The sequence below is a fragment of the Festucalex cinctus genome, chromosome 8 (assembly GCF_051991245.1).
Source record: "Festucalex cinctus isolate MCC-2025b chromosome 8, RoL_Fcin_1.0, whole genome shotgun sequence".
Classification (NCBI taxonomy): domain Eukaryota; kingdom Metazoa; phylum Chordata; class Actinopteri; order Syngnathiformes; family Syngnathidae; genus Festucalex; species Festucalex cinctus.
Genome location: NC_135418.1, coordinates 27924443 through 27996531, shown reverse-complemented (window position 1 = coordinate 27996531; position 72089 = coordinate 27924443). Strand labels below are relative to the sequence as shown.

General features: G+C 39.4%; 3 protein-coding genes across 4 annotated transcripts; 1 reads left to right on the top strand and 2 right to left on the bottom strand.

Annotated features, from left to right (window-relative positions):
* Window positions 1–38030: 38030 nt before the first annotated feature.
* tfap2c (transcription factor AP-2 gamma (activating enhancer binding protein 2 gamma)) lies at window positions 38031–55874 on the bottom strand. 2 transcript variants are annotated; one of them, XM_077530500.1, is made up of 8 exons: window positions 55435–55874; window positions 53633–54136; window positions 52097–52148; window positions 51018–51089; window positions 49389–49611; window positions 46224–46342; window positions 44264–44405; window positions 38031–41197 (listed from the first exon to the last, which is right to left on the bottom strand). In XM_077530500.1, exons 1-8 carry the CDS (start codon window positions 55480–55482, stop codon window positions 40909–40911), a joined length of 1449 nt encoding a protein of 482 aa, XP_077386626.1. In that variant the 5' UTR covers window positions 55483–55874; the 3' UTR covers window positions 38031–40908. The 2 variants fall into 2 exon arrangements, with proteins under 2 accessions (XP_077386626.1, XP_077386627.1); XM_077530501.1 differs by lacking the exon at window positions 51018–51089.
* A 3398-nt stretch (window positions 55875–59272) lies between these two features.
* Window positions 59273–69885, bottom strand: rtf2 (replication termination factor 2). The gene is made up of 9 exons (XM_077529948.1): window positions 69718–69885; window positions 69258–69352; window positions 68866–68959; window positions 68632–68771; window positions 67910–67988; window positions 62640–62753; window positions 62090–62144; window positions 60248–60313; window positions 59273–60136 (listed from the first exon to the last, which is right to left on the bottom strand). The coding sequence occupies exons 1-9, from the start codon at window positions 69784–69786 to the stop codon at window positions 59934–59936; spliced, it is 915 nt and encodes a 304-aa protein (XP_077386074.1). The 5' UTR covers window positions 69787–69885; the 3' UTR covers window positions 59273–59933.
* On the top strand, window positions 63113–68718 carry gcnt7 (glucosaminyl (N-acetyl) transferase family member 7). Its single transcript, XM_077529946.1, has 5 exons — window positions 63113–63642; window positions 64318–64550; window positions 65097–65838; window positions 66210–66305; window positions 66888–68718. Exons 2-5 carry the CDS (start codon window positions 64323–64325, stop codon window positions 67106–67108), a joined length of 1287 nt encoding a protein of 428 aa, XP_077386072.1. The 5' UTR covers window positions 63113–63642; window positions 64318–64322; the 3' UTR covers window positions 67109–68718.
* Window positions 69886–72089: the final 2204 nt, after the last annotated feature.

Below are 72089 nucleotides of genomic sequence, written 5' to 3'. Positions count from 1 at the left end.
AGAACAGCCCAACAAACATAGTCACGACATCATCGTGAAACCTTCTGGATCGCTTCCCAGCGCTCTTCCTGTTTTATCGACGCTTACTAAAGCAGAACGATGAGGGTGGGGGGGGGCGGTACGAACATCGAGGAACACACCTGTGATAAGTCAGTTTGAAGGTCTATGACGGTTAGAAAGGTGAAAATGTGTCAGGAGCTCAGTTGACCTGCTTTCAAATAAAAGCTACGACAGAACACAATCCAACACAGTCGACACATTTTTACTTGCAACATATTACGGACATTTAACTTTGTGATGGATTGTATGGAAATGCAGTCGATTGTTTTACTTAGGCCACAATATATCGTCGTCGTCGTGTCACGATATTAAAAGCAACACATCTGTTAAAAAAAAAAAAAAAGTCAGGCTGATTGCCATTAGTTCCAGCACCCTCTGGTGGCTAGTTTTTTTTTTTTCTTGTTTTTTTTATTTATTTATTTTAGTGCAGTTTAATTTTTACAAGGCATGTTTTGGCCCTTTAATGTTTAAAATCAATGCTAATCGTCACATGAAGTTGGACGCAATGTGCTTGTACAGCATATGTAGACTTAAACTTAGACTTAGACTTGACTTTATTGATCCCTTTGGGATGGCTCCTTCTGAGAAATTTACATTTCCAGCAGCAATAAGCACAGATAATAAAATAACAAATAATTCAATGAATCAATAAATAAGGTTATTACACCAGAGATTGAATTAATAATAATAATAATGCTAATATTAAAAAAATAAAAAATAATACAAATTCAATCAATAAATAAATAAGGTTATTACACCAGAGATTGAATTAATAATAATAAAAATAAAATAAAAAATAAAAATTAAATCAATCAATAAATAAGGTTATTTACACCGGAGATTGAATTAAATAAATTAAAGTACAGTAAAGTGCGTGTATGCGTGCACTGAGTATGTGCCTCAATATTAAGTGATATTATAGATTTTAGGTTGTTTATACAGCACAATATTGTGCTTTTTTAGTATAAACTGTTTTTTTTAAATAATATTGTAACCTCATTTTATATTGCCAACCTCCCCACAATATCGTGATAATTATCGTATCGTGATGTTTGGATATCGTTACATCCCTAAAGGTAAGCAGAGCTGCGCTGATTTTTTGTTGGATAGAAAAAAAAAGTTCACTTCTGATAAACGGCACATAATTGGTTGCTTGTTGGAGTTGTCAGCTTGTGGGGGGGGGGCATGGTGGCGTGTATGAAGTGCTGCCTTAACAAGTGAAAATATTCTTAATTGTCCTGATAAAAGCCTTCAATTGGAATGACTTCACTGTGACACATTCGTAAAACTATAATTGAATTACTCTAAATTGTATATGAAATGTAATTTTATGCAGCACAATAAATGTGTTGTTTCAGTAAATACATTTTTCTGTAGTTAGGGGATTTTCAAAAAATCAACCATTAAAAGTTTTGTGAATTCACTTTTTTAACTGTTTTTTCATCTTAATACATCAACATTGCTTCCTTTGCCCACTATTTGTTTGGCATTAAGCGAAAGTTATATTTCATTATCATTATTCAATAACACAAATTCCTCCCAAATCCCAAATTTCCGACGCCGCTCAACCTCTGCCAAGAAAATTGGTCTTTGTCCCCTTTTGTGAGGGCAGTCGGGCATGTTTTGTTACAGTTACGTACACGCACACAACGATTTAATGAAAACACACGCTGGATGGAAGTCATTAGTGTGGAACAGAGCTGAGAATTAAAGTTGTGGGGGGGGGGGGGGGATGTTGAAAAGTTTGCTAAATGACCTCATAAACACACTCTTGTACACAAATACACAATGATCCCACTTTGCGTTTTCACGTTTTTGTTGTTCTAGACATGTTAAATGACATCAAAGCATGTTTCCCCCCCCCCTCCTCACAAAAAAGGTTCCCCACTCTCTCTCTCCCACCGTCAGCCCCAGCTTTGGCTGCGCTCGCTCTTCATCTGGTCCTCATATGGGCTTCATTCGCCCCCTACTGCAATCCGGCCCAAAACTATTTCCTCTTTCAATTTCCAGGGGAAGTTGTTAAATGCTTTTCTGAAGCAAACAGGCCTCACGTCGCCCTTCCTTCTTTCTGTCTCGGCTACTTTATGCAATGGCTACTCGCCAATAATCAGCTAAGTCTCGTTACAGTCTGCTAAATAGCCTTTGAGTGATAATAAAAGATACATTTATAAGTTACGTATATCAATAAATACAAATACTGTACATAAATTATCCAATAAAACTGAGAATGATGCTTACTTCAATCGAAACTATCAAGGTTGCTATTTGTTAGTCTACCAAGTAGTATGCTAGCAAGTACGCACGTTAAATTTCTTAATTACCTTAACTCATTCGAACCCAAAAACGTGTAAATACGTTTTTTCATTTAATACTTTGTCCTTGCCTACCAAAAACGTATCCAGATGGGGTTTTTTCTTTTTTTTTCTGTAGCGCATCAGGTTTTAGTAATAATAATAATAATAATACATTTAGTCACGTTTGTGAATTAAGATTTTGGCTCAGCAACAAATGGATTTTTTTTTATTTTTTTTTATTTTATTTTTTTTATCTGAAACGTCATAGCTATAAATTCCAACATGTTTTTTTTTTGTTTTTTTTTTCTGTAGCACATCAGGTTTTAGTAATAATAATAATAATAATATATTTAGTCACGTTTGTGAATTAAGAGTTTGGCTCAGCAACAAATGGATTTTTTTTTTCATTTTATTATTTTTTTTATATCTGAAACGTCATAGCTATAAATTCCAACATATGTTGTTTGTTTGTTTGGTTTTTTTCTGTAGCGCATCAGGTTTTAGTAATAATAATAATAATATATTTAGTCACATTTGTGAATTAAGATTTTGGCTCAGCAACAAATTGATTTTTTTTTTCATTTTATTATATCTGAAACGTCATAGCTATAAATTCCAACATATGTTTTTTTTGTTTTTTTTTTCCTGTAGCGCATCAGGTTTTAGTAATAATAATAATAATATATTTAGTCACATTTGTGAATTAAGATTTTGGCTCAGCAACAAATGAATTTTTTTTTCTTTTTTTTTAAAATCTGAAACGTCATAGCTATAAATTCCAACATATGTTGAAATCCGTATTGCGCAAGCTTTTACAGGTCAAACTTAAAATATCACAAAAACATGGGGAAGAAAAAAATTAAGGCATGTTTTATTTTTTATTTTTTTAAATCAGCGTCAAAAACACTATCACTACTCAGGTTGCAATCTTGCCGTACGTTCAAGCATTTTGTTTGAAAATTGAAAATGTTTTTGTTTTTTTTCCCTATGGCAGAATATAATGTCTTTAAACAGAAATGTTTTTTTTTTTTATTTTTAATCTACTATTGATCCACAAAAAGAGAGGAACAAGAAGGGAACAGTGAAGTGGTTGTGGAGGGTCCTAGTGGTGCACGCACGCGCACACACATTCGCCTCTTTGTCCCGAGCGCGCAGTCATGTGGGAAGCCACATGCCGCGGGGGCCTTAAACGCATCATCTGAAGGACAAACTGGGCCGACTTCCCTCATCCCTCCACTCCGCACACGATGTGCCCGCTAACCTTGCTACCGGTAAGGGAAGAGAGAGGAGAGCGGATCTATTAATCCCCCCCCCCCCCCCCCCACACTCTCTCTCTGGTGTGATGGCGGCAGAGGCGAAGCTGGAGGTGGTGCGGAGCAGGTCTTCAATGTAAGCCGTGATGACAGGTGTCACTGGGTCTCACGGGCGGACCTGTGACGGGTGTCCTGCTCACTTACAATCCTCACTCGGGCGCTTTTCACAAGTCACACGCTGATGAGTGCCAAAAAAAAAGAAGAAGAAAACAAACATACATCTTTACAGAAGAAAAGGAGATAAGCTGGATTCATCCAGAGTCCGGGATCCTTGTAAGAAAAAAAGTCTCAAGCGTGCAGAAACAACATTGGCCCTCCAGCCTGGCATTGCACACACGCCGGCTGCCAAGGCCGTTTAGTGGAGTGCGGGAGAGCCGCACTGACTGCGAGCTAAAAGGAGGCTCGTTTGCTCTGAAATGCGGGAGCTCACAATTAGACGAGCTGGAAGAAACTCACAGAAACGTCCGTCTTGGTTAAGGTGATGCAAGGAAAAAGTAAAGAGACTGTGGAAAAAAAGAAAGAAAAAGGAAAAAAAAAAAAGGCCTCTGCCGGGTGCAAATGGCTTGTTCACACCCTTGAAAAGTGTGGAAGAGCCTAAATACAATTTAAGCTTGTGCGGAAAATGGACACAGAGGTGTCAACATATCATCATCTGTGTTTTTTGTGTGCGTTTGTACTCATTAATTCACCCGAAACCTTCGGTCCAAGACCCTTCACCGAATACGTCAAAGTCCCGCCAGAATCAGGGGAACCAGAGGACGGATCAAAGGGAAGAAAAGATGAAGCAAAGTGAGATCCACGGACAGCCTCAAATGTTATTCCTGCAAAGATCTCTCAACCACTGACTTTGCTGCTCTCGATTTACATCTGCTTTACACCGCACGGGTTGCAAAAGTAACAAGCCCATTTTACAAAATGGGGACTAGAAAATGCTGCAGTAAATCTGAAGTAAAAGTGAAGTCGTCATCAAACAAACACGGTGGCTAAATGGGGCATGATAATGACGAATTAATGTATGAAATGTTTATAATGTAAATAAATATATAAATAACTTTCTTTTTTTCCTGATAGGAAAGAATGCTAAGTTTAGCATTTAGCCTACAAGTTCGTTTGAACTATGTAAACATATTTACAAATACATTGACATATTTGCAAGTACGTTCGAACGTATTTGCAAATATGTTTGAACTATGTTTGAACATTTCGAAAAGTTTTTGACGCTCATGCAGTCTGCCAGGTGCTGACTATGACTATGTAGCATTATGAGGAAAGAATGCTAACTTTAGCATTTAGCCTACACGCTCGTTCGAATATGTAAACGTATTTGCAAATTCATTTTCATATTTGTAAGTACGTTAGAACGTATTGACAATAAAAGTATTTGAAGCTCATGCTGTCGGCAAGGTGCTGACTATGACTATGTAGCATTATGAGGAAAGGATGCTAACTTTAGCATTTAGCCTACAAGCTCGTTTGAACTATTGTACACATAATACGTTAAAAATGTATTTTGCCAGTATGTTTGAACAGTTCGAAAAGTTTTTGCCGCTCATGCAGTCTGCCAGGTGCTGACTATGACAATGTAGCATTATGGGAAAGAATGCTAAGTTTAGCATTTAGCCTACAAGTTCCTTTGAACTATGTACACGTATTTGCAAGCACGTTTAAATGTATTTGCCAGTATGTTTGAACGTATTTGCAAATACGTTTGAACAGTTTGAAAAGTTTTTGACGCTCATGCAGTCTGCCAGGTGCTGACTATGACTATGTAGCATTATGAGGAAAGAATGCTAACTTTAGCATTTAGCCTACAAGTTCGTTTGAACTATGTACACGTATTTGCAAGCACGTTTAAATGTATTTGCCTAGCAAATACGTTTGAACAGTTCGAAAAGTTTTTGAAGCTCATGCAGTCTGCCAGGTGCTGACTATGACTAAGTAGCATTATGGGAAAGAATGCTAACTTTAGCATTTAGCCTACAAGTTCGTTTGAACTATGTACACATAGTTGCAAGTACGTTTAAATGTATTTGCAAATATGTTGGAACAGTTCTAAAAGTTTTTGAAGCTCATGCAGTCTGTCAGTGCTGACTATGACTATGTAGCATTATGGGAAAGAATGCTAACTTTAGCATTTAGCCTACAAGTTCGTTTGAACTATGTACACGTATTTGCAAGCACGTTTAAATGTATTTGCCAGTATGTTCGAACGTATTTGCAAATACGTTGGAACAGTTTGAAAAGTTTTTGACGCTCATGCAGTCTGCGAGGTGCCGACTATTCAACGACAGCGTTTCCATTTGACTGGGAGCCCAGCAGGGTTCCACCTACACGCCCACACGTCCACGCCCTCTTTTTGTGGCCCAGCCTCCTTTTATTCTCCCGCCTCGACTCAGGCAGGCTAATGAGCGCAGGGCCGGTGCGTCGACTCTCCAGGGAGGCGTCTCCATTCATCCAGCGGCCCCCTCGTGTGAAATCCCATCTATTTACTAGAGGCCAAGCTTGTAGTGTGTCAACACTCTCACACACCTCACTCCTCCCTGCACTCTAATGTCTTTTTTTTTCTCTCTCTCTCCCTTTCTCCACTGCCAAAGCCCCGGCCCACCTTTTCACACTGTGGCTGGCTCCAAGGGAGGCCGGCGGCGGATACGAAAGTGGCGGCTATAGTAGTGTTTGTTTAAAAAAAAAAAAAAAAAAAAGAAGCGGGAGGGAAGTTGTTAAACGGCCGTCCGTATGGCCCCGCTCAGCACAACAGGACACGGAGCGCAAACTTGTCGTGGGAGCCGCAGCGCCCACTGGTGCGACCGACCCACCGAGGGCCTTTTAGGTATCGCAAGCACACTCGTAAAAAACGTCACAGAAGCCGTTTGACGCCACGTGTGTTTGTTCAGTTGACAGTGAAACTATTCACTTTTGTATTCATTGTTTTTTATAAATAATTCAGAATTTATTTCTACTTTGTTGTCTAAATTGTTGGTTTTAATATACATTTTAGTAAATGTATTGCTTTTGTTATGAAAATGTAAATTTAACTTAATGCTATTTTCGTGAATGTTTTTTTGTTTTTTGTTTTTTTGTTTTTGTTTTTTTTCGAAAAACACTATTGCTATTAAAGGTTATTAACAAAAAAACAAAACAAATTCAAAACAACAATTTCCTTAACGAAATAAAATAAAAACAAAGATGTTTAAAAAAAAAAAAAAAAAAAAGAAAGAAAACTAACTGAAACTACATTTTATGTTTACAAAACTAACTAAAATAAAACTAACTATAATTATAGCAAAAAATGTCCTTTGTTTTAGTCTTTGGTAATTAATTTAATGTATGAGCCTTTGGGGATGATTTTAAATGTGATTTTTAGTAGATTTATTTTGATATCAACCGGAATAATGGTGTTGCACCCATGGTGTTTTTTTTTTTTTAAATATTGCGCACAAGTAATACACATTAAAAAAAAACTAAAACTAATACTGAAACTAACTAAACTAAAACTAAGCATTTATTAAAGAACTAAAACTAATAAAAAACAGAACCACCCTGAAAACTAATTAAAACTGACTAAACTCATAACATTATGTGGCCCATGCGTCCTTCTGATTTTCTGCATGTGGCCCTCGAGTGAAAAAGTTTGGACACCCCTGGTTGAGATCGACTTTCTGCCACAAAACTGGCCCCTCCCCCTCTTTCATTACACCTAATGTTTTGAATTACACGTTAATGAACACATTCGCAGCTAAACGAAAGAGCCCATCCAAAATCACTTTGACAGATTGGATGAAACCCGAGTCGTCATTGCGCGTCTTTTTGAGTTGTTTTGCATGTCTAATAAAAAGCAACGCTCGTTCACGCTTGACTTTGCGCGAGCTCCGCGTCGGGCAGGGAGACGCGCCTTTTTGTCAGCGCCTTCCGCGTTGCGGGGTCCTCAAGAATTGGGTTAATTTGCGCCGGTTAGTAATTTGTTGGGGTCTTAATGAGGTCATCAAGTGGTCATTGTCTCAAACCAATTAGGCGCGAGGATTGCCTGAAACCGAGCATGCTTACGGCTGCGTGGAGACAAAAAAAAAAATAATGTCCTGATGAAGATAAACATTGTATCATGATGTGTTCATGCATGATATTCTGTTATCATATATTAATTTTGTGTTTTAAATTATTTATTATTAATACCCTTTTAGTTAGCTAGCCTCAATGCTAACCAGTGTCACATGTCACATTGCGCCCAAGCAGGGCATTTGCATTTATGCAGATTAAAATTAATCTGTTGATTCCCGAGTCTGTCTAATGAGCAAGGCATCTCATGGTGTGTGTGTGTGCATATGAATTTCCGTATGCATGAAAAAAAGGACGGCTTAATTAGGGGAAAAGTGCACCCGGGCTCCCCCTAAAAAGGTCACACTTGGCCACAGGCTTGAATACATTCTCTGCTGTTTGACGTGCCACAAAAGTGACAAGTGCAATGACAGATTTTTTTTCTTTTTTTTTTTTTAACTTTATCCGGGTAAAATAAATAAAAGACTGGCGTAAGCTGTGGAAAGACATTCAAGGGCATTTATTGGGTTAATTTTCTCCACCATATTTATTGGACAAATTGTTCCTCATTATTTTATAGCCTAAAGAATGCGGGCTTTTGTTAACCCTGTTATCATAATTTCTCAGGATCGGGACATAACGATGTTCCTGGGTCAGTTTGACCCAATTTAATTATCCAAAAGTGCCACAAATTGAAAACTATGACAGTCAAACATCTGGTGTGGCCCTTTTCATGAACAGAAATAATTGTTCTAAGTGTCTGAAATGTAAACATATAAGATATGTTGTTTGTATTTCAATATTAACTCTTTGACTGCCAAAAACGTTTAATGACGTATGCTAAAATCCTAATGAATGGCGCCATAAACGTTAATTGACGTTTACTAAGGTTTTTTTTTTTCCTTCTCTCTCGTCTTGTGCAGCGCCGCCTGCTCAATGGTTTGTGGAATCAAAAACACCCACTAAAGATGCCAGCAGATGGCAGCATTGTATCTTTTTTCAATGGGCTCACGGTATATGAAATTACAATGAAACATGACTGATATGATGAAATTGAACGTTTTCAAGGATGACGTGAATGATCAAAGCCGTTGTCACATTCACGGAGCGTCAATAAACAAAACAAAAAAATAATAATATCTAAGTCACTATTGTGCAAAAAATGTATCTTTTCAAAGTCACTCAAATTACCTATTTTCGAATGGTGATTACTAAAGAACGGAATAAGGTAGAAACATACTTTTTTTAATGTTTATGTAGTCGTAGCACACAATATTTTATTTGTCTTGAAAGATGAGTGAAAATGCTCAAAATCGGCTGGCACTGTTGGGGGTGTTTATAATTCTTCTTTTAGCATTTGAAACAAAACGGCTCCTTGCCTATAAAAAAAAACTAAACCGGGCTGGTTTTGAACCAGTGACTTACTACTTAGAGAGCAAACACACTAACCACTATACTGTTCATTCAGTTTGGCTCAATACTGAAAAAGTTGTACTTGCAGTTTAGACATGTGTCATCCAGAGCCCGCGGGATTTTAAGACGGCCAATTGTCATTGCACTTTGGCATTGCAAATGTGAAGGATAATTGATTGCTTTGAATTAATTTGGACAGAATGTTTACTGATAAAGCGCAGCTTTCCCATGGATGTCTCAGAGAAAGTGGCCGTGTGTTTAGTCCGCAGGAGGGTGTGGGTGGCTCCGCACCTTATGATGTCATAAATTGAGCACTCGCTCGTTTTCTCAGGTTGGGAGGGGCTGGTGCTTGGAAGGGCGAATGCAGGAAAACCCCACTTCCGTCATGTTTTTGGTGAGGAATTAGCATTTTAACCCGGCTAAAAGCTCCAGAAAGTTGATTTGTCATGTTTCTGTCCTTTTAAGACAGCTACGTTTGCGGTCGAGGCGCATTTTTTGAAAAAATGCATAAAGCAAAAGATACGCTTGGTTGTTTAGTTTATAGGAACTCCAGAGACTCAACTATTTGTATAAAAGCAAGTAACCTATAAAGTTAGTTTTACATGTCACGTCCTCTTTAATGTCTCCCTAATCTGAGGCCAACACCCTAAAATGAATCGTCAAGAGTGTCGAGTTTACAATCGGGACAGCAAGGAATGACTGGACTCGAGGTTCGGCTGTTTTTTCAGGACATTCCGATGATGCACAAAAACACTCCTATTTTATTTTATTTTTCCAAGGTTCATGTGCACTTTCAAATGCCCTCATTCTTGATTTGCTGTCAGTCAGCCCGTTTGTGAGTCTAACTCAGGCTGTCTGTACAAATAATAATCATCCTCCGTGAATTGCCTCGCACCTAAAAAAAAAGGCGAGGCGTCGCATAATAGCGAGCGGGCTCGGTATTAACAGATTTCATAGCGGCTATTGTGGTTGAGCGGCCGTGAATCAGGATGAGCCAAATCCCTGCCCGGGCCGACCGAACCAAAACGGCAGCGTCTGGCTTTGTTTGACTCCCATCGACAACGAAGCTTGCGCTGACACCGAAGACGACGGCGAGCAAACAAGCGCAGCGTTAAGTGACACAAAGGATCCAAAAGATAAACACGTAGCATTGAATAAATGGATTACGCGCTCGCCTTCGACAAAGTACCTTTCTGCACCTCGGGGATTTCGCCGTTTGCTAAGTGTTGACTGCCACTCCCGGCCCCGCTGAATAGATTCCGAGGAGACGGGCCGTGCTGAATGACTGCTGTAGTTTCCGTAATGCTCGGCTATTGTCAGCGGTCACTACGTTTGTTTTATCAAGAAGGCACTCTCACACCATGGAGCTGGAACTGCTTGAATAAGTTTTTTTCACCCACTTGATTCCTGCTTTTCAAAGCACCAATGTACTTAATAGTGTACAGTTCACTGTGGTTACCCAGCACAAAGACATCAACGGATACGTTAATGGAATCTCAAACAAACAAAAAAAAGTTGCATTCCGTGCATTTTTCATGCAAGCGAGGTCCTTTGAAAGCTGAAGAAAAAAAAAATGGCAGGAAAAAGGAAGTGCCTGTCTCAAGTCAAAATGAGCATCAGATGCCTGCATCCATGTTGCAGGACCAAAATCTATCAATAACAATCTATCAACATTTTGCCAGAATATTGGACTGGGGAATATCTGCTTGTGTCGTGTGTTTCACAGTAACGCTCAATTCCGTTGCATCCCCAACGCTAACCGTCTCGCTAGCGTCAGACAACTGAAGCGCGGGAAACTGGGTGGCACCTCCGGATTAACTGACAAAAACGGGCATGTGCACGCTGACTCCTTGATTAAAACACAGTTAATAAGGTACAGGTTGTTTGTTGTATGGGAGTGTGTCAGCGCTGGCAGATGATCAGAGCGCAGGCAGGCTGCGGCATGTCCCTGTAAAACATACATTAGCTCCGCTTCTCTGGGAACCTGACAGCCGGTTCACTCCAGTGCAAGTTTCACCTGACAGTTTTTTTTCTTCTTATTTTCCAGCAAGGCGATCTTAACTCATTTACTCCCAATAACGTATAAATACGTGTTTTTTTTGTTTGTTTTTAATGTTCTAAGTGTCACAGAGACGTATTTATACGTTTTTTTGTTTTTTTAATGCTGGAACATACAGAAGGCTTTGATGCAGCCTCTCAACTGCAAAGAACGGTTGCAGAAATGCTAGTTATTACACAAACGGCCAGCAGGTGGCAGCATAGCAAAGGAGATCAAAGCTCAATTACTTACAATTTTAAATAGATTTGTGAAAACTGATGAAACTTAGCTCTCTTCTAATGCTAATTGCTGCAAAACGGAAACAGATAGAAACATACTTTTTTTTTTCCTGATGAATGAAGAGACTTTAATCTTTCTTTTGGTAGGTTCCATGTTTTTATAGCAATTGAACTGCCGGGAGCGAACGGGACTGCTTCTGTGAAAATGGCTGGGAGTGAATGAGTTTTAAGATGGGTACACACGGCCTGATAGGCCAAATTGAAACATTTTCAGTACACTTTGTGATCAAAGTTCTCAAAGGCCCGAGATGTCCGAAGTCTCAAAATTATTGTGGAGGTGTGTTAGGGGTTGATATTTCCTAACTGCTCTGCTCGGAAAACATTCCAAGCTTACAATCGTAGAAGGATACCTTATTCAATATTTACGATCGCAAACCAACAAGAATTTTGCCCATCCAAGGAGTTTGTGACGTAAAACGGAACAATAGTCATTTAGTACCGTATTTTCCGCACTATCAGGCGCACCTCATTTTAAGGTGCACCTTCAATGTATGACATATTTTCAAACTTTTTCCATATATAAGGCGCTACAGTAGAGGTTGGGGTTACGTTATGCATCCATTAGATGGTGCTGCTCTAAAAGGAATGTCAACAAAACAGTCAGATAGGTCAGTCAAACTTTATTAATAGATTACAAAGCAGCTTTCTGACAACTCCATTCACTCCCAAAATGAATAAACAGCTGTTTTATTATCTTCTCTGAGGTAAAGTATTAGCGTTAGCTAGCGATCCAAGATGGCGGGATCTTCTGACGATCGTGCAGGATCACCGATAGTGTCTTGACAGCGAGACCTGTTGCGGCTCAATATTGATCCATATATAAGGCGCACTGGATTATAAGGCGCATGGTCAGCTTTTGAAAAAAATGGAAGGCTTTTAGGTGCGCCTTATAGTGCGGAAAATACGGTTAAGTGTCTTAATTCTTTATCCAGTCGCATGCTAAGGAATTGATACATAATGATGTCCAATGGTGAAGCACCCGACTGAAAACGTCTTGCCTGTGAAAATGAACCAAAACACACCTCTTACCATACAAGCACACACCTCCCCACTGTCCTCTTTGATGTGTGGACCCGGCAATAAATTCTTTGGGCTCTTTTTATGCTCGTTCCAATTTCGATTAGTGGGGTTAACAAGCCACTGCAGCTCGAGCTAATGAGACTATACCCCAGAGAGGGGGGGGGGGGGGTCATCATATGGGGCGGATTGAGGGTTTTAAGGATGGATGTCTTAATCCGGGTCCTCCTGGGGAGCAATCTGCGAGAAATTACATTTCCCGGCGCAAAATCCCAGCAGGGACGCTCGTCTGCCAGCACACACGGCGTCCTTCATGAGGGGATCCGGAACACGGACTCACGCACGTTGTTGCACGTCGTCAACATACCGCTCACTAACACGGGGGCCCTGTGCGACCAATCCCGCTGGGGACAGATGGGCAGACAGAGAGGGGGCCTCATTAAGGCAGGATGTACCAGGATGCAGTAAAAAAAATAAATAAATAAGAAAAACAACTTCCCTTGAATCTCAAGAACCCCCCCTCCCGTTTCAGTTCTTCACAGTGGTTCGGGAGATCACTAAGATGGAAGGTGGCGGGCACTCAGAATTAATTCCCCAATAGAACTGTTTGGTTCAGTTGGGTAGGACAGATTTTTGGCACCTCCATTTGTGCCGAATTGTTGCCTATATGATCGATGGTTGTTCGTCTTTGTGTGCCCTACGATTGGCCGGCAACCAGTCCAGGGTGTACCCCGCCTACTGCCCAGGGCCAGCTGAGATAGGCTCCAGCACCCCCCACCCCACAACGACCCTTGTGAGAAATGAGAGGTCAAGAAAATGGATGGATGGACGGATATTATATGATCAACACCCAATTCTCCACGTTGGTCATCATGTCAGGTAAAATAAGCTGTTCATGAAAGGGAAACTTGAAGATAACCCATAAGTTAAAAAAAAGTTTTTTTGTTCACTTTTATAAGTGACACATATCCATCTTTGATATTGGACATCAGAAACTGAATGCGGGAGAAGGTCTGCACAACTTTTCACAGGCTTGGGTCCGTAGGGTCGCCTGCTGCTCCAGGAGTTGGCAAACGGTCCCAAAGATTCCCAGTCGCAAAGTAATCTGCACAATGCTGTCCGAAATTGTCGCTAAGAGTCACCATCTGTCTTTCGCAAACACTTTCCCAAACATTTGCGTGTTGTTTCCAAGCATCGCTAAAGTTTGTTAAAAGTAGCTTATGACCGAAGCGACACCCTGATTTTTTTTGTCAGCAAAGCCCGTATCCCACTGAGGGGTGAACATTTGCACTGCTTACTTACGATTGTTGATTTACGGTTAGGATTCGTTCAAGGTCGCATCGTTTCCTGAACATTCTCTAAACAGTCTTAATGGTTTTCTAAAGAGTCTTATTTTTTCTTAAACGGTCTTAAGGTTTTCCTAAACTGTATTAATGGTCTTTGATGTTGCAACAATAAAAGACCATTAAGACTGTTTAAAGAACCATTAAGACTCTTGAGAACGTTAAGGAAATGACAAATGCTAATGTGAAATTAACATCCGCTAGCTTCGCAAACGTTCATCCCTCAGTGGGATACGGGCTTCAAGTCGATGATTCCAACAGTATTTGCTGCTTGGCAAGATAGATAATCAACAATAAAGCGCCATCTTTTGGTCGTCATCATTGGAGAATATTCATATCGTGTTACAAATTGAAGCAAGTTCAGTCCGATTGCCTCACTTTGAGTCTGTTGCTAGACTGTATGATCGCTTGGTTGGCATGACAAAATGGATGCCGTTGGACTGTTGTCGACGTTCCATCGTGTGCAGTCCGCACTTTCCCAAGCGAAGCAACAGGCACCGGCTGATTGTCAGCACTGCCCGGGACGATTAGATGCAGTGGGGGGGGGGGGGGTGAGATGTGACAGGATGGGACGCCCCCCCCCCCCCCCCCCCCCCGCTTGTCAAGCTTTTCCTCATTTGTCTGCTTACTTGGAGTCAGTACATGTGACCCGGATTGGACGGCATGCAGACACGCTCGTTAAACGACTCGTTGACCTCTGTCCATTGAGACTTGACCCCCCCCCCCCCCACCACCCTACGTGAAGATCTATTATGACACCGGCAGGCATAATGTCCAGGAATCGTGAACGGAATCCCGCTTGTTTATAACATTTAAGCCACTTAGCAACATGATTGAAGAAAAACAAAAACAGCGCTGCTTGCGTGCTTGTGCGTGTGTGGCAATGTCTGTAAACAAGAAACACAAGCATCTTTAATCTTTAATCCATCACAACCCAAGGGCACTTCTTCAACAAAAGATCCTTTTCCTTCCATTCGGCAAAGTCTCCACTGGCACACAAGCAGGAGGTCTCAATTAAACAACAGGGCTTTATTCTTTCCAGTATCTGCGGCGAAAACGGTTTGGATTTACACTGCAAGTCCAAGTGCCCAATTCTGATCGAATGGCCGAGATCTGATTTTTTTTTTTATGATGATCTACGATAATCCCAAAACTATATTGCGTTTCAGATATTGCCATCCAGCTAATTGTCTGGATTTTTCTTTGGAAGTTGAGAGTTTGAGAGTTCACGAGACCGTACTTTGGATTCTTCATACTGAGACACGGCCTCAGTAACGTTTGAAAAACAAAAACAAAAAAACACACACAATTGAGCTGCGGTCTTGCGAGATGAGTGAGACGTTTCATATAGATTTTAATTCATTACCTGCCAGCCATTTTCACATTTCGCAACCCCCTTCTCTCCCAGATGTTTTACTGGATTTTGACTGATTTTGCAAGGCTCACAAAATATTGTGTTCTATTGCTATAAAAGCACGGAATCTACCAAAAGAAAGATTAGAGTCTCATCTTTCACCAGGAAAAGAAATATATTTCGATCTGTTTCCGTTTTGCAGCAATTAGCGTTAGAAGAGAGCTAAGTTTCATCATTTTTCACAAGTCTGTTTAAAACTGTGGGGAAAACAGCCATGTTGCAACATGGCCACGGTTGATCTTCTGCACTCTGCTGCCACCTGGTGGCCGTTTTTCTAATCACTACCATTGCCATTACCATTCTCTTCAGTTCAGAAGTTGCATCAAAGCCTTCTATATGGTCTAGCATAAAAAAACATAAAAAACGTATAAATATGTCTTTGGGACACTGGCAATATTTAAAACAGAACGTATTTAAACGTTTTTGGGAGCAAATGAGTTAAGGTCTAATTTTCCCTAAAATGTTAGTACAATTCAAACCCCGAATTCCAAAATCAGCTTTGTTACCCCCAAAACAATAAAAGCAAGACAGACTTACTTTCCCTTGAGGTATATTTTCAGACACAAAGCTTTTTTTTTTTTTTTTTATGCTTGTTGCCTGGAGCATACCCCCCCCAAAAAAAGTTATTTGGCTGAACAGTCCGCTTGGTTCATTCGGAATCGCCGCAAAGTGAAAAACGGGAGGCAAGCGAGAACGAGGCGGCTCGCGGCAACTGCGGACGTTGGGATGATAAATCCTAATTGAATTAATATCTTCCTCACCTACTCGGAGGGAAGAGACGAACACCGCTCGCCACTCGGGCTCTCTTCCATCCAGCTAATTGAGGCCCTGCGCCAGCAAATGAGCGAAGGGGGCCTCGAACGCCCTCCCTGGGGCACTCCGCTAATAATTGTTTAATTCACCCCCTCGTCTGAAGTAGGAGGACCCGAGGCGGGAGGGATAACGAGGACTTTGATTATGACCTTGTGGGATCCGAGGGCCACGTGTTGGTATGACGCAATCCAGGACTGCCTCTCGTACGCAGAAATGCTCTCAACTATTAAATCTCTCACATACTCCTGATAATATCCGCACTTGGTCACTGACAGCCCCTCATATGTTGGAATCCGAAAGTAATACTCTCATTCTTATTTCGATTATTTTGGCGCTTTTTTTTTTTTTTTTCCCCCACATGTGATTCTGATCTTCCCGTCCACCCCAAAGAAGCCTCGGCGCGCCGTTTTCGCAGACGAGGGTTAGAGCGGGCCAGAGGGTAGGGCAGCCATGTTTAGCGCTCGTCTCGGTGATACTCACAGAAAGAGACAAGTTTGTAATTTGCCCTCAGATGGCAACACGGCACATAATGGCCGCTTGTGTAATGGACGGAAGCGGGGGTGAAATGAGGATGATCCAGTGCAAGTTACAAGGATCGAACTCAAAGAGCGAGGACCCCAACGCGAGAGTTTTACGTGTAAGAAGAAGAGAATAAAGTTGTTTTCAAAGTTAATCTCCTTCTAAAGAGAAATTGTGGCTTTTTGACTTCATTCATATTTGAGTGGGAATTTGCCTTTTTTTTTTTCTCTCTCTCTGATTACGTTTAAAGCTTTTCCTCAAACAAATGGGACTTTTTCCCTGATATACTGATATTGTTACAAGTTTTCTGCATACTATTAAATCTTTTTCATAAAATCAACTTGTACTAAAAAAAAAAAATTACAGTTGGCTTTTTTTTTTCATCATTGCTTTGTAACAGGTTTGTTCAGAGTATGTAAAAAAAAAAACAAGTCAAATGGAATGAACTCAAAACTAAATGAACAGACTTCACTAAAGACTTATATATATTTAAAAACAAACAAACAAACAAACAAACAAAAAAAAACTCAGAGACCAAACACAAAACAACAGGCAACAATAACACATCAGCAACATCAACAATGAAACAACACAGACTGAATGAAAGCAGGGAACTAAATACTTGCAAAAATGATGAGACAACGAGGCACACCTGGAGTGGCTTGAGCCAGTTGATTGGTTGACGCAAGGAACGGGGCTGACACGAGCAGGTGAGAAAAATTAGTGGACGACATGAAAAAAATGAAACAACTAAATTCTAAACAAAGTTGACAAAAACACAATGATTTTATTTTTAGATTGTAAAGCTTTATTCTCATAACCTTGCAACTTTTTCTAAAAATATTGCAACTTTTTAAACATTATTATTGATGATTCCACTCCCATTGTATTCACGATTTCTCTTTTGTTACAACTTTTTCTATCACGAAACAACTTCATTGTGATAACAATTTATTTTCTCTTATAATTCCGTACAACTATTACCTCCTGTATTCTCCTAAAATTACAATTTGTTGCTTTACAATTTTATTTCCAAAATAATGAGTTTTTTTTGACACTATTAAGTTTTCATTTACTTGACTCATTCAGTGCCATTGACGGCTTTAGACGTCAAAAATGCATTTTAAATGCATTTCTCCTAAAATTACAATTTGTTGATTTACAATTTTATTTCCAAAATAATGAGTTTTTTTTTTTTTTGACACTATTAAGTTTTCATTTACTTGACTCATTCAGTGCCATTGACGGCTTTAGACGTCAAAAATGCATTTTAACTGGGCAGGCAGTGAATGAGTTAATTTTTTAAAATTTAAATAAAACATTTATTGTCATAAATCTTAATTCTCATGACATTCTGACTTTTTCCTGTTAGATATTTGTTTTTAATAATAGAATCATGCTGTCATCAAAAAAATAAATAAAATTCTTTTTGACATTGCAAATTTCATTTTTCCATGCAACAGCAAATACTATTTTTTTGTAAATAATTCCATTCAATACTAGTCAAATTTTCTGATACATTGAATATAGTTCTTCTTTATGATAATTATTGTTTTCATTTTCATTTCAAACTCACACGGTGTAAAATTTCCATCCATATGAAATAAAGCAACTTTGATTTTAAAATCATTTTCAGCCAAATGCCACTTCTTTTCCCTCAATGTTTGTCCTGAGCCGAGACGCAAACACTTGAACGAGCAAGCGTCTCCGAAAGCACGGCCCGAGTCAAATCCAGCGCGCGTCTTGGATGGCCGCTAGCCTGCGGCAAGGACGACGACGACGACGACGGCGACGACATCATGCGACGTGACAGAGTTCTGAAGCCGCCCAAATGGACACACCGACTGTCATCGCAAATAGTCCTGGCGTGCACATATGTTGCACCCCGCGCATGAAAAACGCACAGCGACGGAGCCGTACGCTTCCTTTGTGTGCGCGCGTGCGTGTCTGTGCGCTGCGGCCCCTCATTGCGCCTCGGGCCCTCGCTGGTCAGAGATGTTAAGACAAAACGCGTGTAGTGCAAACAGATACATGGAAAGTATGGCGAGCATTTCAGTCCATATTTTTGATATCAAAGTCATACTTGTATGCTTTGTCCTCACATGCAGGTCAACTGCAGTACACTAGTAAGACTATGTGAACTCATTCAATCCCAAAAACGTGTAAAAACGTTTTTTAATACTTTGTCCTTCTCTCCCAAAAACGTATTTACACGTTTTTATGTTGTTTTTTTGTTTGTTTGTTTTTATGCAAGAGCATACAGAAGGCTTTGATGCAGCTTCTGACATGAAAAGGTGGCTCAAAGCAATGGTAGTTATTACAAAAAATGGCTAGCAGGTGGCAGCAGAGTATAAGAGATCAGCCATGGATGTTGCAACAAGCTCTTTTTGCCAGTCTGACCTGGAATGTGAATATTGTTGAAACTTAGCTATATTATAATGCTAATTGCTACATAACGGAAACAGATCCAAATATATATTTTTTTTCCTGATGAAAGAAGAGACTCTTATATTTCTTCTGATAGGTTCCATATTTTTAGAGCAATGGAACACAATATTCTGTGGGGCTTGCAAAATCAGTCAAAGTTCAGTAAAACAACCACGGGCGAAGGGCGTTGCTTCAGTGAAAATGGCTGGGAGGGAATGAGTTAATTGTGAGGATTTTTTCGTGCTACTAGTAGGGTTCTGGAAGCTACTAGTGCGTGACACGTAATATCCTCCTTGACTACCAGCAATTCAAATTTGTCCTCTGTAGTGGGCCTTTTTAAATCCGATATATCTCCCACCCAGTGCATGCGATTGAATTAACTCCTGTTGTGCTCCATTCAGAGCTTTCTAAATGATGAAGGGATGGGGCTTTGCTACCTTTTATTGCATCATAAAAGAAAATGGCTTCCCTCAGTGCAAGCACTTTTTTTTAGGGAAGAGGAAAAGTAAGTGCATAACACTTTTTATTGAACAAATTTAGGCTTTAAATGTTGTTAGCATGTTTTCTATAAGACTCTTAAGAACACATTAATGTATTGTTTGAATTATTTTAACTGTATTTGAGCCTGGCATTTAAGTTTTGAAAAAATGTCCTCTGTAGTGGACACTTTTTTTTTCCCCCACGAATTTCTTTTGCAGTATTCCAGTTACTTCACAAAGATTGGGGAATATAAAAATAAACATGATTGGACTTTTTTTTTTTTTTTTGTCCTGGTAGTCAGGAGGATATTGGGCCGAGTATGTTACTAGTGCAGCACATCATGGGTTAATTGACTAAAGGTTTATACCTGGCCTTGTTTGCAAGTATCGGTACTTGCACTCTTGTGGTCGTTTTACAGTCAGGACCTAGAAATTAGAATTGCCATTAATTTCATGCAATTTTGGGGGGAAATACGATTTTGTGATATAAAGGTCTTTATTTATTTATTTATTTATTTATTTGTGTTTTTTTGGGGGGGAAATATTGGTATTGGTATTGATATTGGTCTGAAAAAAAGTATCAAACAGGTAAAAAAAAGAAGAAAAAAAAAGCTCAAACTTTATTACTAAGACAAAGACGCTCTACAACAGCATCCCCGTCATGCTACTAGTGCGCCGAATTTTCCTGCTATAAAGAGGACAAAAAAACGTACGAGTACATGGAGCATAATTAAGATGGATATTATTCATGGTTTTCCCGTTTCATCTTTGGGACACTCAATCAACGATCGGAGACCAAAAATGTTAAATATGTCATCGTTCAATTGACTTTACCACGTTTTTTTTTGTTTTTTTTTGCGTGTCGATTTGTGTGTGTGCGTCTCTCCTCAGACATCAGAGGAACAAGGCGAGGGGTGTCACAAGTCATTTGGCCACGATGGAGCCACGCGGCACGCTGCCATTCACTTCGAATCAAGCGCACCCATGAGAGATGCCGCATGGCCCCGGGTGTGTGTGTGTGTTGGGGGGGGCGTAACCGCGCACACACGCACGCACGTGCGCACGCGTCTCGTCACCCCGCCTCACTTTGCCTCGCAGACACACCAAACACAAGGTCCCCAACACGACTCATCACCCCGCCTCGGGTCCGATCCTGACCCGCCTGGACGCACACGCGCACGCATGCAACAGACATCTTCTATAAGTTTCCTATAGAAATACTTGTTGTTCCGATACCGATTCCGATACCCAGCTTTGCAGTATCGGCCGATACCGATATCATACCGATACATAAGGTTTTGGAAAAAGCTGTCCTGCCATTGGTTCAGAGCATTCAAGGGCCAATAAGATCTCTTAGATCGGCATGCAGTGAACATGTCACATATCAGTGAATGTCGTGCACCAGCAAGACACAAGATGCTGCATCCAAAATCCTATACTAGTGTTGGAATTAATGGTATCGGCATGTTACTTGTGGGTACTCACCGATACCACTGTTTTAATACAGTATCGGCACATCTGCCGATACCAGTATCGGTATCGCAACAACACTAATAAATACACACATTAGTAGCCCTGCATCATTTTTTGACTTTGCCACTTCCTTCCTTCCCGCCTTCCTTCCCTCCTCCCATTTAGGAAATTTCAGGGAAAATAGCCGAGGGCCAGATTGGAGGTTGGCTGCCTCTTTGCATTACCAGCAAAGATAAATATTCCCAGGATGACTCCCATTGCCCGGAGGATGTTTATGTGTGTACATGCTAACGTTAAGCCCTCCTCCTCTGCTCTTCCTACAAAAAAAAAGAGAGAGAGAGGGAGCGACTGAGAGATAGACACACATACACACGATGTCTACATGAGAAGTGGATAGAAAAAAAATAATCCACAACGAAGCAGAGCCAACTGATGCTGTGGAAGGTCCGACCGAATCCACATCCTCAGATATAAGGGGTGTGTGCACTTTTGCAACATCGTCTCAGTTCCCTATATTTCATTTTTCTACCCAAGTTGAGTTACACGCCACATGAATGGCGCTAATAGTATTGAAACAATTGATGTTTGGTCCATTGAAGTACGAAGAAAATTATTCTTAACGCACTTGGGACAGTCTGCCCTCTCGCCGTTCACGTTAACTTTTACGGCCTGCCTGCACTTCATAAGCACGCATCACAGCAACAGGACAGTGCAGAAAGTGCATATTGTAGCGCCATTATTCATGAGTACAATTATTTGAAAACGAGTAAACATTGTTTTTACACTGTTAAATCCTGGTGTGGTATACATATTGCAATTGTATTGTTAAATAAATAAATAAATAAATAAATAAATAAATAAATAGTACAACTCTATTACTTGTGATTTTTTTTTATATAAAAAAATAATAATAATAATAATAATAATAAAAAAATACTTATTACCAAAATGCAAGTTGCCCTTTTTTTCCATTTGTTTAAATAATGTTTATGTAAAAAAAAAAAAAAAAAAAAAAAAAAGGCAATTAGACTGCTTCTGACATGGCATGCATCCTCCATTCGAGCAGTATTGTAGCTGCAGCAGCTAAACTTTTCCAACTTTTGTTATGAAATGGTGCCGAGGAGATGTACATCTTGATTATGAGACGAACCCTAAAACGACAGGCTGCTGCCCTGGAGCTCATCCTGAGATTACACCTGATTGTACAAGGCAGCCACACCAATTATTCAAATTCCCTCAAGATTAGTATTGTCACAAGGAAAGACACAACATACACGACTTCCTTCCTTCCTTTCCTTCCCTATGGGATCTTCCGTGACTCTTTCAAGACAACTTCCAAGGGGACACTCAGGAAATGGGAATCAGATGGCGATTAGACCATTGAGACGCCTTCCCCCTCAGAGGCAACAAGCAAAGAAAACGACGGAAACACTGTGGTGTACCTCACAGTGCTGGTGACCTGCAGAGTAGACACGGGAAATGAGTTAATGCTTTGAGATCGGCTTCGACAAGGATCTCGTCTTCACTTCGTCGGGCCTTTGGACATGCACATTTGTTGCAAGTCATTGACGAAGAAGAAGCTCAAAAGACAGACAGCTATAGTGAAACTGTACACTTTTCAGTCCCACTTAAATCTGAGGTTTAATTCAATATGATTATAAAGAAAACAAAAAAATCCTCCCATTAGGTGTCCTAAAAGCATTTTAGGATATGTGTCAACTACCTGCTTCTAATTGCAGCTTATTTGAACTGACTTCCTTGTAGGTATTCTCACCAAAATGGCTGCTCTATCTATCTATCTATCTATCTATCTATCTATCTATCTATCTATCTATCTATCTATCTATCTATCTATCTATCTATCTATCTATCTATCTAACTAGCTAGCTAGCTAGATAGCTGGCTACCTACCTACCTATCTACCTATCTACCTATCTATCTATCTATCTATCTATCTATCTATCTATCTATATCTAGCTTGCTAGCTAGCTAGCAAGCTAGCTATCTGCCGGCTATCTATCTATCTATCTATCTATCTATCTATCTATCTATCTATCTATCTATCTATCTATCTAGCTATCTAGCAAGCTAGCTATCTGCCGGCTATCTATCTAGCTAGCTAGCTACCTGCCGGCTATCTAGCTAGCTAGCTAGCTACCTATCTATCTATCTATCTATCTATCTAGCTTGCTAGCTAGCTAGCAAGCTAGCTATCTGCCGGCTATCTATCTATCTATCTATCTATCTATCTATCTATCTATCTATCTAGCTTGCTAGCTCGCTAGCAAGCTAGCTATCTGCCGGCTATCTATCTAGCTAGCTAGCTAGCTAGCTAGCTGGCTACCTATCTACCTACCTATCTATCTATCTATCTATCTATCTATCTATCTATCTATCTATCTATCTATCTATCTATCTAAAAGATTACTGATATTCACTTAAATAAACCCATGAGTGCAGGTTCTACGGCATATACAGAATGTTTCGCCTTCCATTTCTTATTTTGGAATGCTCTTCAAATGATACTGACAGGAGTAAATAAAGATGAATAGCCCCTAATTCCAAACTCTTTGGGATTCTTCAAGTGTGTGTGTGTGTGTTTTGTTTTGTTTTTTCCAAGTGGCAGTGGCGTGAAAACTTAAGCGAGGCGGTTGGCGAGGAGCGGAAAATGATGAAACGTGTCGGAACAAGACGGATATTTTCGAGCAGACGCATTTTTCTCCCCCTTTGCTGGAGACTTGTGTCTGTCTGTTTGGACAAAGCACTAAACACACACGCATACACGCACACGCAGAGCCGCATGCGAGCATACGCTCAAGCTTTATACAGTACACTTACACACACTTGTGTAATCACACATTCAGGCTCGTATTCACGCTCGCTCACGCATGCAAAAGGGCAAAAACAAACACTCACCACACACACACCCATTCATCTGTACTCACACATATTTTATTTATGAAACCCTTGACAGAAATAAAAAAAGATGTGTATCCTGGTGGCAAGGTGCTTTGACCTGATTAAGACATGCGATACGCAGACATGTTACTTGATATCTGGCGTCTCATACCTCCTACAGTACACAACAGTAACTCCCACGCCCAAAACAGGTGCGCTCATGCCAAGTTTGCATTGTGCGCTACGTACCGCACAGGGGTCAAACTTGAGACAAAGACCTCAACATCATTTTTGTTGTTTTTTTGTTTTTTGCCACCATTTTTACTTAACGTCTGTTGGAAATTGACTTTTCTTTAACTAACTTGTAGTATCCTAACTGGGCCTTTGTCAATTCCACTGGTGCCTTTTGTGGCCAGTTTGATCGAGAAACTCAGAAGGATTTTTTTTTCAAAATATAACATACGGACAAAAGCTGGTTCACCCCAAGACCAGAAACAAACACAGCAACATTGTATTTGCAGTAGTGTTGTTCCGATACCGATACTGCATTAAAACAGTGGTATCGGTATCGGTGAGTACTCACAAGTAACATGCCGATACCATTAATTCCAACGCTAATATAGGATTTTGGATGCAGCATCTTGTGTCTTGCTCGTGCACGACATTCACTGATATGTGACATGTTCACTGCATGCCGATCTAAGATATCCTATTGGCCCTTGAATGCTCTGAACCAATGACAGGGCAGCTTTTTCATGTTGAGGAAAAAAAAAAAAAAAAAACTTAAGTATCGGTATGGTATCGGTATCGGCCGATACTGCAAATCTGGGTATCGGAATCGGTATCGTGGGCCAAAAAACTGTATTGGACCAACACTAATTTGCAGTGACAAGTACAAGAACCTTAACACAGCAGTTTGTTCTCAAAATCAAGGCAACATTCTACAAAGACAACAAAGCCAAAATTCTCGAGGACCGCTGATTTGAAAGAAGATGCAAATGAAGTCATCTATGCCAAACTAGAAACCAAAACAAAACAAAAAAAGAGCTATCTCCAAACAGCTGAGGTGACATCACTCCCCGACGAAGATTGTCTCATTCCATGTGTCCTTGGAATGACACCATCCATGTTTGCTGCGTTCTGTGGAAAGACCAAAAGTGGGTAAATGTGATATCAATGAGACTATAGGCAGACAATAAACCTCTCTCGTAGAGATGAGATTCTAAAAAAACAAAACAAAAGAGATGACAATTCTGAGCCACCATGATCGGGTTAGGGGTGAGAATACTTCGTAACTCTTCCACTCAATAAAAGAAGCTATAACGAACCTGTTGCCGTTTATATGAGAGAATAAAAGTGTTGCTTTCAACTAAACAAGCCCATATTTCACACTGAGTAAAAAAAAAGTAAATTAGTGAGCAAACTGAGATGAGATCACCAGGTTATATAATTTCCCAGAAGTGGGTGTGCCAATGAATTTTGAGCGCCCATTGTTCGTCCGCAGTCGAGACCGCCTTCCGTCATCGTCAATCCGTCAATATTTCAAGCAAAACCGCATTGCAATCGTCAATCCCTCATTTGCCATTCCTCAGTGCAATGGGCGTTCCATCATTCAGGGAATGCCCAGATCCGTTAATACTGATCCAGTTATTAATAATGTCATTGACGAATGAAAACCCACTTCCGGCAACGCTTAGTCCGTCGATTTTCGAACTTTCTCGTCAACCGTTAATTGTCAACAAAATGGGCACTCGTCATTGACTTGAAAATAACTTGGTTTCTAACGATCGGGTTCTTCTGGATTCCGGTAATGTTGAGTTTTTCCCATTTGTTTTGACCTCTCCTGGCTAGCTCAACCTCCTAGCTCAATAACTCATTCACTAACAATGACAACTATAGACGTCAAAATCCAAGCAAACAGCCAGTGTTAATTTTGAAAAAAAAAAGAAAAGAAAATTTAAAATTTTAACAAAAAAATAAATAAATAAATAAAATATTTAGTTTTATAGTCTTCTGACTAAATTTAATTAAAGCCTTAGTCATAACTCAGTCACCTGATTGTATTTTAGTTTTAATCCAATTTTAGTCAAAAATAAAGAGCAATTTTAGTCGACTAAAATTGGCTTTTGGAGGCCGAGACCCAGTATGTGGTCTCAGTAAGACCAAGACCGATCACAAGAACGTCAACGCCCGTATTGTAGGGTAACAGGAATCCGTTCTACGCACGATGGTAGCACTTAGCAATGAAATTGTTGTCATCGTTGTTATTCAGAACAACAATGATTAATTACTATGAATGAAAACAATGAATAACTAAAACTAAATTCAAATTTCTTGTCAAAATTTGCCCTGGCTGTTTGCTTGGATTTTTGACGTCTATAGTCGTCATTGGCAGTGAATGAGTTAAGCATTACACTTTGGTTGAATAAAGACTAGAAACACTGCAGTAAATTAAAAGTGTAAATGACATATAGCTTTTCAATAATATCGTACAAACCCTAACCCAAGAAAATGTGTTGCACAGAATTGGGCAGAGGTCCTAGGAAGAAACAAGTCCTAAGATTTTAGAAAGACACGTCTAGGTCCTGAATCTCAAGACAAACCAGAGCTCCAGAAAGAAACTCAAGACTTGAATCTTAGATTAGTTCCCTTAGCACGGTGCTTCTCAATTATTTTCTGTCATGCTCCCTGCGCAAACTCTGCCAATAAGAGCGCCACTGCCCCCTAATGTAGTGGAGGTGCAATTGCACTTTATTCTAAGACAGTAAAAAAAATAAAATAAAAATAAAAAAGCATGTTCCCCGAGGTCAAACCCTTGACGAAGCCTCACGACCCCCTGCTTCAGCATTTCCACAACTAGACTAAGTGCAATTTCTGGAGAAATTGCGTGGGAATGCTGAATGCTAAAATTTGAATGCATGTGGAATGCTTATGAATTCAATTGAGAGATAAATTATGAAATTATGACCTCCTGGTTACTGGACAATGCACATTACCAACTGTGCCACCGAGCAGTATCAGACACCTGGTAATGATGATAAATGATATGTATGGAAGTGGGCGTGGAAAGTGATACTTCTGAAAAAGTTCAATGTCTGTCCCTTTGAAAATGAATGGGGAGAAGAAATTAAACATTAAATTGTGCAAATATTGTAAGTAATGTGGAATCAGACGATATATACACCCCGGGAGGTGTGAATTTTTTTAAGCTAGTTGAAATTTGAACAGTGTAAATTGGAAGTATTATGTGGGAGTTGTTACACGGCAAAAAAAAAGTGTGGATAATAAAAATCACAATAACATATGTGGGAATGCTTCAGAGGTATTTTCCATACGGTTATATGCATCATTGTAAAACCAAAATAATATTTTGTCCCGATCGTGGGACTGATGTCATTTTTCACGACAGCACGTGGTAACAAACGGCCAATAAAGTGAAGCACCCGTCTTAAAAACGTTACATCTGTTCATTGAGATGAGCGACACGCTGCACGACTATCGCGATTATTCATATAGAGGCCACGCCAAGCGCGGTCGCTCCTTCATCAGATACATTAACAGGACGCGATGTGGAGCAGCGGTTGCCCGGCGTAAACATGCTGAGATAGGAACTTTATCGCCCTCACATCTCCCACATCTGCCATCGCTCACTTCGCCTTTCTCCCTCGTGTGTCTCCTCTTGTGCGTGTGACGCTGTCACTTTCACGTGCCAGTTTGTGCAGCGGTGGTTGCATCAGCAGAACGGTTGCCTGCGTCGTGGAAGTCACGCTCATTTAACTCGCTCAACCTCTTTTTTTTTTTCTCTTTTTTTTTTTTTTAATTCTCTGCCGGAAAGGCAGGTGCGTTTTAGCTGGCACCGTCACAAAAAAAGAAGGCGCTTGTTTTTAGACGTTCATGCTTCATGACTATTCATATTTGCCGTGGTTAGATTTATAATTGCCGTGCCGTATATGCAGCGGGAACATGCGCAGCTAGTTCAAACATTTGAACACTTTATTCAAATGTGTGTTTGCCCGGTTTAAGGGATAAAGCATACAATGTACACTGACACAAATACAGCCTGGGGACGTTAATTCTTCAGGACGTTCCTCCTTCAACTTTTGCTAGCGATTCAAATTGAATGGAATTTCTCCCCATTCCCTATTTAACTCATTAGCTCCCAAAAACGTATAAATACGTCATATTTTAAATGTTTTAAGTGTCCCAAAGACGTATTTATACGTTTTTTGTCGGGGGGGGGGGGGGGGGGTTTATGCCAGACCATAGAGAAGGCTTTTATGCAGTCTCTCTACTGCAGAAAATGGTTGAGTGGCAGCAGAGTATAAGAGATCAACCAGGCCATGTTAAAACTCCCACAGTTTTCCCACAGTTCTAAGCAGAATTGTGAAAAATGATGAAACGAAAGCCATTTTCTTTTGCTAATTGCTGCACAGTGGAAACGGATAAGAATATACTTTTTTTTCCCCTGATAATATAAGAGACTCTAATCTCTCTTTTGGTATGTTCCATATTTTTATAGCTATAGAACATAATATTTCACAGGCCTTGAAAAATCAGTCAAAATCCAGGAAAACACTTAAGTGAAAATGGTTGGGAGTGAATGAGTTAATGTAACAAAATAAAAACAAACGATGCAGTAAAACCTGCATTTTGTGTATTTGACTCAGTATTTGCCTTTAATCAAGATACACTTTTTTATTATAGATGAAGATACCAGTCTGCGACCAGTTCAGGGTGTACCCCGCCTACGTCCCGAAGTCAGCTGGGATAGGCTCCAGCAGCTTGTGAGGAGCTACTAAAAGATACTAAAATGTTATTATAACAAGCTCTAGTTTCAGAAATTGAATTTTGGATTTCATGACTGATTAAAGGAACTGACTTGGAGCCAGTCACAAGAAGGAGTCATGCCATATTGCATATGACAAAACGGCATTGGCGTGTACTGTCTCAAGCTTCAAATGCTTGTGATACATTTATTTTATTTTATTTTTGTTTATAGCTCAGTAATATGATTGTTTGCCTCTTCCACTAACACTTCCAATTCACACTTCAAACTGAATATTGCGCTTGTGACCCTATCCCAGTGCTACCTAGCGCAAAAGCTAACAGTGTGTTACCATCGGCTACACAATTGACTGTCTCTTAGTAAATCAGGTTCTAAGTGGTTGAATCCATTCAAAATACATTTTGTAGATCAAAATTGATAACCGCGCTTCCCTTGAACCGACCCCTAATGCTAACCTCACCCGTACCACTAACCTTAAATCTAGTCTTCCAACACAAGAGTGTCTGACATAAACTGAGAAAAAAAATACATTTTGTCAACTTGATTTGCTCCCAATAACGTGTAAATACGGTTTTTTTTTTAATGTTCTAAGTGTCCCAAAGACGTATTTATACGTTTTTTGTTTGTTTGTTTGTGTGTTTTTTTTTATGCTAGAGCATGCAGAAGGCTTTGATGCAGCCTCTCAACTGCAAAGAACGGTTGCAGAAATGGTAGTTATTACACAAACGGCCAGCAGGTGGCAGCAGAGCAAAGGAGATCAACCAGGGCCATGTAGGAAAAAAAAGCTCAATTACTTACAATTTTAAATAGATTTGTGAAAACTGATGAAACTTAGCTCTCTTCTAATGCTAATTGCTGCAAAACGGAAACAGATAGAAACGTACTTTTTTTCTGATGAAAGAAGAGACTTTAATCTTTCTTTTGATTGCTTTTATAGCAATTGAACACAATATTCTGTGGGCCTTGCAAAATCAGTCCAAATCCAGTAAAACAGCTGGGAGCGAACTGGACTTCTTTCTGTGAAAATGGCTGGGAGTGAATGAGTTAAATAGTCAAATCAAATCAAAGGCATGTTGGGACATGGACATTTTTTGCACGAGAAACATTTCCCCTAACCCCAAAACCCTGAACCCCAACCGTAACCCTAATTCTTCTGGGAAGGCAAGATCATTGCGCAACCAATATATTGACAACCTGGGACTTTTCGCACAGCATTGCATTAAAATGACTGAAAAATTTAAAAAAAAACAGTCAATCCACAGATGTCGTATGCATTCGTCATAAGGTTGCTAAGGTGCAAAGTGTTACTTCCAGTTGCTTAAGTGCGTCTTTTCCCACAGCGGGGATGAGTGCATGTCCCTTTCCACACGCACACGCACACGCAAGCTGCGCCGTGCGCTGCAAACAAGTCTGGACCAGCTTTGTATCTCATCCTCCTCTCTGGATAAACACATGCAGGAAATGAATGTGGTTTGACAATGATTCACTCCATACTGGAAGCATTTGCTGTCAAAGAGCTTGCATTCAAAGCGGCTTTGCCCTCGCGTGTTTCGATTTTAATTTTCCCTTTTGCTGTGGCGCTGGCGTACCCTTTTCGTTTTGGCTGCTCTCGGACCCCCGAAACGCACGTTGCCCAACCGACATCTTGAATTTTGAAAAAGGCCCCTAACAGCCACAAACTACAAAGTCATCTCAACTGTCAGCATGTCGCTCGGAATTGTGTTGGAATGTGATGAACCGTGCTACTAATTCGCATAATGGCGCCCTCACGCTGAGTATGTTTACAAGCAGTAGTAACCATTATTAAACCCAAACTTTGGCAAAATTCGGGGTTTTGATAGGCCACGCAAACACGAACCCCGGGTTACTCTTTTCGTAACCGGAATTCATGTTTTTCTAAACAAATTCGGAATACCTCGATTGAACGGGGCATTATTTTGCCTTATGCATATGTTCTAATCTTCTTCTTTTTCTTCTTTTTCAGTTATTTCTATTCACAAAGAATTTTGGTCTTTGTAGTAGCCTACAGGAACGATTTGTACAGGGTGTTCCAAAATGTTTGAACCCCATTTCGTAGGCCAATAATTTTGACAATTTTCGTTGGAATGACCTCAAATTTTCACAGCTTGTGTAGAAACATTTCAAGTTTTTTGTAACATCGAGCTTACACAAAACGAGGCAAAAAAAAAAAAAAGTGTGGATAATAAAAATCACAATAACATATGTGGGAATGCTTCAGCATTCCCACAACTAGACTAAGTGCAATTTCTGGAGAAATTGCGTGGGAATGCTGAATGCTAAAATTTGAATGCATGTGGAATGCTTATGAATTAAGTTGAGAGATAAAATATGAAATTATGACCTCCTGGTTACTGGACAATGCACATTACCAACCGTGCCACCGAGCAGTGTAAGACACACCCACAAATATCCATTGATTTCAGCTCAGTCTTCTTTTTACAATACGCCAACAAGCTCGTTTCTCTCTGGTATTTGTGCCGTCAGAGTCAAAGCACCCGAGGCCAAAGCTCAAACGGCAGCGTACGGCTGTTTAGGGACTGACAGCCGCCGTAATGAGTTTTACCTTTCGTTGAACCGTGCAGACCCATGGCCGTTCATGCACGTGTACGGCGTATGCGCCGCAAACCTACAAATCCAAGTCCCGGCTACTTGGAAGTGTCACACAGTTTCGTTTATTTAACACAAATGCTTGTTTTCCGCTGTAAATTTGAAAGACGGATACTGAAAACAGGAAGTATTTCAAGCTCATCGTGGTTTTTGCTTGAAGATTATTCAATGTCAACCTCCTGCAATCCTGTTTTTCTGCCCATCTCACATGATTATTTATGTTTATTGTGAGATGATAAGTTTGTTAGTTTGAAAAAAAATGGCATTTGTTTACTGTAATCACATGGATTATCATAGTGTAACCGTATACACTATATGTTGTTTTTCTTATCGTTGCTCTTGCCCTCAATATTTGATGTGTTTTTAAATGTGTTTTGTATTATTTTTAAAAGTCTGTTTGAAGACCTTGAAAAATAGATGCTGCAAATGATCAAAAATGTGCCTTTGGGGTACATTAAATTGGGTATTTCGGTATTGCGGATTTCACTTATTGCGGTGGTGGTCTGGAGTCAAGCTGTCGTCATCTATGTTTTTGTTGACTTGGTTTTGATTATGTTTAGTTTCCCTGCTCTGTAATAGCTGAAGAACGAAAGGTTGTTGTGCACTCTATGTTGTGAACAACAACTGAAGTCACTTGCAGTCTTGTGCTCGTTGTTCTATTGCACATAATTACCCGAGACTTTATAATCCAAGATTTATAAGATTTACGAGAAAGAGACCTTGATAATCGTCATGAAAGATTTTTTTTTTAAGTCTATATCTTCGTGGCTTAATGAATCACACATCTTGACTCATTTACTCCCAATAACGTATAAATACGTTTTTTTAAATGTTCTAAGTGTCCCAAAGATGTATTTATACGTTTTTTTTGTTTTTTGTTTTATGCTAGAGCATACAGAAGGCTTTGATGCAGCCTCTCAACTGCAAAGAACGGTTGCAGAAATGGTAGTTATTACACACACGGCCAGCAGGTGGCAGCAGAGCAAAGGAGATCAACCAGGGCCATGTTGAAAAAAAAGCTAAATTACTGATGAAACTTGGCTCTCTTCTAATGCTAATTGCTGCAAAACGGAAACAGATAGAAACATATTTTCTTGCCGTGGTCCTTGGGAATGAACCATGTGTGAGGTCCCGGTGACGAGTGAGGGAAGAATCAGACACAGACACGGATCAATAATCCCCTCCCATAATCTCTAATCCTATTACAGTCAACAATGAAAGGCAAGCGCTCTGCTTGCAGGCTCATTCACTTGTTTCCATTTGTTTCTTTCCTATCGTTCGCCGATTGAGGTGTACAAAATTTGACATGAGAAAGATGCATCTGATGTGTTGGGAAAAAAAAAAAAAAAAAAGAGTTTGTTGACAGTTTTCCTGAATACATAACATTTGTATTTTATTTTACTTGATTCTATTTCCTTTTTTTTTTTAGATTATATTAATTGTATTTACACGTTAGCAAGATTATTATTATTATTATTATTATTATTATTATTATTATTATTGTTATTATTATTATTATTATTATTATTATCATTATTATTATGGGTGTCAGGCAATTAAAATTTTTAATCGCAATTAATCTCCTGACTTCAATAGTTAACTCACAATTAATCACAATTTTTTTTCTGTTCTAAATGTACAATAAAATGTGCATTAAAATATTTTTTCATACTCTTGTTAACATAAAAGTGGATACATGTTAAACTAATAAAAATACAGTATGGCTGCATCTTTTTGTCTTTGATAAAGTATTTTCATAATAATTCATAAAATTTAGTTAAAATTAAAAAGATGTACTGTACTGTAAAAAAAAAAAAATTGTGCGCTATTGATTTGTGTTGTTGAGGTCATTTTTCTGCCACTAGATGGCATAATTGCATTTGTAAGACATTGGTGACAGCCCAATTTTTTATTTTTTTATTTTCATATTAACAGCTATCTAATCTTTAAAATAGTAACTTGTGAAATTCTGCACATTTTAAAAATTGTAAAATTCAACTTGACTCCAAGTCAACACAAATATATGCATTTATTATTATTATTATTATTATTATTATTATTATTATTATTTATTGTTATATTTTATTTTAAATTTTGACATGGATGTGTCTGCTGCGTTGCAATGAAAATTATTATTATTATTATTATTATTATTATTATTATTGTTATTATTATTATTATTTATTATTGCTATATTTTATTTTAAATTTTGACATGGATGTGTCTGCTGCGTTGCAACGGAAATTATTATTATTATTATTATTATTATTATTATTATTATTATTATTATTATTATTAATATGGTTGCTTGAGTCACCACGGAATCAGTCCCCACAACCTTGAATGGAAAATAGCCTGGTGGAGGTGTTTGTTGTCGCCAAGCTGAGATAAAGTATAGTTTAAAAAAAAAAAACTATGGTTGTGGCTCTTTGCACGGGTCTGCGGAGATGAAGTGGGGCCCCGCCTGGCAGACGATGATGTCACATTTGACAGCATCCTGGCAGGAAGATGACGCACACGGCAGCGTCAGGCCTGCCTGCGAAGAGACGCGCATTCCCTGAGAACCGGCAACATCTGTTGTCTGTGCGACGAGGAGCTCGGGGGCCGACGACGGGGTCCGGCGCTACACTGGGCGACAACTAATTGGTTGGAGAAAAGAAATAGCCCCCACCCCCCCACTCACCGCTCCCTTCAAACAAGCTTCCCCTCCCTTTTGTAGGACCCTCCAGACTCCAGACTCATCCTTGTAATTTCGATTAATTTCTTCCACAGTTTCCTCTGGGATTCGGCTGTGAACCCATTTAGACCCCCCTTGCACACCCCCGGCGCACCCAACCCCCACACCTCCCTCCACAATTACAACAGTTCCTTCTTTTTCGAATTAAGTCCACTCTTATAACCTCTCACATTCATTTCAATTATCAGTGACATCACGAGTGATGTCATCGGATTCCAGAACTTCAAATCTTCTCTGTGTACCGTCATGACATTTGATGCATTATTTGATGATTTGATTTGTTATATAATAGTGGATGGATGTATTGAGGACAGTGTTTTTTTTATACCATTATTGAGCCAGGATTACGCAATATTTTACATGAGAAAAATCTCAAAGTGTATGAGAACAAAATGTTTAGTAATCTGCAATTTCGATTTAGTCATCCGTTTACATTGGTCAGTCATCTCTTCCCTCAGATTAGTAATCTGTGCTCTCAATTTACCAATTGTTTTTTTTGTTTTTTTTTACGTGTATGTGTGCATTGGGGTGTGGGGGGGTGTGTGCGCGCGTATGTGGGTGTGTGTGTGTGCGCGTGTGTGCAAATACGTGTAAATTTATACTCATTAATTCACCTAAAACCGAATAAAAATCCCATTAACCTTCACCTTAACCAGATACTTCAGAGTCTCGCCAGAGTCGTGAGGTTCAAACGGTCAGGAGACCAGAGAAAAGGTCAGAAAAGATCAAAAGAAAAGAAAGATAAATCAAAGTAAAATCCAGCACCAACCAAACACTTCCTGCCTTCCCCATGGTTACAAAATCAAAGTCTTACGCCAACCCCGGAAGCCTCTAAATTCCAACAAATGAAAGAGATCTCAAGAGACCAGAGGAAAAACTAAAGAGAGGAAGGGGGGAAGGATTGATGAGGCAGAGTGAGATCCACAGAAACCAGTACATCCAGTCCATCAAAGTGAAATCCAGCACCAACCAAACGCCTCCATTGTGGCCAACGAGTGGATCGAGTGCGTAAAAGTGCATTTTTTTGAACGAGATCTGATGTCTGCCATTCTTTGTTTGCGCGCGTTTGCAAGCAAACAAGATGACATTCGGTCATGCTTGTCAGCAGCGCCTTCGTGGCTAATGCAGAAATGCAATCAGAGAAACCGACGACGTCATTTCATACGAGGAGGGTCACTCGGGCCGAGCCCTTTCACAATAAGAGAGGCGCAGTCCGGGAATCTTTTGTCTGACGAGCAGAAGTGACGGAGGTCACAGGTAGGCAAGTCTGCGCTTGCTCGTGCCTTTTTTCTTTTTTTTTTCTCTCTCTCTCTCGCTCTGTTTTATTGGGTGCGTCCGTTCAATCACTCCCACAGTGCAAGACTTCTTGCAAGACTTTTGGAAAATGAAGGAACGGCTGAGGCGGTGTTAAAAAAGTGCAGTGAATAAATGAAGAATGAAATATACATACTATACATAATTAATATACATTTAATTTAATTCAATTAAATGTTTGTTTTTTTTCATTTTAATTTAAAATATTTTTTTTTAAATGTAAAATTTTATTTAATTTCTACGGAAGCATATTGCATTCACTTGAAAAATAAAAAAAAAACTGCTGTTTTTCTGAATAATTTTTTTGGAGAGCATTGGTTTTTTTTTTAGGGTTTTTTTCTGTTTTATTGAATATTTTGTCCGCTGTTTTCTGAGTAATTTTTTTCTGTTTTTTTTTTGTTTTGTTTATTTGTTTTTTGTTTTTTTTTAAATATTTTTTCCCCTGTTTTTCTGAATATTTTTTTCTGTTTTTCTTTGTATTTTTTTTTCTGTTTTTCTGAATATTTTTTTCTGTTTTTTGGAATAATGGTTTTTTTTGTTTGTTTGTTTTTTTTAAAGTTATTTTTAAATAATGTTTTCCCCCCTGTTTTTCGGAGTAATTTTTTTTCTGTTTTTCTTTGTAATTTTTTTTCTGTTTTTCTGAATATTTTTTTCTGTTTTTTGGAATAATGTTTATTTTTATTTTTAATTTTTTTTTAAAGTTCTTTTTAAATAATGTTTTCCCCCCTGTTTTTCGGAGTAATTTTTTTTCTGTTTTTCGGAATATTTTATTTTTTAATTTATTTTTTTATGACAGGAAAAAAATATCCAGTAAAAAAGAAAAAAATATTCAGAAAAACAGAAAAAAATATTCAGAATAATAAACAGAAAAATACAAAAAATATTCAAAAAAAAACAAAGCTCCCAAAAAAATTTGTCAGAAAAACAAGAGATTTTTTTTTTCAAGTGAATGCAATACGCTTCCGTAAATTTCAGTAAACGTATGAAAAAAAAAAATAGTTTATTGTAATTTAATTGAAATTCAATAGAATGTCCGCAAAGATGGAGTAAAAAACATTTATTCCAATATATTTTGCATGCGAATTTTATTGACTTTAATGTCAATGGATCGATGAAGATTGAAAAATACTTCTGCTATAAAATATATTGTGCATCAACTGAATCTAATTAATTTATGTCAGCGGTTGGATGAACAGTGAAAATTATTCTGAAACAAATTGTAAATCAAATCTGCACGCTGTACGTCGTGGTTCACTGTAAGCTGACAGTGTCGAGTGCATCTGGCGTGGGATCAGTTAAGTGCTGACAGGTCCACTCAATCACCCAAAGAACTTTTATCAGCAGGGCACATCGAATGAGGTCTCACTCCTGAGTGGAGCTCAACCGGTCATCAAAGTAAAAAAAAAAAACCACCCCACCCGACCCCACCCCACTTTCGCCGATACCGACGCTGCTACGTCGTCGTCTTCTCCACTATCTGATCTGGGACACAAAACAGGCAGTAAACCGCTTGAGACACCAACGCTGACACTTCTGGTTGAACAGGTTCTCGGGGGGGGGAGAGGCGCATCCTGCCAACGCTAATGGCTGGTGAACACGCCTATGACATTATTATTTATTTATTTTTTAAACAAAATTCTACTATCACATGCAGAGACTGTTCAATGCAACTACGCTACATGTGACTGGCATGAGTGATTGAGCAGTTCATTGGTACACCAAAAAAGGTCAATGGTCAGGAAAAATAATAATAATAATAATAATAATAATAATAATAATAATAATAATAGCAATAATAATAATAACAACAACAATAATAACAATAATAATAACAATAACAATAACAATAATAATAATAATAACAATAATAATAATAATTATAATAACAACAATAACAATAACAATAATAATAATATTTGCAATAATAATAATAATAATAATAATAACAATACTAATAATAATAATAATAATGATAATAATAATAATAATAATAATAATAATAATAATAAAATACGTTTCATGTTCACATTTTTTTTTTAAACTTCAATATGTATAGCTCAATATATAGTTTGTTTGTTTTGCGTTTTGTATTTGCGGGTCAAAATGACAAAAAAACAGGATGTTAAAAATGGGTTATTTTGACCCCCCGACATAATGGAAGCACTTTTACCCCAAACATCCTGGGTGGGTTAAAATATGTATTCAGTTTGATATGTGTATATATATATATATATATATATATATATATATATATATATATATATATATATATATATATATAAAACAAGGGGGTGAAAAGGGTAACTTTTACTCGTAATATGACTTGTTTGATGTGGATCAATTAGGCCAGCAAAGCAAGCAGATCAAAATGGGTCAGTTTGACCCAAAATGACTTCGGAGCAACTTTGCTGGCCCACGCAAGTAGGCCATTCTCCCTGGTGTCAAAGGTTACGAGCTCTGCGCACTGTAAAACTGCCGCCGCCGGTTGGGAAGAAAGCTCGTAAAATGAAACCGTACGACTGACATCAGTCAATCCAACCATCGAACCAAAACGAAAACAAGTTATTAGTTCTCAGCTGGGAAGCCGTCACATGACACCTGAAAGAAACTAATATGGCTTCCCGTTCCCCTCGCCAAACTTTTTATTTATAGAACGCCGTCCAAAACGTGACTGATAAATTCCGGTAAATCACGTTGAAAAGAACCATGTGAGTCGCTGCCAAGCGTCAGGCTTGAGTCAATTTTATTTTTCTTGATGACAAAAAAAAAAAAAAAAAAAGTATACCATGCCCACTTGCTAATTTCTCTACTCGATAGAAAAACTAACCCGTTTATTATAAAACACATCATCATAAAAACCGCACACCAGAAAGAAACAAAAAAAAAAAAAAATAGCCCATTAAATTACAACATAAATTAGAAAATATTTACATCAGGGGACAAGCTTGTGTAGCTAAAATTCTGCATTGTGTTTTAATGTCTAATTAGAAAAAAATATTTACAATATATCTGCACGCTCACAACATACACACACGCACACGCAGGAGTAAACTCAGACAGGTTGATTTTTTTTTTTTTTTTTTTTTCAAAATACTAAAAGGATGAACACATATGGTAACAAATACAACACGTTTTAAAGGTGACACATTATGGAAAAGTGACTTTTTAATTGTGTACAAACATTTGGGTGCCTTTTGTCTAATCAAAGTATGGAAAAAAAAAACACATTTTGTTGTCGAGCAATTTCTCAACATGTTTTAATAATCCATATTTCATTGACGAAAAAAACTGCTGGAAGCTTGGCTGGGTGAAGATCCTCCATTTTTAAGCAGCAGCCCGATTGAGGGTGGGTGATCATGGGTGGTCATTTTTTAAAAATTTACTTTTATAATACCAATTAAAAAAAAAAAAGTACCGTTTTTTTTCTGTGTGTATATTCTCAGTCATTGAGCTTGTTTTTTGGTTTTTTGGTTTTTAAACGAAAGCATTCAAAACAAGTTTTAGGCGACGCTATCAGCCTAAGGAAGTGTAATTCTGCATGTTGTCGATGAAGTGCTGCCTGCACGAGTGAAAATACAATTCATGTCGGGAACTTGTGTGCACAGGATTTTTCATAAAATTGGTAGCCATCACTTCAAGTCGTCACGGTAACAAAAAGCCATTTTTTGCATTAGCACACACTGCAGTAGAGGGGGGGGGGCGGGACGATGACATCATCAAACAGGAAGATGCGCTTTCAGCTCCAAAAGTTAAGTCTCGTTTGTGTGTGCTATAAATCTTGATCCTTAGTGTATTTGAGTAAAAAGCACATCGCATGTCGCTAAGTCACCCGGGAACTTTAAAACGTTTCAAAACGTTGAAACAAACGAAACAAAAAAAAAACAAAAAAACATAATATGTCTCCTTCAAGACAGCATCAGCGAGGCTTCTGTTGTGTGACCCATTCAGACAGCACAAAACAACACTGGAGTCCTCACACGCGCAGTCATACAAACAAAACACAAGCAATAACAACAGGGGGGAAAAAAAAAAAAAAAAAAAAACGGCGGGCAATTGCATCTCTTTCTCATAATATATATATATATAAAAAAAAAAAAAGTTGTCCTTTTTTGCGAGTCCATCGAGACACAGGAAATCAGAGGATTTGCCTCCAGACGCCACTGAGGAGGAGGAGGAGGAAGGGAGGAAGGGAGGAAGGGAGGGGAGCTCACAACAACTCATCTTGAAATGATGTCCTCTTGACGGGGGATATAAAAAAAAAAAATTAAAAAAAACGGCATGCGCTCCTCCTCGTAAGCGTCCAAGTTGCCCTGGCAGGTTCTCGGAGAAACGTCGGCAATTGTTCGCTCCTTCTCGACTTCCTGATCACGATTTGTGGATTTTTATGGAAGTGGACGAGCCCATTCGAGTTCCCGGATAGATTATGGGAGCAGAAAATTATATCGTGAATAAAGGAGCGATATCAAACCAGGGCTGGACTGGACATCTGGCGATGCAGTGCTTTTTAAGTTATTATGTTTCTAAATTTGACCCCAAGAGACTGGCCCACAATTTAGAGGGACGAGCCCAGAGGTGTCCCAACTTTTTCATTTTGAGGGCCACATACAGAAAATCAGAAGGACGCAAGGGCCACATTAATGTTATGAAGAGAAATTGTGTTTAGTCCTAAAAAATTGTACAAATAATTGATTTGTGCTTTTGCATATTTAGAAAAATGCGACAGTATATAAACCAATTTATTTGTAATATGGCAGCAGGGTTATTATAGTTTTGGAATTTTTCATTTTAGTTAGTTTTTATTAGTTTTCAGGGTGCTTCTGTTAGTTTTAGTTCTTTAATAAATGCTTAATTTTACATTAGTTAGTTTCAGTATTAGTTTTAGTTTTTTTATGTGTATTACTCGTGCACAACATTTAAAAAAAAAAAAACATGGGCGAGCGCGACGTCATTATTCCAGTTTAGATAAAAAAAATAAATCTACTAAAAGTCACATTTAAAATCATCCCCAAAGGCTCAAATTAAATTAATTAGCAAAGACTAAAAAAGAAGGAAATATTTGCTGTAATTATAGTTTTATTTTAGTTAGTTTTGTAAACATAAAATGTAGTTTCAGTTAGTTTACTTTTTTTTTTTTTTTTTTTTAAAAAGCATCTTCGTTTTTGTTTTTATTTCGTTAACGAAATTGATTCATAATTTTTGTTTTTTTCATTAGTTTTAGTTAACTAAAATAACCTTTAATAGCACCTGTGTTTTTTGACACCCTCCCTTCTTACTTTGACCATCTCCGAACATTTTTTGTTTTTATTTTATTTGAACTGAGTCAAATGCCATTTTTTTAGCATATGTCGCGGGCCACTGAAAAAATGGACGGCGGGCCGCAAATGGCCCCCCGGGCCCTAGTTTGGACACCCCCGGATTAGCCCATGAATCCATTTTGAATATAGACAGCAAACTGAGCCAACATCGGCGGCAGGACGACGTATTAGACAGGTATGGTCAAACACAGCCACACGTGACAATACTAGATCGCAAAAAGGGGGCGTGGAGTCGCCAGGGGTCTCGGAGTTCACAGGGAAAAGGGCGGGAGGTTGTTGGGGGGGGGGGGTTGTAAGTCTCATTTCCTGTGCTTGTCCAGTTTGTCGGCGGATTTGCCGCCGCCGTCGGAGGCGCCCTGCGTGTCGGAGCTCAGGTACATCTTGTCCACCTGTTTGAGGGCCTCGTTCAGGTAGTTCTGCAGCGAGGTCATGGCGGCGCAGATGGCCGGCGAGCCGAAGCCGTGGCTGATGAGGCTGAAGTGGGTCAGGCAGCCCTGAATGCCCGGCTCCAGGATGGGCGCCGGGCGCGAGTTGCCCAGCGGCGAGCGGTCTTGGGTGAGCAGGTCGGTGAACTCCTTGCAGATTTGCCTGCGGGGGGGGATGAGTGAACGATTCATTTCACTTTTGTTTTGCGCGTATTTTATGCATCCCAATTGTTCAAAAAAGTGACTTTTTTTAAATTGAAAAAAATGTGCTTTCGTTATGTTGCATACTACAAGCGCATAAAAAATGGGAAGGAGTGTTTTTTTTCCCTAAAATTATTATTTTTTAAACAAAAAACATTATGTGGGGGTGCAATGTGGGCAAAAAAATAAATAAAAAATCCAACACCAAATGGGAAAAAGCCACAATATGGAAAATATTGAAAAAAAAAATAATCCACAAGTTCACAAATCCATAATTCCAAAACAGAAAGGTTCCAAACTGCAAAAAAAAAAAAAAAAAAAAAATGCAGACGCCCACTGTAGTCTTATGTTGCAATGTCACCAATCACCACTAGATGGCAGAAATGCCTTGTTGCACCCACAAAAGGTCTTATGCTGCCTTATATTACGTGAGCATAATATTTTTTTTTTCGGATTTGCAATGATATACAGGACAAACATTGACTCAATGATATTAAAATTTTGAGTGAGTTGATTTTTGTGTAAAAATTACAAAATGAGTTACTTAATGTTGTAAGGCTTGGTTTAAAAAAAAATAGAATATTCAATATCAAATCGATTTTCCTTTTCGAGTGTGATATTGATTTATAAAACCATGAATCAATTATTTTAACAACTATTTTATCCCCATAAATTAATAAGAAAATTGAATTTTAAAGGCCAATTTTTTTTTATCTCAGTGTTTTCTTGAAATTTAATGTTCTCATGAATTTAAAAGTATTTTTCTTACATTTATGAAAGACCTGACTTATCGCACTTTATGACAATTCAGAATCTTTTTCATTTACATTTGCAATTATTGAATTAGAATTATGAAAACACAAATGATTTTAATGTGTTACTTTCATTCATAAATAAATCATATCATTTTCTGACTCTGCAAAATGTAATTTGGAATTTAGTGTTTGTGGAGTTTTTTTTTTTTTTTTAATAGGGAGGGTCGAGTACCGATACCAGCCTTTTTTCCAAGTACTCGAATACTCGTGACGCAGACGAGTACAAGCGAGCGATGGCAGAGGGGGAAGACGTTAAGTGAGTCCTCCTTGCCTGTAAGTGGCGCTATAGCTTGCAGCACTTTGTCACCAAAACTTCACCGGTTTGGAAAGACTTCTTAAACTAGAAGAGCATTTTTGTGTTTTATTTTGAGCGTTGAGACTATTCAAGAGTGAGAGTGTGTCACGATGAGGGGGGGGGGGGGGGGCAGGACCCAAATGCAGGGGGCAACAAAAACAGGGCAAAGCAGGGATGCAAGTAAAAAGGGGATTTAATTAACAAAAAATGTAAACAAGGTACTATGGAAAAATACAAATTAACAAGGTCAAAAACAAACTAATGACGAAAACACGAGGGCAACAAGGCATGACATGGAAAACATGAGATAACAGCAACAGCAACAATGGCTCAACCAGAAGTGAAAGAAAGCAGGGTAACTAAATACACGTGGTAACGAGAAAACAACAGACACCTGGGCAAGATACAAGAGGCTTGGGGAGCTGATTGGTCAACACGGTGGGAAGGGAAGACACACTCAGGTGGACGTGGTTAAACATAACGGGACAAGGGAAGAGACAAGGAATACATGACAAACGACCAAAAGAAAACAAAATCACACCCCCACAAAACCAAAACATGACACAGTGCTGTTTTTTTTGGGTCAAAATTAAAGGAAATATATTTATTTAAAAATATCTTTTAGTGATTTTTTTTTTTTTTATTTGTCAAAATGTACTACTGCTATCAGCAGTTGGTATCGGTGAGTACTGAGGGTCTGAGTATCGGTATCGGTCTGAAAAAAAGTGCTATCGAACATCCCTATTTTTTTTTAATGATGCCATTGACATTTAAGAAGAATTGATGTTCCATAATTAATCAATATCGGAGTGAAAACGGCAAATCAAATCGAACTGAACTCTTGTGAATCGAAATCCAATCGATTGAGGAAATTTGAATCGATACCCAGCCCTAGTTTCTTGTTCCAAACTAGGACTAAACACAGCATCAAAACCAGTGGAATCTGTAAAAACCACTCAGTAAAAAAAATAAAAATAAAAATTATATACACATTAATTAATATAAGGGGTGTTAAAAATATCGATTCAGCAATATTACATCGCGCAATTCTCGAATCGATTCAATAGGCGGCCGAATCGATTTTCTAAATATCCATTTTTGATGGAAAAATATTCACCAAAACGTCTTAGGGTTCACACCTGAAGCACGGAGGAATGTTATTTTAACGTAACATTAAGCCTTAATATTTTATTTTAATGCTGTTCAAACATGAAACAGATTACAAGCTGTATAAGACTGAAGTTTCAGATAAATAAATAATACATTTTTTACATCAGTTTACTGATTAGTAGGGGTGTGAATTGCCTAGTACCTGACGATTCGATTCGTATCACGATTCACAGGTCACGATTCGATTCGATACCGATTAATCCCGATACGAATTTATAAGTCGATTCTTGCGATTTTTTTCATTCAAATTTAGAAAATACTCATCAGTAAGCTTGTAGAGTGTAAGATTTATATGAAAATGTATTATTTATTTATCTGAAATTTCAGTCTTATAGAGGTTGTAATCTGTTTCATGTTTAAACAGCATTAAAATAAAATATTAAGGCTTAATGTTCCGTTCATATAACATTCTTCCATGCCCAAGGTGTGAATCCTAAAAAAAAAAAAAAAAAAAAAAAAAAATCGATTCTGCTGATTATTGAATCGATTCGAGAATCGCGCGATGTAGTATCGCGATATATCGCCGAATCGATTTTTTTTTAACACCCCTACTGATTAGTATTTACTAAATTGAAATAAAAATAATCGCAACAATCGACTTGTAAATTCGGATCGGGATTAATCGGTATGGAATCGAATCGTGATACGAATCGAATCGTCATTTTTTTCATCGCACTTCCTGTTGGAGATCAAATCCCATCGACAATTAGTGAAAGTGAATTTCTCTGCACAAAATGCAACAACTTACTTGGCGGCAAGGAGCATGTTCTTGCGAGAGTTCACCTCGTTCCGTTCCACATGCGGCCTGCCCAGGTACTCCGCGATGGCCTTGGCGGGAAACTCCGTCTCGCACACGTAGCCGAAGTCGCGGGCTAAATGAACAGCTTCGCCTGAGGGGGGAACCGCAACGCGTTGGGACTGTTAGGTCACGACGTCAACAGATTCACGAGGGTTCCCCGTATCAGCTCTTCGCTCCCCGGCGCTTTCGTATTGAAGCTTTTAAGGTCAGCCGGGCCTCCCGGCGAGCGAGATAACAAGGCCCGGATTCAACTCGCGAGGTCTGGAAATAACAGCGGGAGCTGCGGGGGCATTCTCGCCGCGCAGTCATCAGACTTTTTTTTTTTAATCAAAGCGAAGACAGAGGCCGACAGTTCTCGCGAGCTGTGGGGCGAAGGTATGACCGGCCTATATTTACCACGGAGAGGTAAAAGGATGCGTTAGATTTCGGAGGACTCGGGGGCAAAGCGCGGAATGCTGAATGATAACGATTGTGCGTCAGCTGACCAGTCAGACGCTACCGAAGACAGCGCGAGTCGTTGGGGACAAACTGCGGAACCAAATACTTGCGCTGACATTCTCAATTATTTTCTGTCATGCCCAATAGTATCATTTGTCTATAAAATTGTTATAAGCACACCTCTGCGTAACACTGTATCCTTATTAACGTATAAGAGAATAAAAAAAAAAAGAAAGAAATATGGACCAACTTACAAAAAAAAATAGCTTTATTAACTGTAATAGAAAAGATTTCAAGTGCATCTTATTAAATTAAAATTTAAAAATTAATAATAATTCATTTAAAAATTTAAATTAAAATTAAATTAAAAAATCAAATTAAATCCTAAATTAAACGATAAACATTTTTTGACTGACCGCATCAAACCATATGATTTGGAAAAAATAAAACTACATCGTTTTTGGTCTGGAGTTAGGGAGATTCCATGCAATCATGGAATCAGCTGCAGCTGACATATTCGTTCCGGTCTTGAGTCACTTTTATTTTTTATTTTTCCCAAGTTTTTATTTTACTCTCTCCCAAGTGTTAATATTACCGTATTTTCCGCACTATAAGGCGCACCTAAAAAAGCCTTCAATTTTTTCAAAAGCTGACCATGCGCCTTATCGTCCAGTGCGCCTTATATATGGATCAATATTGAGCCGCAACAGGTCAATAAGCTGTCAAGACGCCATCGGTGACCCTGCACGATCGGCAGAAGATCCCGCCATCTTGGATCGCTAGCTAATACTTTACCTCAGAGAAAATAGTAAAACAGTTGTTTATTCATTTTGGGAGTGAATGGAGTTGTCAGAAAGCTGCTTTGTAATCTCTTAATAAAGTTTGACGGACCTATCTGACTGTTTTGTTGACATTCCCTTTAGCGCAGCACCATCTAATGGAGGCATGACGTAACCCCAGCCTCTACTTTAGCGACTTTATATGGAAAAAGTCTTAAAATATGTCATTCATTGAAGGTGTGCCTTATAATGCGGTGCGCCTTATATATGGAAAAAGTTTTAAAATATGTCATTCACTGAAGCTGCGCCTTATAATGCGGAAAATACGTTCCTCCAAAACTGCGGCTATTTGATCCCTATCTAAATAGAGTCAAATTGACGCTACAGAATGTACTTTGTAGAAATGTTTCAATTTTTGTATTTCCTGGAAAGTCTGGGGAAAAGAAATGTCATCAGCGATTATTTTAAGGAGGCGTCGAAATGTAAAGTTGCTGTCGTTCGACTGCGAAGAATGTCAACGACGAGCGGCATTTCGCAGCTCAACGCCACGACTCGTAACATTTTTGCAAAACGACAAGATTGACGTTCCCACATTCTCGCTTTATTGGAGCGACATTCCAGAGCGCCAGAGTAATTGCAGCCGACGAGGAAGACGCGGCGGCGGCGGCGGCGGGCGGAGTGACGCGTCTCACCTTCCACCAGTGAGGTCAGTAGAGTCACGTTGGCCGCCTTCCTTCTTCCCGCCGGCAAGTTGAGCCCAATTTTGTCCAGTTTTTCTCGCAACGAGCGGCCGCCGTTTTTCGACTTGGCTCTGCGGACACACCCAGATACACACACACACACACACAAAAAAAATAATCCACGCATTCAGTAACTGTCAACAACGATTACAGAAATGTGTTCACGGTGCATTGAGAAATGAACATGACATTTAATACTCTGCTCGCATGTTTTTGGACGGATTCCATCAACCCATCCGTCCATTTCGGAAAGTGCTCATCCTCATTACGGCCGCCGATGAGCTGGAGTTTATCCCAGCTGACTTTGTGAGTGAAAAGCAGCGAACATCCCGGACTTGTCATCAGCCAATCACAGGCAACCATTCCCACTAAAGCGAATGTTGTTTTTCGTCGGCGTACGTCCAAAGTCGCAAATGGTCGCAAACGTTCGCAAACGGTTTTAATGGTCGCAGATTTTCTTGACTACAAACCCTGAAGAAAAAAAAATATTCGGCATGTTCGCAAACCCTCGCAAGCCTTCGCTAACAGCCGACTGTTTGTCAACATAGAGTTGCTTTTATCAGTGTTCCTTGACTCGGAAATGTAAAAATTAGAGGTGTCAAAATTAGTGCGTTCATTTTGAGTTAATATAAAGTTCCTTTAACGCCACTAATTTTCTTTTTTGAACGCGTGATTAACTCATTCAAACCCAAAGACGTATAAATACGTTTTGCAATACTTTGTTCTTCATTCCCAAAAACATATTTATACGTTTTTTTGGGGGGGGGGTTTATGCTAAGCATAAATATAGAGCTTCTGACATGAAGAGGTCGTTTAAAGCAATGGTAGTTATTGCATAACCCTTACCTCAACACAAATCAATATCACACTCATTTTTTTAATTTTATGAATTATTATGAAATCACTGTATCCGTGACTAAAATATACCATCATATTTCTATTAGTTTAACATTTTTTTCCACTTTTACGTTAACAAGACAGCGATTGGCTGGCAACCAGCCCAGGGTGTCCCCCGCCTACTGCCCAAAGCCAGCTGAGATAGGCTCCAGCACCCCCTGCGACCCTTGTGAGGAATAAGTGGTCAAGAAAATGGATGGATAAAAACAAGATTATGAAAACAAAAAAAATATTGTACATTTTATTGTACATTTAGAACAGGTATAAAATTTGCAATTAATCGTGAGTTATCTATTGAAGTCATGCGATTAATTACACTAAAAAATAATAATAATAATCGCCTGACACCCTTAGTAATAATTGACACAGCAAGAGCAATTTTTCTGTCGGTTTGACTGAATTACACTGTGTCCATATTGCTTGATAGGGACCAAGTATGGAGCCCTGAGGTACACCAAACCATCCGTTCATCCATTTTCTATAGGGTTTGTTCTAATTGGGTTAGCTGGAGTCCGTGCCATCTAAATTTTAGCAAGAAGAAAGGTAGTCCCTGGACTTGTCATACTGATGGACAATTTCGTCTTCAATTAGCCTAGCATGAATGTTTTTGGAATGTGGGGAAGAACTTGAAGCACCTGGGAAAAAAAAAAATGTGCAAGCATCGAACTGTGAAGGCAGACATGTTTGGACCGGCTCCAAATATTTAATTAAAAAAAGAATTATGACTACATACAGGACTGGAAATAACCTGCGGAACTTGCCGTCTCATCCATGTGACGACATGCAAATGAAATGAACGCGCTCTTTTGTGAAGTGGAAAAGGTCACGAGACAATTGAGCGGCAACACGGGCAACGGTGTGTCGTCTGCACAAAATAACACAACTCCCCGCGACGCACTTTCTGCACGAGTGGCGGTCCAGCGCTCCCTGCGAGACGGGCAACATCCTTTGGTGTGAATCCGTCCGCTACTATCGCGATCCCCCCTCCTCGTGCCATATGACCTACTTAAAAACATGCTTGTGAATTTGTGCGCATGTGTGTCAGCAATAACGCGAGGCACATGGGAAGCTGCAAACGTGCGCGACAAGCACAAAATCTCCTGTCAGGGGCGTCTGGTGTATACTAGACCGTCCGTCACACATGTGCACACACGCACACGCACTCTTCCTATCCAGATCAGTGTGGTTAGTATCCGCGGTGAGGTATTCCCCGGAAGAAAATTTACTACAAACCCACATACGCCTTGATATACAAGTTTATTTTGCGTTTAAAATTGTGACCACGCTTGTAACGCAAAACATTTGTTTGGACTTTCCATGTTACTCTCAAGACTACAAAAACGTACAACTTGTCGCTCACTCTGGTGTGCCTCAGGGCTCTATACTTGGTCCTCTAGCAAGTGTAATTCTGTCAAACCAAATATATGCATATATTATGAAATTGAACTGGGAAAAAGTGTGAATCAATTACTGTATTTAAAAAGAGGTTAATAAATAAATAGTAAATAAATTGGTGTGCGTATGTATGTTTATATGTGGATGTACTTATTACAAACCACATACGCCTTGATATACAAGTTTATTTTGTGTTTAAAATTGTGACCATGCTTGTAACGCAAAACATTTGTTTGGACTTTCCATGCTCCTCTCAGACTACAAAAACGTACAACTTGGGCGGATGACGTTTACTCTGGTGTGCCTCATGGCTCTCTACTTGGTCCTCTAGCAAGTGTAATTCTGTCAAACCAAATATATGCATTTATTATGAAATTGAACTAGAAAAAAATGTGAATCAATTGCTGTATTTAAAAAGAGGTTTAAAACGATGATAGAAAAATATGTAAATCAAGTATAAATGTAAAATTTGTGTGCGTATGTATGTTTATATGTGGATGTACTTATTACAAACCACATATGCCTTGATATACAAGTTTATTTTGCATTTAAATTGTGACCACGCTTGTAACTCAAAACACTTGTTTGGACTTTCCATGTTCCTCTCAGGCTAAAAAAAATTACAACTTGTCTATAGGTCGCCTGTGATTGGCTGTCCACAGGGATAAACTAAATGAGGACAAATGCTAAATAAATGGGCGGATGACGTTCACTCTGGTGTGCCTCAGGGCTCTATACTTGGTCCTCTAGCAATTGCAATTCTGTCAAACCATACTTGCAGTTTGTCTTTGTATAACAACAAAAATAACTTGTTTCCGCTCTGACCTGCGTAAAACTCCTCCCAGCAGCGACGCGTTGAGGCACTCGGGCGGCGAGAGTCGCCTCTGGACCTCGGCCACCGTCACCTTGTACTTGGAGGTGGAGCTGAGCAGCGAGAGGCGGCCCGGGACGGAGCAGAAGACCTCCGTGGGGTTGGACACCATGCCGAGCAGGGACTCCTTCTGGAAGGGGAGGCCCAGCGCGTTGCCTTTGGGGAGACTCACGGGCCCTTGAAGAGGACGTGAGCGAGAAACCGACGATGAGTCACTCGTAACATTTTGTTCTTCATCAAAGCCACGTTCATCACGCGCTACAATGTGTTTCCACTCGGATTTCGTAAGGAAGTGGCACCAAAGCTTATGAATCATACTACTGTGTGTGATTTGGTTTATAAGCTAAATAAGGTCTCCAAAATTGAACTGTGAATTCCCCCCCCCCCCCCCCCCCCAAAAAAAAAAAAGTCTGATCTTGCAACTAGACTAAGTGCAATGTCTGTAGAAATTGCGTGGGAATGCTGAAAGCTGAATGCTAGTAGGTGAATGCTAAGATTTTAATGCATGTGGAATGCTTATGAAGTAAATTGAGAGATAAATTGTGACTTTATAACCTATAACCTGAAAGTGATACTTAAAAAAGGTTCAATGTCTGTCAATGTCTGTATATGGAAGTCCGAACAGTCCTCTAAAAGAAACCCTTTGACACCCTTTGACCCTTTTTTTTTTATTTAATAACCTCAAACATGTTTCTGACCTCACAATATTTGTGTCATTTTCTGTTGGGAGGGTGCACTGGCGAAATCATAATATACTTTTCAGTAATTCACTAAAACTTTTGAGGGCCAACAGTATCAACAAACACTCCACAAAGATGGCCGACTGGTTGTGAGGCAAAGAAGGGATTATGATCATTTTGTTTTGTTTGCGTTATATTACAAAGTTTGCTTCAACGTGTCAGTCACTATCTTCCTAAATGTAAATGGCTACACAATTAAAAAAAACTCTAAATCAACTCAATGGAGAAAAGCAACTGTTTTGAACTAGACTAAGTGCAATTTCTGGAGAAATTGCGTGGGAATGCTGAAAGCAAATAGAGAGAGATAAATTATGAAATTATAACCTCCTGGTTACTGGACAATGCACTTTACCTACTGAGCCACCGAGCAGTAGTAGAAGTGGGCGTGGAAAGTGATATTTAGAAAAAGTTAAATGACTGTCCCATTGAAAATGAACAGGGAAAAGTTGATATTAAATGTTAAATTTGGCAAATACTGTAATCAGACAATATATACCCCGCGAGGCGTGAATTTTTGAAGCTAGTTGAAATTTGAACAATGCAAATTGTAAGTATTATGTGGGAGTTGTTAGGCGGCAAACAAGTGTGGCGAATAAAAATCACAATAACACATGTGGGAATGCTTCAGCATTCCCACAACTATAGCGCGCCAATTTAAACGCCAGTAAGCCATCGTCCACAAAATGTGTGCAATACATACAGGCAGCCAAGTTTTTCCCCTTCTTAGCAATCCTTGAAGTTGTACAAGAAAAGTATAAGCACTGACAGTCACTGGACACACAAGCACCACATCACAGCACACTAACAAAAGAGAAAGAAAACAAGCGAGGCGACAATCCTCACCGGCAAGGATGCCGCCCTGATAACAAGTCCTCTGTACGCGATCAAGGCTCCTGGCCCCTCGCAGTCCTAAGACTGAGACAGAAATCACAAGAGTCACACATGTGCCGCCTGCCTGCTCGGGGGAAGCCTACTTTGCCCACAGCGCGCCCTCGGGCGTGGGAACGCCACATGATGAGTCAGCAGAGCTTTCTGGCGAGAAAAAGCAAAGGACTTTTTCTTTTTCAAAATGTGTTTTTAAAGGCACTAATTGTACGTGAAAAATAATGAAAGTATCAAATTAATTATCGACAAAATATTAACTTTTTATTGCTAAAACGGGCTAAATAAGTGACTTTTTTTTTTGTGATCATCAATGAATGCAATTGATCGACATATTCCGATCACGAATTTTTACGCTTGATGGAAACACCACTAGTAAAAACAACTTAGAAAATCTTTTTTTTTTTTTTTTTTTGCTCTACCCCCAAAACCAACAACAAAAACGGTTAGCAATGCGATTTTTGTATGCGCTTGACATATGACTGCAAGAGAAGCAACTAACATGACATTACGCAACTCATCCATCTTTCTCCCTTGCACGTAAAGTCGATGATTACAAGTGCTATTTAGTCAACGTGCAGTTTCTCTGACTCAAAGCCCGTTTAATGGACTCCTGATGACAAAACATCGGGGGAATTAAGATCCTTAATCAAAACAGTTCGTGTCCCAACAAATTACTAAACTGTCCTTCACATGCGAGCCCCGCCCCCATGCGTGCATCCCAAAGCGGGATCGGCCCGTATACGCTTCATTTCCTGCCCGAGCGTCTCAAAAAGACGAGCCACATTCTTTTATTTGGACGCTTTCCTTTCACCCACTTTTCAAGCACCTTCCCCGCCAACGGGATCACGTGGAGCTTAGCTAAGTGCATCGCGCCGGCATGGAAGGATCATGGGGGGATGTACTGTACATACTGTACTCAGGATATGCACGTCACGACTATAAAGCAGCGGTTGCTTGGAATTATGAGTGACGGTGTGAATCTTCACGGATGACTCAACGGGAGCACTGTTCGATTCTTTTGAGTTGGAAAAACTCACCTTTTTTGATGACCGTCTGATCTGCCATGATTATACCGTGGTCATCCACGTGCTGATAAAAAAAAAAAAGAAAAAAAAAAAAGAAATGAGATCACGAAGGCCTACTTATATATATATATATATATATATATATATATATATATATATATATATATATATATATATATATATATATATATATATATATATATAGCACCAACTAATGGGAGCCAGTAAAAAATAAAAAAAAATAAAAATAACTGCATTAAAAAGCATGTTTCAAACTGTCAACTGTTTGTAATATTTCCGCACTTTGTATATGTAGCTAAATGAAACCGACAAAATATTAAGACTACTCTCAGTGATTATAATTACATCAAGGTCATCATTTATGAGTGTGTCAATCAAAACAAAGCAGTATTATCACCCCAAAGGCAGATTATTATTTTTTTTTTTATATACAGACGTTGGATCACATTCCAATTTACAGCTCATTCGTTTATTTGATATAAGAGCATAACAAAAAAAACAATAAACACACCCACATAGCTGCTTTGATTGAAGTGTTTTAGTGCTCAAAGTGTCCACAGGCGGTTATAAATTATGATAGATAACTTGTTTTTGTTTTGTTTTTTTGTTATTTTCTGGCTAAGTTAATTTGGACCAACTGAATTGGTATTTATGGCAACAATGGTCGTTAGCACAACAAAATAAGCAAGTAGTTTGCTCCAAAACAATTTGCTGAGTTGTTTTTATTTCAATCTCTATGTTGGGGGGTGTCAATGAGTTCTGTATAGGCCTAAACTCATATTTCCTTATTGTGAAATGTAGGAGAGCCAATTTTCACAACAGCATTGAAAATAAAATTGAAAATAAATAGTTGAGTAATTGCCCAACTTAATTTATTTTTTTTTTTTGTTAGTTGGCTTGAAATGTTGAGTTCACCCAAGAATGTACATAAAAGTATACAAGGATGTACACCCTTAAAACTGCATGGCCAAAAATAATAAAATTTTAGTCCGAAAAATTGACGAACCGCTACTTGGGTCAAGTTTTTTTTTTTTTTGCATGAAAACAAACCAATTTTCGGGGGTCTACAAAACAACCAAGAAAGTTGGGTATGATTATGATGTATGATCATTGAAGCATGGAGGGCCACATTTCAAAAACAATCTAAATTTGGCCTACATAGTGCCTAAAGAAAATTATTATAAGCTCTGGAAAAATTTGACCTTTTGCCACCTTACACCCTGGAAAATACAATAAACAAAATCAAATATATTTTGACAATAATAATAATAAATTAAATCAAATAATTTATTATTTAACTTATCATTTTTCACATATATCAGGGGTGTCAAACCTATGCAGGGGAAAGGTCACAATTTTGTGGGGGAATTTTGTAAATGATATTTCATGGTGAAAATGGAGTGCAAATAGTTCCAATCCCTCAATAAATGGATTCCATTTTCACACAGGCTACATGACTTTAAAGTGTTGTGCTTGTATCACAATGTGCTGTGGTCAAAGTTTCCGGCGGTCGTGAGTGACACGCACCTGCACGTCGTCCATGCCGTGGCCCTGCATGTCGTGCATGGCCATGCCGTCCCCGATCACCGACGCCTCGATGCCGTGGGCGTGCGGGGCCAGCAGCTCCGGCCGGCGGAAGCCTTCCCTCCTGAGCCCGGACGAGCCTCCTCCCCCCTCCAGGCCGAGGATCTGCCCCGCCAGGCCGCTCCTGCCGTGCGCCGCCAACCCCTCCTGGCCCGGGCGTCCCGGCCACGGCGGCGGCTGTTGCTGCTGCTGCTGTTGCTGTTGTTGCTGCTGGTTGGACGCCGGCGACTGGTGCAGCGAGTTGATGTTGAAGGGGTCGCCCAGGTGCGAGTAAGGGTCGGCGGACTGCGGGTAGGAGATGGGCTGGTAGGGGGGCGGGAAGTAGGGCGGCTGGAAGTCCGAGGTGGCCGAGTGCGAGAGGGAGGGGGGCGTGCTGTACAGGTGCTGGCTGACCGCCGGCAGGTGGGGCAGACGCGGGTTGCCATTGCTGCTGCCGTCGTGTCGCTCCTGGAAGGATGGAGGAGAAGGCACTTGGTCAACTTTGGGGATTCCAACACTGCAAATTCACCATTCAAATATTTTGTATTGTATCCTGAGAACGAAATGTGTCCTATTTTGTTTTGTTTTACGTTAAACACACCAAAAAGTTAGCATTAGCTATTAAAAAAAAAAAAAAAAAAAAGTTTATGTTTTGATTTGAGCGGCTCCCACGTGATTTACTTCTTCTTCATTTACTTAAAATACAAAACAAAAGTTTGGGGACAATGTTTTCAATATTCAAATGTTTTTTCTTTCTTTTTTCTCTCTAACTCTTTTTTTTTTTTTTTTGCATTACTGTAACTCTTTCAGTTGTCACTTGGTGGTTATACAAGAGTCATTATGGCAAAAACAGGAAGAATTTTTTACTTTAATAAACGCTTCAGGTGATTTATATATTTGTCTTTATTTATTTATTTATTTATTTAGAATTATTTCGTTGATCTTTTTTTCATCATGTGTGCCAACAGCCCTTTTATTGAAGGTCTACAAGATGTGTTTCGAATGTCAAAATCACTCATCCAAGATGCAGGACTGTCTGAGAAAATGAGAATATTGTGATAAAGTCCATTATTTTCTGTCATGCAGTTAAATAAGCAAAAATGCCATATGATTAATTAAAAATCAACTGAAATATTGCAAGTCTTGTCGTTTTAATATTGCTGTTTATGGCTTTTTTTTTTTTAACTTGGTCTGAGGAAATATTCTAATATTTTGAGATAGGATATTTGAGTTTTCTTAAACTGTAAGCCATAATCAGCAATATTAAAATAATGAAAAGGTTTGCAATATTTCAGTTGATTTGTAATGAATCCAGAATGTATGGAATTTTTGCTTATTTAATTGCATTACACAAAATAATGGACTTTATCACAATATTCTAATTTTCTGAGACAGTCCTGTAAATGGTTGAAAAAACAACATACAGTATAATCGAGACATAATCCAAAAATAATAATAATAATAATAATAATTGCTTGCTTTATATGCTCGACTGACTGGTTTGAGTGACTATAGTTAAATAGTTAAAAACGACTTTAACCTGAAAAGTTAGTCTTACACACGAAAACTGCTGGGCCAAAATCAACCCAATTTGAGTCAAAGTTTGGACCGACCAAGCTAGCTTAGATCAATTTTAAATCCCCAAAAGGTTGTTTTGTATAAAACTTTGTGTGACTTGAAGTGACCCAGCAGTTTTCAGGGCGTATTTTTCAAACCTTTACGATTGTTTTCGCCTCATTCAAATTCCGGATTGTCTCCGAACTCACCTCGCAGTCATCCTCATACTTGACGTTGTCTGCTAATTTCCACAACATGGTGACCCCCGGGGGAAAAGTGTTGCTCACCCCCCGGAAAGACAACAACAACGACAATAGTAGAAAATAAAAACACGCACACAAAGCGAAAAAAAAAAAAAAGGCTGCTTGGAGTTAATCCAGCTTGGTGGGGAAGAAGATCCGGGAAAGTGCACACGATCCGCCCGACAACCGGCGTCTGTTCCACGGTGAACCAGTTTTAAAAAAAAAAGAAGAAGAAGAAGAAGAAGAAGAAGAAAACTGAAGATTTGTCTTGTGGTCTTGGTGGTGGCTCGTCGCGTCTGTTGAGCAACCGAAGCTCGACTGCGCATTTAACAGAAGAAACTTGACTCCCTCTGATGGACGTCGAAAAGAGCGCAGAGGCGGGAACAGGCACAAGTTTCAGGCTTGCCTTTGCAGCTGGCCCAAAAGTCTGAACGGTCGCTCTCGGGTGGGCGTTGCTACAGTGACTGACGTCAGCAGCAATGACAACTCGGAGGAGCGATCGCTGATTGGTTGAAAAAGAGGGCCAATCGGAAAGCTGTGCGTCTGGATGTTGTCAGAGCAGAAGTAAGGCAGAAAGGGGAGATTTGAAGAACTTCTGGATGTTTCTTTCTTCCTTTTTATTTGTTTTATTTTACATTTATTACAACAGGACAACTTTAAAGCGATACTTTACTTATTTAGCCATTTTTTTGGCAGTCAAACATTAATATTTTTCCTATAATAAATGTTATATTTTCATTACTTTTCATGTACAATTAGTACCTTTAAAAACACATTTTGAAACTTGCTGTCGACTGAAAATCACAGCTCAGCTTGTGAATGTCACATGACCAAACCTAGAAAACAGGCGAGCTGTGATTGGTTACCTGAGGCCTTGTGATGTCATTTTCAGTCGACAGCAAGTTGCAAAATGTGTTTTTAAATTAAAAAAAAATAATAATAATAATAAAATAAAAATAAATAAATAATGTGCTTTTAAAGGTACTAATTGTACGTGGAAAAATAGTGAAAGTATCAAATTAATTATAGACAAAATATGAACTTTTTATTGCTATAATGGGCTAAATAAGCTTTAAGAACTGCCTTTTTTGCACAATTGGATTTTTTTTTTTCCTGCACCATTTTACATTAATGTCTACGAAAAATTGTTTTTCAATTTCATATAAGCCATAATTATCTGGAACATTTTCGAGTTACTGTAGTCATGCAATACTATAAAATGTGTATATCTTTGTGCAATTGATTGAATTCCAGCAACAACAACAACAACAAAAAATTACACAAATTGTCAGTTTGAAAGTCTCAATTAAATAATATGAGGTGTTGTTAAAGCCTTTCTCAGTGGTGATTAAGAGCCTGCAATGAGCCCGAGGGTTTTGGTAAGCATGCACGGAACTCCTTCTTGAGCTCATTTGCATTTTTTTGGTGGAGCTCTGCAAGGTCCGACATGAGCACGCTTTGAAGCTTTGGCATGATTTTGTTGTATAAAAGTGCACGAAAAGGCCCTTTAACGCTGCTCGCGCGGATTCTAATTTGAGAGAGAAAATCCGCATGTGGTCTTATAGTGGAGCGACGCATGCGCGCAACCGCGCACGCATGCGAACAGCAAAAGATTCACTTTGTTGATTAATATTTTTTTTTTCTTTTTTACTTCCGAGTGGACAGAGGAGCGACTTCAGAGGCAGTTAATCACGGTTGGCCTGCCCGCTTTCAACGCCACTCAGTGTGTGCGTGTGGCCTTTAACGACATTTTGAAACGTAAGACGGTTCTGCGGATGTCAGGTGGAAACGAAATCATAAAAATGTCACACGAATTCTTTTTTTTTTTTTTTTTTTTAAATCAGCATAGGCCTATGCACAAATTTGTTGATTCAAGTGAGTTTTAATCAAATCAAATAACCCTGCAAGCTAAGCTATAAATAAAATTCACGTATGATACATTTTAAATATGCGAGATTCTTACCGGTGACTTTAATTGCACATTAAAATTAATTGCTTTAAATTAGGCATCGTCAGCAGAATAATTGTGTATTAAACAATTACACATGAGTATTTACTTGTTTCAAACAACTCCGACTCGACACGCTCATAATTCTTTGGAATTTAAAATAAGATTTCGAGTTAATAAGACATTTTAAATGTGCACAATAATAATAATAATGATAATAATAATAGCTCACCCTCCAGTCTATCCGAGTCTCCAGCACAGACATCTGCAAGGCTCCGGTCGCGGCCAGTGAGTGAAACATGCTTCACTTCACAAGCATTGCAGCTCGCTTTTTCACCTGCTCGCGTGCACTGCGCATGCGCCGCGCGCGAGCACAACAACACCTGAGCAAATCCAAAACATTGATCATTAATTAGTATAGCCTCCATTTAAATCTGTTGTTGTGACGGACAGTCAAGATTGATTGATTTTTTTTAATGACTATATATAACTATTAATATTCTCGTATTTATCTTCTATTATTAATCAAGACGAATTAGGTGGGTGAAATAACCCGCAGGAACATTTCAAGATGAGGTCATTCCAGCCCCCCTCAAAAGGCCGCATTGCCTCAGGGTGACGCAAAGAATCCGCTTTCAAAAGAAACGCAGTTTCTTTTCTTTTTTGTTAACTCCTCCTGTTATCTGATCTTGCAAATACTTTGGCTGTAATTAATGAACACATCAAAGTGTCGTCACGAAGCTCGGCTATATATTGGATGTCCTCGAGAGAAAAGAAGCTTACCTCTTGAACTCGACAAACTGCCAAATTATTTATACGGAATTGACGAATTGCACATTATAAATGACTTGCAGGGCAAAGGAGTGTGGGTAACAATTTGAGTTGCCTATGGTGGAAATTGTAGGCCTAAATCGAAGGATGGTTCTTTTTCTGTTAACGTGGATTTAGTAGTTTTACTTTTTATTGGCATGAAATAAAAATGAAACACAGCCTACTTGTTGTATATGTTCAAAATGCGAATATATATAACGAGTTGATTGATAAAGGCACAGCGATAAAATAAAAATAACATTAAAATATAATAATAAAAAATAACAAAAATAATTTTAAAAAATGAGACGAGAATAAAATAAAGAAGTTGCATTTCATTGATTTAAAATGTGCGCAAAAAAAAAAAAAATCGAATATGCATTCCTTTAATTTAGGATGTGAAAAAAAAAAATAACGACTGCATGGAGTAAAATTATCTAGTTAACGATGTATGTATTTTGTTGTTTCATAATGTTTGGATTTTATGGTTTAATTAGCTGGAATAGGCCTAATTAAATGCCAGCTTGGGGTTCTCCTGAGAAGTGACTATTTTGGAGGTGCAAGGTTTTGTCCCAAGTTACGCCAGCTAAATAAACAAAATAAATAAATTCTATCATTTTATTGGTCTGGCCCCACTTGACATCAAAATAGGCGTTATGTAATCGCGAGATATGTCTGTTTGAAAGCGCTATATGGAAATAAAGATGACTTGACTTAGTGCGGCACTTTACAGAATCAAAACAATCATCTGCTGACCTCTAGTGGCTGCATCAGCACATTGCGAGTCAGCCACTGACGCTTCTTCAGGTACCCCATGCAGGCCAGCACAATTTCATCAGGGACTACGTTTAATTATAAACACGTGCTATTGTGTTTGCAAGTCAAATGATTTTGTTAATGAGCTGCAGGAGTTGAAACTGCTGGCGTCATCACGTGTGACCTATTAATTAATTAATTCTTAGCAATGTAACGTCCCTAATCTCCCTAAAAGCAGAGCAAGTTATGCACATGAAGCTTAAATTGTAATAACTGGTCTGAAGCAGAAACTGACTGTATATGACTTTATTTTGACATGTGCTAATTCAAGAGAAATAATGCACTAATACAAATGACATCACATATTTACTGACTTAAAAGCGCAAGTCAAAAATGCTGTTTACAATTTTATGTTCTATACACCCCGAATAACCTAAACAATTCAAAGTAATATTGTGTTTGTGCAATATGAATTACGCAACAAAATCCACCCATTTTTATTCATCTCAGGGGGAAGCCATTTTGTCACTTTGCCGTCAAGCACAGTTGGTCAGGGCTCACCAATCACATAGCTCATCTGTTTTCTGAGTTTGGTCATGTGACGTTAACAATCTGAGAGGTGAGTGGTCATTATTTGAGCCCTGAGCAACTGTGACGTCATTTTCACCGGAATGCAAGTGGCAAAATGGTTAGTCCACAAACAGGGTATTGATGGATTGGATGCACACATTGAAAAAAAAAATAATAATAATTCAGCAGTAAAGAGTTTTTCTTTCCCCAAAAATGTTTTGAACTCGAGGTGCGGGTCAAGACAGGTGAGCAATCACCTTTAGTAATATCGTGTAAGAGGTGTTGGAAAAAAAAGGTTAAACATTGGGCATAATTCTCAAAGCTCCTGGGTGGGAGGGGTGGGGGGGGATCTTTGGATCTCCCCCCTATCTTGAGGGGGGAGCTAGAAGTGGTACGGCGTGTGGGTGACCCAGTTGGAGGTTTGATCTTTGGTGCGCTTGGCCGAGCTGTGGGTGGTAAAGATGGACTTGAAAGCCTCCGACTTCTCCTCCATCTCTTGGATGGATCGCTTGGAGGTCGCCAAATTAGGAACGCCACCGTTGAAGGAGCTGGAGAGGCGGGAGGCCCCCGAGCTCCCTGCCTTATCTGAGCGAGAGAAGAAAAGGCAAAATAAAATGAGAGACTGCCGAAGCACCAAAAAACAGATTTTTATTTGGATAGAGCAAATACACTGGTTGAAATTTCACACATTGCTACCTGATTGGCTGCTTTCGTCACCATTTTCGAGTGAGCCATTTCGTACCTCGTCCACTTCGGTGTCATCTGCAGAATGTTGATCACAACAAATGCTTATTAATACTCCTCACAAAGCGGTTCCTTAAACTACGAATGACCAGACTTGCAAGTATGCGAGAGAGAGAGAGAGAGAGAGAGAGAGAGAGAGAGAGAGAGAGAGAGAGAGAGAGAGAGAGAGAGAGAGAGAGAGAGACATCACAACATGCCAACAGGAAAGGCTCCTGGACCAGATGGTATTCCGGCCGAGTTCTGGGAAAAAAATATTGACACTTTTGGCATTTTCATTGAGGGGTGCACTCACTTTTGTTGCCAAGGGCAATTAATGGCTGTATTTTGACTTATTTTGTGGGAACAATAAATTAACACTGATATATAAGCTTGACACAGACTACTTTTAATGGCTGTTAATGTGACATTTCCTCAGTGCTGTCCCGTGAAAATATAATTAGTAATTACATATCTGCAGAAATGTAAGGGGTGTACTCACTTTTGTGAGATACTGTACGTCAAAAGTGTGAAAAGGTGAGCACTCTGAGTGAATATTAGTATTTGTATCGGTCTGAAGAAAAGTGGAACATCCTAAATGTTGATGAAGCCCAAATTAAAACGATCAGAGCATAATAAGCTAAAAAAGAAGCGGTACGTGTGCAGGAAGAGGAAACGCCGCACACATCACCTCATTTCACTGAAACTACACTTTGTGATTGGAGCTAAACAAATAAACCGCAGGTGTTTGGCAGCCGAGAGCCAAACAGGAAACCACGCCTGCGGAGCCGCACAGGAGTCGTGAGGCCTCTGATCTCAAGAACGACTCGCTTGACCTTAAATGCTCTTTTTGTTCGAGTTGTGTTGTTGTAATTACGAGTGTGGCTCAAACTATATTGATATTCATATCGAAATGATGAGCATGATGTTGGGTCAGGGTGCGGCCACTTCTGAATAGCTTGAAGGCATTTGAATACATCACTGTAATGACCATTCAAGACTCCAAAACAAATGAGCATGGAAAATTGTGGCTTTGTTTTGCGAATGTGCACATGGCAACATGCGCCAGGTAACGCACGATTGGGCTGAATTTGAACTTTAACCTCCTTTTCATCCAAGTCATCAAATGACTTGATTGTTTGATGTCGCAAAGATTATACTGAGAAACTATCCTGCTGTGTTTCAATAGATTTTCCTTCCTGATTTCTCAGAAAAACGGTCGGGGCTGGAAAGCATAAATGCTCACTCAACTTTCCTTATGAGTTGGGTCAAGTTTGAGTTCGGTTGAAACATGGATTGCGGCGTGAAAAGGGACGTGACAAGAAGCTCATGCTGTTGCCCGACACGAATGGGGAAGAAACTTGCTTATGTCAAGTGTTTGTATACGCCTCCCAAGTCTTTCCCAATTATAAAAATGAAGACATTTTGCAACCGTAACCTAGTTACCACATAGTTAGTTGTACTATTTCTTCCTTTCTTTTGACAGTCTGGATGTGCTGTGGCACTATGCTGCCTCTCACAGGTCAGGTAATAAGACAGACGTGTGGTATGAAAGCGGAGACAACCGATCGTCGATGGAGATGTCGCTGTGTGTGCCGTGTTGATCGCCGAATGCACCATATCCGATACCAGCAGTAAGCACGCCCATTTCTTCTGATGTGGGATCTCTTATATTTAAAAGTGGTTAGGATGCTAAAAAAGTTGTTATGCTTGTCGCCCTCTTCCCATTCTCTCAAACAGAATTGTTAACTTTACATTTTATTGAGGACAAACGGATAAAAATTCAGCATCGGCTGTTTGCATGCTTTTCACACAAACCTTTTGCCTCTGATGGGGTCGACGCACTTTCTGCAGCTTTGCTCTTCTTTGATTTCTAAAAAAAAATAAAATAAAAAAAATAATTAGGGCTATAAAATACTTTTACATCAGTATTCCACCGATTATCCCATCAGTTCATTGAGTAGTCAGATAAAGGTTGATTTTGTCTTATTAATAATATCATCGGTTTTATCCAACAGGAGACGAAGTGCTTGTTTATCGTTGAAGCACTTCATTAAAAGTTGATTAACAAATGCCCACCACCCATTTCACGAGCTTTTTGTACTTTAATTGTTGACGATTTTACCAGCAAACCTTGGTCAAGCATGGACCTTATTGCTGGACTGGAATTGAAAAAAAAGTTACTAACAATAATCCACGGGGAAAGGAAGAAGCAGAGAAATTAAAAATATACTGCAGGGTAAATAAAACCACAATCAATCGTCATTTTTTATTTTTTTTGGTAACTGAATGATTTGAGTTACGCAACCGTTTGTGCTGAAACGCATTTAACTACGGTGATGTGTTCACGGCTGAATGGTGAAGTCACCTTAGTTTTGGCTTTGGCACGCCGCCTCTCCTCCATTTTCTCCCTCAGCTTTTCCACCTCTTCCTTTGTTCCGTTGAGCACGACGATGTCCGTGTTCTGAAAGGGGTCCCCGCACTGAATTCAACACGAACGGCAGCGGACAGACACAGACAATATTACAGAAATATCAGACAGTAGAAAACCATGCTGATTGATCTTATCTAACTTCTATGAAATCATGACTTTACTTAGAACTTCCAGCAGCACTTGCCAAATAATTCTGCATCATTTGCTTTTTATCTCCAACACCCTGTGATAGATACAATAGAACAAACGGCGAGTCCGGAAAGCACAACATTTCATGCGCTGAACTGATAAGTGTTAGGTCTGGCTCATGAGACGGCAAGACCGATCAATTCATAGTCCAACATAAATACGAAAGCTCAGAGTAACCGACAGGAGGGCAAGGGTGGTTTGGTTTCTATTGTGTCGCAGCAATACGGGCCCGGTGGGCGTGAGCTTGTTGCCATGTGCTCTGTACAACACAGGAGGGATCATCTCAGGAGCTGAGCAAGCACCAAACAAACTCTGTGGGCCGCACACTCGTGACAGTGTGGCTGCCACAAACGGATGGCAACGACCTTCAAAGCAGAAAACGGAGAGGGACACAGACAAACACTCCGCCTCAAAATGGAAGTAAACGCAACGGAATACATCCGAAGAGAATAATGGAAAGTCGCGAGTAGGCAAGCATGTCACGGACTGTGCGTGCGTGCGTATGTGCAAGGCGGACGCGCGTGACAAGCGCCGGTAACCAGGCAGGGGACTATCATCTTGATCTCAGGGGGGCTGGCAAGTGCGTGAGCTCACATAAGGAGAGAACACCAACAACCCGCTCTTGATAACCTCAACCAAGAACAACCATGACCCAAACCTAGGACATAGAAAGGAGATCTTTTGCTGCTTCGGATTTTTTTCTGATGAGGTCTTGTTGATGGGGAAAGAAATCTGTACTACATCAGAGGTAACATTTTCTCATATGTTCTTGAGTCCATGAAATGTGAGATTAGTTTATTTAGACAAAAAAAAAACGTCGAGGCAAGGTGCTAGGACTTTGACTTGCAAATAAGTTCTTTTGAGTATGTCAAACTACTACCCACTCTTATCTGTATGTGAATGGAAGCCCAAACAATGTATAAGGATTATATATATATATATATATATATATTTTTTTTAAGTCAACATATATATATATATATTTTTTAAATCAACATATGTTTTATCAATTGCCATTGTATGTTTATCAGGGTAACGCTGTGAAGTTGAAATGAATGAGCAGGTAGATTGGCTAGTCGGTAGACCCAAACTTATCTTATAAAAGTAACAGTATTTATTTGGTTTTACAAATCGTGACTATAGAGCGTAAACCTCTGTCCGAATATGGTCACAACAGCATCATCTGTTTTTTTTTTTGTTTTTGTTTTTTTACATAATTTACCAATTAAGATAGCTTGGTAAATGATGCTTTATGCCACAGATTCCTTAGGGGAGCCCCAAAGGGAAGAAAAGCCCGCATTTCATACAGCTCCTACTTACAGAGGCTCATTGTATCAATTAGCACCATCCTACATACTTGACCTTCTTCAAAAGCCCTCATGAGGCCTGTTACAATTTGGCAATGTGGGTGTCGTCTCTGCAGTTTCCATGACAACAACAAGGTCTACTATGTGCCAGCTTGGACGGACCAAATGCAGTTTGCTGTTGTGCCTTGTCGTGAGCGCCACGGTCTTTTTGGTTATTCACTTGACGGAAATTACAGCAAGGGAGCCCCCGATCCCGGCGCCACCACCTTGTCGCCCATTCTCCGCCCAGTGTCGAGCTTTTCTTCCTGCCCCCGAAGGAAGGATGAAATGGCATCGGCGTGACTGTCAGGTATGGCTAAAAAGATGCTTTGCGGTTTCTTATTTAAGAACGTTGTTTAATATTGCTAACTAGTGATAGACCGATATGGTTTTTTCAAGGCTGATACCGATACAGATTATTTGTAGTCAAGTTGGCCGATAACCGATATTTCAAGCCGATATTCATTTGCAGTAAAATGGGGAGGGGGGGGGAATTCTTTCAAACTATATATAATTTCTCACTGAGTAACAAATTCATGTGAATGTAGCTCATTTGGGGTTTTTGTTAGGGTTCGTAAAAACGTTTCAAAAAGATTTTTGCGGTGAAAAATTGTGTGAATATGTTCCAAATGTGTTTACGACAAATAAAAACTGACTGCGAACATCTTACAAATCCTGATGAAAACCCCAAATTCGCTACGTTCGCAAGTATCCCCTGCTCAGTGAGCTTTATCGGCCTTCAGATTCAAAACATGGCCGATGCCGATATTTGTCAAAATGCCAAATATCGGCGCCGATAATCGGCCGGGGCCGATTATCGGTCTATCCCTAACTGCTTTAACCTGTTGATCATCAGATCGAAAAGTACATTACTAGCAACAAGCTTCAGTGCTCCAATTTGATGAGAGACCTTCACTTCATCACGAGACCGCTGAGCCACGAGGAGGAGGCGTACCCGTTGGCGTTCATCCTGACCGTTCACAAAGAGCTGGAGCTTTTAGTACGGCTCCTGCGGGCGATTTACGCGCCGCAGAACGTCTACTGCGTTCACGTGGATGCCAAGGCCCCACCGGAGTACCGAGCAGCCGTGCAGAATCTGGTCGGCTGTTTTCAAAACGTCTTCCTGTCCAGCCGCAGCGAGACGGTCACCTACGCGGGCTTCTCGCGTCTCAAGGCCGACTTGAACTGCATGACCGATTTGGCCGCGTCCAAAGTGGGCTGGAGGAAGGTGGTCAATCTGTGCGGGCAGGACTTCCCGCTCAAGAGCAACCTGGAGCTGGTGCGCTACTTGCAGAGCAAAGAGTGGCGGGGCAGGAACATGACGCCGGGGATTAAGCAGCCGCCGTACATAGGAAGACGGACAAAGTTCCAATATAAGGAGATTGTTGGGTCACACGTCGCTCTCATTGGAATGGGAGTGAAGAAAGACCCGCCTCCTCACAATCTGCAAATTTATTTCGGGACAGCCTACTACGCGCTCACAAGAGACTTTGTCAACTTTGTTCTTGAGAGCCCCAAAGCCCGCGACCTCCTCAATTGGTCCAAAGACACATACAGTCCCGATGAGCACTACTGGGTGACGCTCAACCACATCAGAGGTAAACCTGAATGTGTATATTGGATACTAGTACTAATCAGGAAAGGCGATAAGAAAACAATACAAAAAGCGATAAATTTTGGATTTCCTGTTATTTTAATAAGGCCTATTTATTATCGCTATGTTTCTTGAAAGTTGTACGAAGCTGGGAAACACAAAACCCACGCATGAATCCAGAAGCAAACCACAGAATTTTGAGGCACAAGACACAAATCATAAATTCTGGTGACATACTGAACTAAGTTTAACCAATGAGACGATTTTGAATTGAAAGACCGCACAATCTTCTGTGCAATTGTGACTATGTTCAGTATTCTACAAGACCAGACAAGATTCTGACAAATTCTGTCTGGTTTTGTGTCCTATCTGAAGAGGCACCAGGCAACAACATAGGTGGTGGCTGGGAAGGAAGCATCCGAGCAGTCAAGTGGGCGGATCAAGAAGGGAAGGTGCACAATGGCTGCAATGGTACTGTACAATTTGGTTTCCTAAAAATATGGAGTTCTATTTTTTTTTGTTGATTTGTTGAAACTAAGGTGGTTCTACACATGATTTAAAGAACCAAATTATGTAATACAGTGGTGCCTTGAGATATGAGTTTAATTTGTAGCGCATCATGATGAGTTTATTGTGACAGTGTGGCTCCTTCTGATGCACCTGAACTAGCCAACTGGGGGCAGTAATAATACAGACATACAGATATACATGGAGATGGTTACAACTCCTCAGTATGCTGCAGAATTATTTATTTTTTGCAGATGATAAAGAAAATACTCCTGAGAGTATCGTCATGTTATATAGCCACCAAAAATATATCAAAATGAAATCACATCATATATTTTGTGAAGTGAGTCGAGCTGAGTTCACTGCCACCGGACAGGGCTTGTTTATCAAATATATTATTTACATTTTTTCTTTGCAAATGAGAACAAGAATAAGCCTTTCTATTCATGCCTCGAAAAGCTCACAGGTGGAGTCACTCACAACGCAAGGTACCACTGTAGTCCGTTTTAGCCGCAGTAGTAGGAAATTCCTCCTGTCGTTTACTAGGTCGTTACGTGCGCTCAATCTGCATCTACGGAACGAAGGACCTGCCGTGGCTCATCGAGATGAACAGCATGTTCGCCAACAAGTTTGAGAACCACTTCTTTCCCGAGGCCCTGGACTGTCTTGAGCAGTGGCACAGGAACAAGCTGCTGGGCCATGCCAGCGTTCCCATAGAGCCGTCATGGCTGCTCGCCACGCAGGGCAACAGTATCCGCCGCGCATGAAATCACCGATCGCGATGCTGTCCCACAGGGTGACGAATACAGGAACTAAAGGGATGACGCGACAACTGCATTGAGCATTGTTTATCATTCAGATTATTTCATGTCGATTTTTGTTAAGCGTCACTTTATTAAACTGGAAGACAGCTGTTCTTTTTGGCAATGAAAATATATGTTAAGTATAAACGACAACTTCTACATGTTTTGATGTCAATTTGTTGTGATAGAAAATATACTAAAAGATGACAAGCAATCACGAACCTAACCCTTAAACACAATGTTACAATGATATAAATATTTGTACAAGTTAACAAGAGTATCAACAACTTCATATGTTTTAATTGTATATTTACAAACAAGGACAAAGATAAAAATGTCCAATTAATTAGTACTAACAATTTTAACCAATTCACAGCCCTAATAGAAACAAGATTCATATGCCGTTCTTTTATTGTTCACAACTATGTTGCCAATTTATTGCTGAAAATTCCCATACATTACAATTAATTATCATTATTTCACAACTACTTGTAATAACTAATTTTTTTGTATGTATATATACCCCTGGAATTAAGCCAGTGGTTATGATTCAAATCACACTAACCTATATAACAATAAAATAATTGCCACAGTTTGTAAAGAGTTCAAAACGTGAATCCTAAATCATACACGGTTGTGTTTAAAATGCATTATAATCCCATATATGCATATGATGTGTTGTCTGTGTACGGCGGCAAAACTGTGTGTGTGTATAGCGTTCAAAATTGCACACGTCATCCACTAAAAAGGGGAAATCCCATTCACCTTGTGGCAGATTTCTGTCTTGACTTCCTTGAGGGCTCGGTCAGAGAAGACACAACCGCACGTCTGCAGGTAACAGAACCTGAGAACCGAAACATCAGCAACATTACAATTTGTGTATTTTTTTTTTTTCTGTGTACATTTCAAGTGACACACCGACACAGTCACATATTGCACATAACTCCTTAAACATCAATACCAGGTGACAGCAACCTAGAGCTGAATAATGACAATAACACATGTATTAAACATTAGATGACATTTAGTTGGCCTGGGCTAACTTCCCCCCCCCCCCCACCCCTGTTAATATCCCATTGATTTGAATAAAGGTAACCTGGATATGACGCAACTGGCATCCTTCCACAAATATATATTTTTTTTTTTTCTAGTGATGCTGGCATATTTACATCATATTTAATTGTCAAAGCTTTCGTTGTAGTTTATATTTTAATGTGTTTGTGGTTTTTGATCAGACTCGGGTGTGCATACGTGATCGATTAGTGTATATTGATGACCCCAAGCTCATAATAACAAAGTATACACGATCTGTTTGTTCTGTGCGACATCCGACATGCCGGAAGAGGCGTGGCTGATATCCAAGTCTATGCGGGGGTTTTTTCACTCTTTGCACTGCCATGACACACTCTCCAATTATGCCACTCATTAGAATTGTGTCACTTGAAGCATGCAGAATAAATGCAACGTCATCTTGTTTTGTTTGTTACCTGTGCTTGCCGTTCATCTCCAAACCAACAACAGGGCAAATAAACATTCCACAATGGATGTCCTCATATCTGTCTCCTTTCGCGCTCCTTCTCTCCCCCTGCCACTCTGGGTTATCGGTCAAGTTGAGCTCTTTTATGTCCTGCAGGAAGAGACATACAAAAAAAATTCTTAGTGTGGATTCAAAAGGGTAGCAATGCTCTGCAAATGATGAACTAGGCAAAGCATAAACATACCTTGGTTCCACGGATGTGTGTTACAGCATCAGTGTTGGGTCTTTCAGCAGACTTATCCAGAAGATACTCAATGATGGCATCTTTGTTATAAAGCCTACAAAATTGTATCAGTTTGTGTTAGGCGCACTGTAGTATAACGTGAAAAACAGTAAATTAATAATTATTTAATAATTTCATTAAATAGCCTCAATTAAAAAATAAGAATTTTAAGTTCCATCTTATCCCGACCTACTGATAATGTAGGTATTTGTCATGGTATATATATCATTCTAGTATTGCTACCCAGGCTCTTTACACAGGTACAGTATCAAAATCAGAAATTTGGTATCGTGTCAACACTGTTGATGATCATTTGATTGATATTGATGAACAAATACAACAAGATCACTGACTTTCCCAGTTCGCAGGCAACGATTGGACGTCTGAGTTTCTCCTGACTTAGGGCACAGTACTTCCACTTGGCAGCCAACTCTGCATTTTTGTCAACCTGCGGGGCATTCGTTAGAACACTTCAAGTAGTCACAAACCAAATTACACCTTCAAGTCCAGTTTGATTACGGCTAAAACACACCAGGAAAGATACACAAACCAAACAAACACGTTAGACTTGTGCTGGGCTTTGTTGCGTTGTAAATCAAATGTTTCTCACAATGACACATTCATTAATGTATATCGTTAAAAGTAGAAAACACGCAAAACACGAAATTACAAAAGTGAAAGATAGCTCGTCCTGTAAATAAAAGCCAACAAAGTTTTTAGCCAAGTATTTTAGCCACTAGCTAACTAGCTTGTTAGCAACTTGGCAATGTTTGTTCACGTAAAACTCGTTAAAAGAGAAGACGCGAAACTAACCTTCTCGACTTTCTTGGGACCTTTCACCAACTCGTGCCTTTTGGGTATAGTTCCACCATCACATCCCATTTTGGAAGAGTGGAGAAGCCTTACGTGCTTTCTTCTAAGGTTGGCGAACGTCAAAACGTCTCGGTGGTGAAAACAAACAACTGAGGTACTTCCTGAAAGAACCGGAAATTCGTCTTTTTCTTCGTTTGACTTTTTGGCGATTGATAATCAACGAAATGGTACATTTCCGCCACCTACTGGTTCGGAGTGTAGCCCAGAGTACGCTGCATTACTACTATAACGTTAAATAAAATAAAATAAAATAAAATAAAATAAAATAAAATAAAATAAAATAAAATAAAATAAAATAAAATAAAATAAAATAAAATAAAATAAAATAAAATAAAATAAAATACTCACTATATTCTGCCTTTCTGTCTATGTTTTTGTCCGAGATATCCAATTTCAAGATGTTGTTTTTGTTCTTTATCCTTATTTTTAAAATTTTCTTCTTATTAATAACATATTTGCAGCGGTGCAGATGCTGCTTGGCGTATTTCTGCCCTACTAGGATGTCATTAAGTAAAAAAAATAAAAAATAAATAAAATAAAAAAATCACATGAGTGACTGCAGTGCTTGAGTGCATTATTATATGAGAGTATAAGTGGTTTTTAAAGCGAAAAGGGGAGAGATTTTGAATATAAATTGCGGAACATCCTTGATTTCCCCCTCTTGCAAAACTAAACATTTTGAAGATCATCCACCAGGAGCAGCCAGTCCATATTTTTTTCCCCAGGTCTTGTACTAGTCAACTCTGGTTGAGCTCTTGATTGGCAGCAAAACGGAGAAGCACAAGATGTTGTTGTCTACGAGAATGATTAGTTGCAAATGATTTGTACTTTCTGCTCTTATTGGACACAAGTAACTGTACTTGCAGTACTGAGTGACGATTGCAACCTCAGCAAATCTGTCAAGTCTGTACTTGTGGCTACACGATCTGTAAAGCACTAAATGAAAAATAATATAATCAGTCAATGGTGTAGCGAGCGATCAATTCACACTTTCGCAAAGTCTGCACAGACGTACATCAATTCTGGAAATGACGGCAAACGAGGGTGAGGTATCAGGTGAGGCGCCCTGCATCGCTCGCGCCGAGTTGACGGCGGGTCGGCAATTTCGCACTGTTCTCGTTCTCCTCATGACGCTAACCTCCTTTGCCCGCACGAATCTCCGAGGGCTTCGCACATTCCTCGCGTTTCTCAAGTGCCGTCTGTCAGCACCTTCTTCCACTAAAGAGACACTGACAGCCATTAATTATCACGCAGGCTGAACGAAGGGCATCGCCGTCTGCTGTGTCTGCCTGTGATACAACCCGTGCGTACACGCACACACCCGCGGAGGGATAACACCTGGCCTCCATTGGCCTTCATGGTGTTTGACAAATGAGTGTAAATGTTTTGTCCTCTGGGAGAATCCAATCACCATTAAGTCTGCTTCGTAAGCGTGCGCCGGACTTTCTCAAACTTGCAAATGTGGCAGCTATAACAAGCTGTCGTAGCATTTTTTTTAGCGCTAGCATACTTTTTCTTCCCCCCTACTAGTAAGACAATTCAGTGCGCTAGTAGAACGTCTGTGTTGCACAAATGTGCATTATCCTGCATGCTACTAGTTTAAAGGGATACTTTACTTATTTAGCCATTTTTGGCAGTCAAACACGAATATTATGCCAATTATAAATTTGATATTTTCATTATTTTTCACGTACAATTAGTACCTTTAAAAACACATTTTGCAACTTGCTGTCGACTGAAAATGACGTCACAAGGTGCTCGGGTAACCAATCACAGCTCAGCTTGTGAATGTCACATGACCAAACCTAGAAAACAGGTGAGCTGTGATTGGTTACATGAGCCCTTGTGATGTCATTTTCAGTCGACAGCAAGTTGAAAAATGTGTTTTTAAAGGTACTAATTGTACGTGAAAATTAATGAAAGTATCAAATTAATTATACACAAAATATTAAATTTTTATTGCTATAATGGGATAAATAAGTGAAGTATCCCTTTAAGTATAAACTGCTACTCCTTAACATCTAGTGCTTCACGAGTAGTACTAGTAGCAAAATAGTGCCCAGTTTTGCCTCACTTGTAACATGTGGTTCTACTTCTAGTCCTTCTAGTAGTGCGTTGAATTGTCTTATTACACTAGTTGGATCGTGAATAAAATCTCAAATGGATTTCCATCCAACATCAAGTCTCAAATTTCCATTTTTTTCCCCCCCGTCTGTCGGCAGCAAGATTCAAACCTTTGATGTTGCAGTCAAAGCAAAATCCTCACAGAAGAAGCCCAACAAATGAGGGACGGTTGTTGAATCAATGTCATA

Bases quoted from the DNA above. Each gene is read 5' to 3' on its own strand.
- tfap2c (XM_077530500.1), bottom strand. From the start codon at position 55,482: ATGTTGTGGAAATTAGCAGACAACGTCAAGTATGAGGATGACTGCGAG. The intron at 54,137-55,434 runs GTGAGTTCGGAG...CCATCCTTCCAG, and splicing joins AGTATGAGGATGACTGCGAG to GAGCGACACGACGGCAGCAG. The intron at 41,198-44,263 runs GTAAGTTGTTGC...CCCCCCCCGCAG, and splicing joins AACATGCTCCTTGCCGCCAA to GCAAATCTGCAAGGAGTTCA.
- gcnt7 (XM_077529946.1), top strand. From the start codon at position 64,323: ATGACAACAACAAGGTCTACTATGTGCCAGCTTGGACGGACCAAATGC. The intron at 64,551-65,096 runs GTATGGCTAAAA...GTTGATCATCAG, and splicing joins GGCATCGGCGTGACTGTCAG to ATCGAAAAGTACATTACTAG. The intron at 65,839-66,209 runs GTAAACCTGAAT...TCCTATCTGAAG, and splicing joins GACGCTCAACCACATCAGAG to AGGCACCAGGCAACAACATA.
- rtf2 (XM_077529948.1), bottom strand. From the start codon at position 69,786: ATGGGATGTGATGGTGGAACTATACCCAAAAGGCACGAGTTGGTGAAA. The intron at 67,989-68,631 runs GTAACAAACAAA...TTCGGTTCTCAG, and splicing joins GAGATGAACGGCAAGCACAG to GTTCTGTTACCTGCAGACGT. The intron at 60,314-62,089 runs GTTTGTGTGAAA...AACATTCTGCAG, and splicing joins GACCCCATCAGAGGCAAAAG to ATGACACCGAAGTGGACGAG.